Source organism: Pezoporus flaviventris, unplaced genomic scaffold, assembly GCF_033815535.1.
Source record: "Pezoporus flaviventris isolate CSIRO_AGI_PZ_B2104156 unplaced genomic scaffold, CSIRO_AGI_Pfla_v1 ptg000002l, whole genome shotgun sequence".
Classification (NCBI taxonomy): Eukaryota; Metazoa; Chordata; class Aves; order Psittaciformes; family Psittacidae; genus Pezoporus; species Pezoporus flaviventris.
This window is the reverse complement of record NW_026892550.1, coordinates 84,603,570-84,654,451: the sequence shown is the minus strand read 5'-3', so window position 1 is coordinate 84,654,451 and position 50,882 is coordinate 84,603,570. Positions and strand designations below refer to the sequence as shown.

General features: G+C 42.4%; 1 protein-coding gene across 5 annotated transcripts; it reads right to left on the bottom strand.

The window, feature by feature from the left end:
* Positions 1 to 2,321: 2,321 nt before the first annotated feature.
* On the bottom strand, positions 2,322 to 38,653 carry RESF1 (retroelement silencing factor 1). 5 transcript variants are annotated; one of them, XM_061444842.1, is made up of 5 exons: positions 27,958 to 28,093; positions 6,471 to 10,747; positions 5,609 to 6,290; positions 4,732 to 4,806; positions 2,322 to 3,547 (listed from the first exon to the last, which is right to left on the bottom strand). In XM_061444842.1, the coding sequence occupies exons 2-5, from the start codon at positions 10,710 to 10,712 to the stop codon at positions 3,405 to 3,407; spliced, it is 5,142 nt and encodes a 1,713-aa protein (XP_061300826.1). In that variant the 5' UTR covers positions 10,713 to 10,747; positions 27,958 to 28,093; the 3' UTR covers positions 2,322 to 3,404. The 5 variants fall into 5 exon arrangements, with proteins under 5 accessions (XP_061300826.1, XP_061300822.1, XP_061300823.1 ...); XM_061444838.1 differs by lacking the exon at positions 27,958 to 28,093 and adding an exon at positions 38,590 to 38,653 and having other exon boundaries at positions 5,609 to 10,747; XM_061444839.1 differs by lacking the exon at positions 27,958 to 28,093 and adding an exon at positions 31,580 to 31,735 and having other exon boundaries at positions 5,609 to 10,747.
* Between the last annotated feature and the right edge of the window lie 12,229 nt (positions 38,654 to 50,882).

Here is a 50,882-nt window from a genome sequence, read left to right as displayed (position 1 = left end):
CGTGGACAAGTCAGGCACTTCGCCTGTAAGAGAGAAGATATACTTTATTAATATAACAAAATTCAGTGGTAAATGTGACAGGGGTTTAATAAGACTTGATAGCAAAGTTCATTTGATCATTTACTGCATAGATGACAGGCTTACATAGAACTGTGAGGGAAATCCTCCCATTGAGTCATGAAGTTCAGAGAGGACCCCTTGCTCCCTAACCTCCTTCTCAAAGAGGTGGTTAGGGGTGGCTGGATCCATTAACTAGTCCCAAACTTGGCCAACTGTTGGTATCTAAAGGAATATATATATATACATATGCACAATCAATCTAGTCAAGATTTCAAATAGCACACTTTTAATCACTGTCACGGGAGCCCACAAAATGACTGAGGTAGGTTACAAGACTCAAAATTTATTCTAATCGAAAAATCATTAAATATACCAACATTAGTAAACTACAGGTTCTAGATGACAAGTGGAATCAAATACAACTGATTTAAGCTTAAGTTTTAAAGGGAATTATGCATTTCACTCAGCAGTCAAGATGAGGTCTCTCAGCCTTGAGGAGTTAACTCAGGGGGAGTCCTGACCAAAGGACTTGACTGCAGATGCACTGCTCCAGGGAGGACGAACTCAACTCTTGTCCTCCAGCAGGACTCCATTTATACTCCAGTAAAATCTGATCTGTGGTCAGAAATAAGGTCTGAGGGTTCTTGGCTTTCAAAGCGTGGGCCTAGCAACACCCCCTTGTGCAAGCCTGTTGTAAGCAGAATCAGCAGATTTCGTGGTTACCCAAGCCAGCCCAGAGTCAGTGGATATATGCTAGAACTATCAGATATATATTTATATTTCAACAGAGATGAGAGTAAGCAGAGTATTTATTAGCAAGTGTTGCAGCTCAATGATCCTTCCATCAGGGTGGATGAGCTGTCACAGGTTTGTACAAAGTACCCCAGTGGTGACATTCATGTTACAAACTCTTTCAAGTACAGGCAACACACAACAGCGGGCACACATCGCATGCATGATGGCTACCTTCACTGATAGTGAATGCCCTCATGCTTACGTTTGCCAGTTCATTTCAAGCAACATAGCACTAGTGTTTTCACAGTACTACATCAAGGTGGATATCAGTATCTTGCCTGTCCAAGGCCAAGGGCCTGCTATAGTATCATGGCTTCAGCCAGCACCATAAGAAGCAGGAGAAATGGCAACTGAGTAAGAGCATCTGGCACAGTCCTCTTAATAAGTAGGTGCATGCAGCAATTACCCATGTAAGCATAGCACAGGCCACAGGCCAGTATTAAGTGCACAGTACTTTAAGTGCAAAGGTTTACAGAAGACCTACTGAGCCATCATGTGAACCAAGCAGAAAGAATGTGGCCAACCTATCCCAAAGATCCTAGCCATACCAAGGAAATGTAGACATAAGTCACCACGTAAACAAGGTCACAGAACCAAGATTCACTCCTTGGTATGAGAGAGGAAGAAGATGTAGTTGTATCCACTGGGACTCAGATCTGGCAGTCACACCTACTGGGTGCACAGAGTCAGTGAGCAAACTTCTCCAAATATTTAGAATGTAACTGTCATGGGTCAATGGACTGAATGATTTCCTATTAAAAAGAATTCACTCAAGCATTTAAGTCAGCTTCATCTATCATTATGCAGAACAAAATCCAAAATAAATTCTTGATGGGAACTAGATATCCTTTGTACCGGGTACACTTAAGGCTACAGTGAATCCTTAATGCAGGCAGTATAATACAGGTGCTCAGCTCCAAGAGAATGGAAAATAAAACCTTCTCAGAGTTGCCAATATTATTATAAAATCCTCCAGTGACAACGTGCCCCCATGACTTACAGTTGGGCATTCAGCCAGAAGAAAAATATATGTATGTATGTATGTTAAAAAATTAGGACTGCTGTGCCAGACAGGAAGGGAGTAAAAACATCATGAATAGTTCCCTATTTTGAAAGGAGATCCATGATGGGAGCACTTCTGTCTCCCAAAAAAGCCAATTTATAATTCAGCATACTGGCAGAGCTAGGGAATTACAATGTTATGTTCCACCAGGTAATAAAAAAGAAGATGCTGAAGGGAACAACATTCCTGATGAGTTCTCCAAAGTATAAGTACGTGCTGTTAGGACTGTTAGAAGAACATTAGAAAAAGCCGAGAGTCAAGTCCAGTTCTCACTTGCAACTATGAAACCTTTTAAGAAGAAAGCTGCTTTTCATCTACAGGAATATCTTCAATGCCCGTAAAACTAACTGCAATAAATACAGCTTCATACATTTAAATTAAAAAAGAGACAAGGCACAGCCCATAGCCTTCAAAAGTTTATTTCAAGTATAAAAATTATTCAACTAAGTATCTACAGAGTTTTTACTTTCAGTATAAAGGTTTTAACAGATAGAATCAAGTAGCAAATTTCTGAAAAAATATGATGCAACTAAAAATTCCGAACAATAGTGACAAGGCACTTAACAAAAGATACCCAGCAACAAATATAACTGTTATGTCACAGTTAACATGTAGTCAAATGTTATCTTTAGTCAAAAGTTATCTGTACTCAAAGGTTATCTAACACTTTAGAAGCAAAGAAATTATTTACAGTCCGGTTAAACTGAGCAACATAGTCCGGACAAGAGTGAATTCAAACTCCCTGCACTTTAACAATTCACTTTTCTTTCAAGTGTAAAGAAAGCAGAGAGAGAAAAAACAAGAGAAGTCAGCTATGAATTTACAGCATGTGTTCAGGTGAAGTTCACTTCATTCAAGTTCCACAAAAAGAAGTGTAAGGAAACTGGGTAGCAGCATATATATCTCATTGTATCCCCAGTATGTATATTTGATATGAGGGATTTACATTTGTTTAATAGTTCAAACTATTATGCCCAGTTAAAGAAAACAAGTCTCAAAAACAGAAAGCCTTGTTAGAAGAACAACAATCATATTTGTAGGAAATAGAGGTGTAATGCTTGGGAATCCACTGCAATCCCTTTCCTGTAGGAATATTTTCTCACTACCAGCAAAGGAACAGACCACAAACAAAAGGTTTCCAGAATCAGAAACAAACCCAGACTATGGTAATGTAAATGCGTTTGAGGATTTTTGGTCAAGATTCGACTGAATTCCATATCTTAAAAAAAAAAAAATAATCAAACATGCCAAGAAGAAACAAGACATCTAACGATGGCATTTTCAGCACTAAAACATATCTATGCAATAAATACAGAATAAGATCTCATTCGTTCACAGATATGAGGCAAATAAGGGGGGAATTTCCAACACCTCTTTTTTTCTTTTCCTCCACAATTATTCAGAAATATAAAGTAAACAGAAAAAAGCATTTTACTCTTGCCTTTTTTATTCCCTAGTGATAGACTGTTATGTTACATGAGTGCTATCAAGGCTTCTGCATCTTTTTTTCCAGATACATCTTCTTGTAGGTCTGAAACATCTCTTTTGAGTCTTTGACTGGGTTGCGGAGAGCCTCGCCATCTCCATCCAGGATCTGCATAGCTGTATCAAGTGGAATACTGCCCTCAGCTGAAAGACAAGATAGAAAAGCAAGTTAAAACAAAAATCTCAGAGTCTCAAGTACGTGTGGTACTTAGGTCACTGACTGTCAAAAAGGATGTCACAAACTTCCTTCTTAAAGCACCATTCACCTCAGATTTAAATCAATCTCTAATATACCTTTAAGCACCAAATCACCATTTGAGTGTCTTCATAAAAGACATTTCTAAAGAACATTAAGAAAGGTGTGAATGAAAATGTGCATTTGCGAAAGTAAGAGAAGAAACAAGAGAAAAGAATAAAAGAATGGCAGACACCAATAGCCAAGGACACAAACAACAGCAATAAAGACAAAGGCTGCAAAATGCGTCAAGATCACAAGAAAGATAACCAGTCAGCAGAGGACTTGCATGCTGATAAGAAGAGGATGGCAACAAGTTTACAGCATGCTGAGTGCGTCATTTCACTTTCTGTTAGACCATGAGCAAAACAAGACTAAAGATGGAAAGATACCTAAACCAAAAAACAAAACAAAAACCAAGAGAACAAAGACAGCAGGGAGCAACCTCAGCCACAACTTTGAAATGATGGAACAACCAAGATCCAAAGATGAAAAATGCCATTGTTTAACTATTGACTTCTAAAGAGTACAAAAGACAATCCAAAAAACTAACTGGCCATCAAGAGAAACAAAGAGATAAAGTAATGGCACCACTTTTCCTCTGTGTAGTCATCCAGACTACTGGGACACGCAGGTCCTGGCATTTGTGAGCACGGATGTATGTGCAGAGAGTCAACTTGCTGTGAAAGCCAAATAAGGCTAAAAAAAAAATCATTTTCTGTTTTTACAGTGTCACACTACATTTTGTTATGTCATTTCCTACATCTTAATGGGGGGAAAGCTACCTTGGTCTTTACCTACAGTTTAAAACTGTACTTGAACCTTGTCACCAGTGCTACCCCAAATTCAACTGGGCACGTGCATGCAGGAAAATTCCATCTCCAATAACATATTCTCATGGCAATAGAAATCTCCACAAATCTTAAACTATGTTGATTCAACAGTAGCCATTTCAGCAGCAGAGGTAGTAAAGAACAGTAAATAAAGCTAAAATACTTTATTAAGATTTGCTACCGTAAAGAAACATTTAAAACCAAGCAATGAGAATTTATTTAACTCATATTTCAAAATAGATAATCAGAAGTCGTTTCACCTGTACAAATCTCTTCCAGCTTTATTTGCTTCACTGGATCACATTTTAACCAATCTTCTCTTTTACTCTTGACACCTTAAGAGAAAATTTAAAGCATATTTTTCAGGTTCCTATATTTTTCAGGTTCCGGTATCATAAGTTTTGGTTTCTATTCAGCATCAAATTTTAACGCATATACTAGCAAATGCAAAAGGCAGTTTCCTTTGGGAGTGAGAATGACTGCAAAGGCTGGCATATACCATTTAAGACTTGGTTTTACTTCAAAACAAATACAGCATTTGACACAAGTATGCTTCACAATGCACCATGTGAAATGTTGAAAGATTTGGGCTAGGGAAGGATGAAAGAAAGGTAGCCTACAGCAAAGATGGCAAAGGTTATGGAGACTGTGTACAGGGTATTTCTGGCCCAAGCCCTCTCTTCCTCAGTGCTGCAGAAGAACTCTCCCTCTGCTGCCTACCAAGCCAGATTTATAAACAACCAGGTGAATGCCAAGTACAGATCTGTTCACCTTTTGTAACTATGCTGAGGGAATCTGCCTTCTACAAACAAGCCAACCCATTTTCTACAAGTAGGTCAGAAAGCCTCCCTGCAGTTACTTGAAATTGCTGTGCTCTGAACAACCCTAACTTTATTCTGCAAAACTTTAGGAAAAAGAATAAAACATTGAATTCAAAGAAAAGTCTCATGTTCTTTTTCTGTTTAACACACAGCTACAGTCTGTCAAAAAATCTAGCTAAGCTATTTCAACCTTCAGCTTGTAGAGCCCCAAGTTTTCACTGTCTGTAGTTTTGTGTAAGGTGAATTTTAACAGAAGCAATACTTTTTACTTGCAAATTAGTTTACTTACATATCAATAAACGAGATAGCATCATACCTGCCACAATGGCTTTCTCTCTTTCCAGGGAATTCTTTGCAGCTGATCTTTCTTCATCAGTGGTTGGATTTCTGAACAGTATCTCTGGATACAGCTTAAATTCTAGTATGTCCAGGTTGCATGACTTCTCAACTTCTGAGACAGAAGCACCTCTTTTCACACCACTGTTTTGGGACACTTTGTGCTTCAGATGCCAGGTGGGTCTGACAGGCGATGTCTCTAATTTTGTCAGATATATGCGTTCCTGTGTTGTACGCCTAAATGCAACTCTGTTCAGGTAGTGTTTTTTTGGTTCCTTTTGAAGATGTATTTTTAATCTGTTATTTTTTCTATTTAAGTATAGCACGTTTTTATCAGGAAACATTTTCTCACAGCACTTGTCTTTGTTTTGACCATCGAGATGTCTCTCTTTGGTAGAAAAGTAGGTTTTAGAGATGGTAGAAGATAGAGCCCTTTTTCTCTGTCGTTTAAGCACAGAACAATCTGCTAATGCGCTCTTCGGTTTCCTGCCATTTTCTCCATTCAATTTTTTAGCTTTGTCAGTATTTATCATGTGATTATATGAAAGCTGCTCAGATTTCTCTGCTTCAGATTGCTTCAGTCTTTCTTCTTCCGCCTTTGTTTTTTTAGGTTTTCTGTTCCCAATCACATTTTGCTTCCTCTTCCGTTTGTGTGACTGCTCCTGTGAAGGAAAAAGTTTCATAGATTCCTGTTGAGAATATTTGGTGCTTCTTACGTCTACAGTGCCAAAATTTGGGAGCTTTATAGCATCAGCACGACAACTATTCTGCTTTTTATGTTTTACTCCTGCTGATAACTTGGCATTTTCTTCGATGTTAACTTCTACATCTTGCCCAAGTACCTGCTTTTGTTTCCCACAGTTCTGTTCTTCAGCTGTGTTCTCATCAGAGGTTTTAATGTTTTGTCCTTGATTAATTTCATCATGCTTAATTTCAACAGCTTCTGACTTTATAAATTTGTGAACATCCTGATTGGATTTCATGGCTAAATGCGTTTTAGTCTTATCTTTTGAAAGGGACTCCATTTTGATAAGTCTCTTTCCGGATAACTTTGTTGCGTTATCACCATCCATACAATCAGCTGTTTTCTCTGACAACTCTTCTGAAGTTGTCTTATGTTCTTTTTTATCAGAATTCAATTCATTGCCTAACAATGGGGTTTCTCTGTCTATTTGCAGCTCTTCCTTCCAGCTGCTGCTTTTAAATTTATCAATTTCCTGGTTTTCACAGGAAGTAAGCGATCCAATTTTTTCCTGTTGTGTTGTAAGCGGTTTGCATTCATCATCCACCTTTAGCCTAACATTTTCGTTCATTACAGAGGTGGATCTGCAAATATCTTCATTTTTGCTAACACTGTTTGGGATATTTTCAGAAAATGGCAGGTTTCCCTCTGCAGAGATGTCTTTTATTATAGCATCAGATTTGCTGTCATTTTCTTGTCCCTCTACAGAGCTAGTATTTACCGCTTTTGAAAGTTGATCATTTTTCTCTGAAACACACATTTCAGGTTTACAAGCGTATTGTGGTATTTTAGGTACTTCACACAGCAAACTCATTACAGAACAGTCTTTTTTTTTTTCCCTGGGCTTGGAAATTTTTTGTGTTTTGTTTGCCTCCTCACATAGACTCTGACCAGGCAGAATACTGCCTTCAAGGCTCTTCTTCTCAGCTGAAGCTTTTTCTGACTGTTGACTCGCCACTCCCTTGCCATCGCTAGAGGAATTCAGGTTGTGTTCAGGAAATAGTTCTTGGTTTTGATTAGAGCTCAACACTACAATTTTCATTACATCTACTGGGTCCTTCAAATGAGAATGCTTGTCACAAATTTGATTCTCTTTTTGAGGCTGATTCTTTATCCGCTCAGCCACAGAATCATTTTTTACTGGTTCCTTCATCAGCACACTACCACCTTCAATGCCATATGGAAACTCTTTCACTAGTTCAGACAGCTGATTGTTTAGGCATTTAACAGGCTGTGGTCCAAAAAGGTTCATCTCTTCTACTGTACTATTTTTACTGGATATGTAATTTTCTTTAACGTTGTCTCTTGGAACACTGATTGCATTCCTTTCAGCAGCTACATTGATTGAGAAGTCCAATGAATTTTTAGCTAACTCCCGGTTTATACTAGCAAGAATTTCAAAGTCATTTTCAGGATGCTTTAAAGATGCATTGAATGACTTACTTTTCTTTGAGGTAGAAATTGTTTTAAGAGGACTGCCACTGCTTTCTTTCTCCAAAAGACTAGTTGTGATACCATCCAAAGTCTTAACTGCTCTACTCATGCAGCTTGATGAATCTTGCAACATCTTTTGTGGCAAGGTCTCTGCCTGGACAGCATTACTGCTTAGCTCATTCCTACACAAGTCCAGCTGTTGTTCCTTTTGCCTTGGATCAGATGTATTTTGTTCTGATGAGGTACCATTTAATGCTTGTGTCTCAGGGACTGACCTGAAGATACTTGCTATTTGTGGATTATAAAACGTATCACCTTCAACAAGAGTACATACACTAGAAATACAAAACATCTGTTCTTCCAACACAACTATGGATTTATTTCCTGCCTTTAACACAGCTTGCTTGTCTTTACGGTCTCTTACATCTACTTGAAAGATTTTACTAGAAAAATTTAAGCCATTTTTGTCCTTTTCTTGAAAGCTGTATGTGGTTCCTGAGTCAATCACTGGACAGGTTTTACCTGCAGATGTGGGGCATTTGTCGGCCTGCTCACTCTGTGCTCTCTGCTCAGAGAGTACTAAAGGTGAAACAACTGCAACCTGGGGTTCAAAACCTTTTATCAAATTGCTACTTAGTGTATCAGGTTTTTGTCCTACAGAAGCTGTTGTTATAGGCAAAGCTGCTTCATCTGTACTAACCAGAACATTATTTTGTTCTCTATTTTTTGTGTTTTGGCTGTAAGATGAAATCTGATTTGCTGTGGGGCTTTCACTTGACTGGCTATTTTGCACCCTTACAGATTCTGACAGATGCTTTCTCAATGAGCCCAGGCACGTAGTCAGCTCTTCCACAGAGCAACTATCATCGCTCTGTTTAAAAGATGCATTTCCAGTAAGTGGTGTTTTTTTCTGATCTACATCACTCTGCAATTTAGCTTCACCAGATTTGGTTGTTTCTGATACAGGAATCACTCCTGTATTACTCATGTGAACCTTGGACACCTGCTCACCTTGCAAACTTTCTACCTTCACATTAGTGTCTTTTTGTAAGCTTCCATCTGAGACAGATGAATCTACCTGTGTTTTTTCACTACACGGGGGACTTGTCAGTATTTTACCAAAAGCAGCACCAATTGTCTCCTCTGTCAATACATCTGTGCTGCTCAGTAAAACATGAAGAAGTGATGCGTTCCTGGAGTTAGCTGGCACTTTCTTTGATGCAGTTTTGACAGATTTATCCACCTGACTGGAACACGAAGCATTGTTCAAAGATGTCACAGGTTTTTGAGAAGAGGCCAAGGCATATGTGTCCCTTTGTTTTGAGATGGGAGTGCTCTCAGAATTATATAACTGGGCTGAGAGTTTGCTCTGAGAAGGAACAGAAGTGGAGCTTGATGAAAGGCTTCTCTGCTCTACCTCAGGGTTACTTTGAGTCACCTGTAATCCTCTGTTGTCAGCACTGGCTGCATTTTTGTCGTTTATTTCTTCAAGTGAAGAGTTAAGTATTGGACACGCCGTCCTCACTGTTTCAGGTGGGGAAGGTGGTACATCTTGGTTGGGCATCTGTGGAAGGAAATTACTAAGAGCAGCATAATAACTTGGAGGAGGAAACGGGGGAACACTTTCGTCACGTTCTGAACCTTCTAAGAGTCTTCTTTTATACCGATGTATCCTTTCAAGCAGGACATATTTTTTTTTAATAGTGAGAAGTTTTTGAGCTTCCTGATCTAGTCTGTCCTTTGCAGTTGTTCTTCCTTGTGCTGCTGCTGAAAACAACTGAGAATTAACAGGCCCATTCATTAAACTACTAGCCTGGCCTTCTTGAGCTGAAGCAGGATCACTCAGTGGCTTTGAAGCAGCCATTGAACAAAAAGTTTCCATTTCTTGCACATTACACAGTTCTTTGGAAACGCCACGGGATGGCACAGACATTTCATTAAAAGGCTGACTTGCTGTCATGTTTCCACTTGAATTACACACATTCCTAACTGACTGACTGACATCTCCAGATTGCTGTTTCTGACAGTGTTGCTGACCACTGTTAAAACCAGGAGCATTTTTTGGATCTGATAGGCGCTGCAGTTGGCTACGGCTGTATCCATTAGGCACATTTTGACCTGCCTGTGGTACACCCATTGAAGATTGTGCTGCAGCACTTGAATCACAATTGGCAGGCAACAAAGGTAGTGCAGAACATCCACTAGGAGCTTCTGATCCCATCTGACTTGGTCGACAGTGTAGCAGCTGTACATTTGGTTCAGTATTCTCATTCAGGGAGTTTAAAACTTTAAACTGAGTGTTGGGATGATATATTTTGTTTTGGACATGTTGCCCAGATGTACCAAGAGACATAGAATTATTCTGGGAATTAATGTGACTTTGATATAACATTGGAGTTCTCATAGAATTATGCGGTTGTATTTGTGGCTGCACAGCATAGCTGCTTGTGCTGGCGTACTGAAATTCCCAATGTACATTCCTCACATTATTTCCAGCATTGCTTTCAGAAGACATGGGAGGTAAATCACTGCGGGAATAAAAGTAGGCATCAGACTTTGGCAAAGAAGTCTGAGTCATCTCCGCCCACATACGTGATGTTGGACTGGGAGGTTTCTGAGTTACTGGTACGCAGCACAGTGGACGTCGATCAACTGAGACAGATGCTCCTGGTAAGACCCGATCTGAAGTTTTGAATCGTTCAGCATTTACAAGAAGGAAGGCAGCATTGCTAGTTGGCTGATACACTACTTGGTTATTTCCAGCATAAGTGCACGCATTGTTAGAGGAATAGGCATTTGTCTGAGGAAAAGCATGTGTATTAGAAAGCAACTGATTGTAACATGTTTCTTCACTTCGCAGGTGGTTCTTTGCATCAGCATTCTGGAGCGGCCTTATATTCCAGTCCATCTTTTCTTGATTTCTTCCAGCCAAAAACCGAAATGCTAATAAAAAAAATATAGAAAGAGTAATAAATAATCAAGCCTTAACCTTTTGATCAAAACTTATTTCACTTGCCAATGATTCAGAATGCATTACAAACAGAATTGTTGAACTTACAGTGTTAGAAGACCATTGGCACACGCTTAAGGGCTGAGCATAAGAATCACCTACAGAATATAATACAGGTCAGTTTTCAGACAAGAAAACCAACTTCAATTGTACCTTCAAATAGAATCATAAAATGGTTTGGCTTGGAAAGGACCTTAAGATCATCTAGTTCCAATCCCCTGCCATGGGCAGGGATGCCTCACACTAGATCATGTCACTCAAGGCTCTGTCCAACCAGGCCTTGAACACTGCCAGGGATGAAGCATTTACCACGTCTTTGGGCAACCTGTTACGGTGCCTCACCACCTTCACAGTGAAGAGCTTCTTCCTTACAACTAACCTGAACTTTCCCCGTTACTCCTTGTCCTATCGCTACAGTCCCTGATGAAGAGTCCCTTTATGGCTTCCAATTCAACAAAAGGAGAAAATTAATCTGGGTAAAGATCTCCCATTATGAGGCCCGCTTATTTTTATTTCACATGCCATTTGTTCTTCCCTGACACTGTGGGCAGTTACTAATTTTTGAGAAACACAACTCTGACTTTAGTTAACAGCACAGGTAGCCTCAAGCAAACCACCCCTGATTCTGTTTGGTAACATGAACTTATTAAGCCATCAAAAAAAGGCATGAAGCACAGAGATGACATCAACACCTCCGCTACTGCAGTAATTACACCTCCAGAAGGTGACAAAGTCACAAATCTCTAACTCTTCATGTGTTATACTCCAGAATTTATAGATTACCAACAAGCCCAACAGCTTGTTGAGCATGTTATTTCTGAATGACCTCTGGAAAGTTGCTACAGACAATGTCTTCAAATCCAGGCACTATTTCAGTCTTCAAAAATGGAAAAGCACAAAAAACCCATGAGAAAACTACGAGCATGAATGCTATTTGCATCTTGGCAAGTTCCTCTCAGTATGGTCAAACCCACTAAGGACAAACCAAAAACCTCGCTTTGTGCAGGGTGTTAGACCCAAAGCTCCTAACTGTCTTTCAGGGCTCTTTTAAGATTCCTATTTCAAATTTAGAAATATCACTCAGATCCAGCCTATAAGACCTACAAAGTTATAATTTTCAAGGTGTTATCAAAATTCAACGATAGTTCAATCTTCCCTCACTCTCTGCTATCTCTGCTCTCAAAGGACACCAACAACAAAAGAAAACAGGAAAGTGAAATCACAGATGAAATTCAAAAAAACCATCAACAACAGTATTAAGGCAATACTTAAAACAGCGATGCAGACGGGAATCCTTGATGACAAAACAGGTTTTTGCATCCAAGCTAAAAATTTCATACTGCTAATGTTACACTGGGTAGTTCCTGAAAAATAATCAGGGGATAAAATAATCATGTTCTTGAATTAGGCAACTGCTGAAGAAATTTAAAACATTTATATGTTCCAGAAACATGACTGAGGTATGTAAACAAGATTAAGATGCCAACTAGTAGTAACTGTAAAGTCTTTGCTAAATACAGGAGAAATTACATATAACACACAACTTAGCCAAGAACAAAACCTAATTCTTCTCACTGCCAAAGACTGTAACAATGAGTACAACCTTAGTTCATCACCATTACTAGCTGGATTAAGAAAACTAAGTTTGCATCTGTGATCAGAACCTTAAAATTTTTCATAGCTTTAATAAAACAAAATATGCTACTTTTAAAAGTGGCATTTGACAGAAAGTGCCTGTCTTAGGAAGAACATCTAAGAAGTTCAGTATCAGTACAAGACTCCAAAAGACAAAGAAAAGACTATTCTTCACACATACTGTTTTGCAAACAGGCAGGGTACTCGAAAAATGATCCCACACTAGCTGTATAACATGAGCATTTTATTAAACAAGCACAATAAAGTGAATCATATATATATATATACACACACACACATATAGTACAGAGGAAAATTAGCAATGTGTCAAATCATTACTACATAGAAAGAACAATGATTGAAAGAAATACATCACCAATTACCACCTAATCCTCATCATCCAGGCCCACACTTCATCTGGGAAGCCTCATTGCAGCCAATGCCAGGAGTCTCAGGTAACTGGGAAAATTCCTACATGGTGCGCCAACCCATAGGTGAGGCTTCACATTTGGCTACAAGAGGATCCTGCTTTTATATTCTTAGAAACAAAGCCAGCTTTATGCCAGATCTGTACTTGCTTACTTGTGTGGTTGTTGACGCGGGAGTCGTGGACAATGCAGAGACGATCAATGTGATCAAGCAATTGCTGTTTATTGAGCATCAGACATGATCTTTTATACACAAATCCACACATTGATTATACGCTGATTGGTTAACATGCCTTGCCAACAAGCTTCTGATTGGGCTTTACACAAAGTTGCTTAATACAAGTTACAACAGCTACTTATGTTTAGCACTAACCTCAACATTCTTACACTGCGGTTTTACATCCTGGTTTTTGTTCTTAACGTCGCTAACGTTGCAATTTCATTTCCCCCGCTGCTATCCATGGCTAACCTCCCCTCTGGCCTAGTATTTTTCCACTTACAGAGAAGCTCTACTTATGCTAACTGAGAAGCCCGACTCATGCTAACTAAATCCATTCAACAATTCCCCCTTTTTGTTTCTGAGGCGGGCGTGTTAGTCAGTATCTTCATATAACACAGTGATCTCTTCATATTCAGTGCCGAGTCCCAATTCCATGTGTGATTGTTGAACGAGCCAAGCCTTCGGAATGAACCTCATACACAAAGCCTTCCCACATGCAGAAATTCCACAACCAATAATCAGTAACACCAACAACGTGATTAACAATTGTGCTAGGCTATACAGTAAAGGTCGCAGCCAGCCGCTAAACCCCAACTGAGCTAGGCAATCGTCTAAACCTTGATCCACTTTAATCGTATTTACATGTTCTTGCATTTGCTGCAACCGCTTCTGAATAGATTGTGAATGATTGGTTAGATTAAAACAACATATGCCTTCAAAATCATTACAGCCATGCCCATGAGCTAATAATAAAAAAATCAATAGCCCTGTGATTCTGCAAAATAGCCTTGCGACTACTATCTATATCTTTCATGAGGTCTGTTAAAACTGCAGACATAAGGCTAGCTTGTTTCACAACCCAACAAGTAAGCTTTTGCAAATTAGCATTAGCAATAGTTGCTGCACACCCGGGACAAAAAATACTTGTTAAGGCATTTTCGACTTTACCCAAAAGCATTACAGAGTCCTTACAGGTGCTCTCCAGCTTAGTAAGAAATCTACGAGATCGAACCAAAGTAGTTTTGTTTAACAGAGATACTGATGGAGCTACAAGACTAAGACGTCCCAGATAACATGGTCCACACCAAGGGGATGTTTTGGGATACCTTGCCAGGCGCGATTACCACAAATCAAAAAAAAAAACTCCCTTAAGCAAGGCTAACGACATGTTTGGAAAAAGTTCATACCGGCCAAACTTTTCTAGACCTACAGCTCCCCCACACCATGCTTGGGCCTCAGAAGCATCCCGTATCCTATAAATACCTGATCCAGACACATCTGTCCACACATCAAGTAGATGACACTGCATGCCAATACGAGAACTTACACACCTTGCTTTAGCTGGGGCATCATTATATTAGCGCTAAAGCCAAAGCACAAGCCATCTTTAGTTCCGTTTATGGATCCTGCCAGCTGCACTTCCTGTGGATCCCACGGTAAAGCTTTATTCAAATGCTGAATCAAAAAACCAGACATCCAAGCTAGTGTCCAGTTTGCAATATTACCATTGATACAACCTCCACACCAAACCTGTTTGTTGGCCTGAAGCTGTTGGCAGGCCGTCTGATTTCCGTTACACCAGTTATCAGACACACTAGCCTTGTCTGCTTCCTGTTGCAATACGGTTCAGTTAGCTAACGAAATGTTACTTATATATCCCATAAATCTTTCTGGCTCCGAAGAGGGTATACCATTAAACAAGTGCGAAATGGGTCAGACACGGCTGTTAAAGACACACAAAAACTAGGAGTGTTGGTTCTGTTCGCCCATGTTATCCATATGTTGTCTCGAGGCAATGCCATGCTTAAGAGTGGGTCTTCCAGACCTTTTGCTACAGCACTCATCCAGGCAATTAAAATGAGCAGCCTCGCTGATCTGGCTTGACCCATCAGCTGGGTAGCCATAGTGGTCCGGAATCTGTGGAAACACAAACATAGCCCCTTCCAGTCATTATGACCTCAACTGGGCCCTTCCATTCCCCTGTTCGCAGATCTCTATAAACCACCCGAGCACCATTCACCTTAACACATCCTGCTGCTAAGGCATTGCTATGTATCATGATAGGGGACTCTGTCCTATCTCCTGTCAACCACAAAAAATTTAAGACATAGACAGCTTTTGCAACTCGTTCAGCTGGTGGGAGGGGTGCTCCCCCTTTTTGTTTTTGCAAAAGCTCCTTAAGAGTTGCATGAGCACGCTCCACAATAGCTTGACCAGTTGGAGAGTGAGGGATTCCTGTGACTTGATGAATACCCCATTGATTACAAAAAGTCTGAAACTTATGGGAGATATATGCAGGCCCGTTATCCATTTTAATTTGAAGAGGGACCCCTAAGGCTGCAACGGCAGAGTGCATGTGTCGAATGACGTGACGAGCCGTTTCACCAGTTTGTACGGTAGCCCAAAGCGCTAGTGAAAAGGTATCAATAGAGACATGGACATATTTGAGTCTACCAAATTCAGGGACATGTGTAACATCCATTTGCCATAACTGAAGGGCCATAAGGCCTCGAGGATTTAACCCCAGGCCTACACCGAGGCCACTACGTTGACAAGCTGGACAAGACTGGACTATGCCCTGTGCATCTGTTACAGAAATGCCAAATTGTCAAACAAGCATTTTTGCAGATTGATGGAAAAAATCATGGGAAAAACGTGCTTGCTCAAATAAATTAGGTGTGGGACCTGTCCATACAGGAGCAGTGACAAGTTTGTCTGCACGGTTATTTCCTGTGCTAAGACTGCCGCAACTTTGATGACTACGGATGTGTGTTATAAAATACGGCTCGGTTCGTTGATTAATGACCTGTAACAATTGTAACAAGTTTTTTTTGTAAAATAGAATTGTTCAATGTCTTAATCATTGACCGTTCAAGGCGTTGAACAACTCCCACAACATAAAGAGAATCTGATACAACATTAAGAGGTTCTGTTTGCTACCTTAAAAAGACCCAAGCCACAGCCTTCAGTTCTAAAGTCTGAAGGGAATCGCCAGGTTCCCCTTCAATGAATTGTTTTTTCCAACCATTGTTAGTGTGCCAGGTTGCAACAGCAGTTTTAGAGTTCTTGCCTGCATCTGTAAAAACAGTGTAACCTTGTATGGGTCGCTCAGACCTTTTAGGACATTCCTCCCATTGCTGACCTGATAATAGCAGCAAGATTTTTGCTTCAGGGAAGACACTGGTCACCTTTCCTGCAAAATCTATCATAGCAATTTGATATTCCGTCGAAAAATGTTCAAGCCACTCCAAATAACTAGAAACAACAGGTAGAAATATCTCACAGGGGTCATGACCCAAGATATCAATTACTCTATTTCTCCCTTTCATAATTAATTGAGCAAATAACTCTGGTCTGGTAATTACTGTCTTGTGAGGCTGATATGACAAAAAGATCCACTCAAGGATTCGCAATGATTCAGCTTGAAATTGAACTACTAAAGCCAAAGGGTGCTGTCTATCCCCTCCAGAATTTACGACCATCAAAGTCACTGGTTGGTCTGCTAAATGCCTGGAGGCATAACCAGCAGCAACTTTTTGGGATATACGATCCAATGCCTGACTTTGCTCACTGGTTAGCTGGCGCTTGGCTTCTGCCTTATGTTCTTGGCCTAATAGAGGCATCAATGGTGCAAGATCATCATTTGTGATACCACAAACATGTCGAATCCACTAAATATCTCCCATGAGTTTCTGCACATCAGTGAGCGTTTTGATCTTGGAAGAGATTGTTACCTTTTGGGGTCGAATACTGCTGCCAGAAATGACCCAACCCAAATAGTTCCATGGGGCAACTTATTGGATCTTTTCTGGGGCAATACATAACCCCTTCACAGGTAAGGTGGCTCGCAGGTCATCCAATAAGTCACCAGGAATACTCTTTCCTGCTATTAAGATATCATCCGTATAATGATAAATGATCAACTCTCAATATTTTCATCTCACCAGCTCCAATGCCCATGCAACATATACCTGACAAATGGTGGGGGAATTTTTCATCCCTTGGGGTAACACTGTCCAGTGATATCGTTTTGCAGGAGCTTGCTTGTTCACGCTGGGTACTGTGAATGCAAATTTTTCACAATCCTCTGGGTGCAGACAGATTGTGAAAAAACAATCCTTCAAGTCAATAATTAATAATTCCCAATTCTCAGGGAGCATCGCAGGTGATGGCAGCCCTGGCTGCAATGCTCCCATTTCCTGCATGACAGCATTTATGGCTCGGAGGTTGTGTAATAGTCTCCATTTTCCTGACTTCTTTGGGATAGTGAAAATCGGAGTGTTCCATGGGCTTGTAGATGGCACAACATGTCCTGCCTGAAGCTGTTCCTGTACTAATTCTTCTATTTTTTTTTTTGCAGCCTTTCTAGTTTAAGTGGCCACTGATCTACCCAAACTGTTTTTTCTGTCAGCCAAGTTAATCTCAGTACAGGTGGCTGCTCTTCAGTGACTGCCCCTAAAAAGATGAAGTAATCAATTTTGTATGGAGCTGACTCAAGACATCTCTTCCTATCAGTGCTACAGGAAGGTGCAGCACATAAGGTTTGACAGTGGCAAGGGCTCCATCTGCAAAAGAACAATTGACTACCTCTTGACTAATAAAAGTCTGTTGACAGCCTCCCACTCCCATGACTCCAGTAGAAGCCTGTACCAATGGCCAAGAGGGAGGCCAAAGATGCACTGGAACAACAGTAACATCCGCTCCGGTATCTAAAATCGCCATGATCTTAATAGTCTGCCCATTTTTATGTGATAATATTACAACCTTAGTTGGTTTCCCTTTGGTAATATTCGTAGCAAATAAAACATTTGGTTGCTCTGTTGATCCAAAGTTTCCATGGCCTCTGCCCTGTGTTCCCCTCCTAGGTATCTTTGCTTCAAATGGAATTAGCTGAGCTATTTTTTCCCCTGCTGGTATTGAAATTGGTGGTGTTAGTGTATAAACCATTATCTTAATATTACCTTGGAAATCCGCATCAATTAATCCTGGGACTACAAAGATACCCTGACGGGAGACAGAGGATCGCCCAATCAATAAGGCACTAAGTCCATGCCTCAGCGGTCCCCATAATTGTGACTCTATCAAATGCACTTGAGAGTCACTCAACAGTTACTGTAGTTGCCACATCCATTCCTGCACTGCTGATGGTTGCTGGGGCAATGCAGTCCAGGCACCCTTCATTTGTGTCGGAGCACGAGGGTAAGCGCTCGTCTTGCTGTTTCCCGTCCTTTTACATTCCTGTGTGTTGCGAATTGGTTTATTACAGTGCATACACCATTTAGTACTACATTGATTAACTGGCTGTTGATCTAGACCGTTTCCGGATTGATTCCTATTTTGTGCCTTACACTGAAAACGAAGATGCCCTGATTTCCCAGTTATAGCATTTTCGTTCTCTCTTTCCTTTTCCTTTTCCTTGTACAATTGGACGAACTGCAGCCCCTACAGCCTCCACCATATAGGCTGCCTTTTGTTTATGACCCGTTCGCTCAACAGCTTCCAGCATCTGAGCTACCGAAGTACCTCTAGGCAATATATTCAAAAGTTGTTTCACCTGATCATTAGTCCCATCAAATGCAAGCATATCCTGTAATTTTGCCTTCATATCATCACTCATATCCGGATTGCCTTGCAACACTCCAAATAACTGATCAATATACTGTGGCTAAGATTCTCCAAGTCCCTGTTTTAGAGACCAAAAAAAGTTGGTCTTGTTGCCTTGTCATTTGGAAGCGAAAGCCAGGCTCTCAGACCCAATTCTTGGGAGCGGGTCAAGACACGAGCTGAAAGCCTCACTTGATTTTGTGGATCGGTAAATTGGCCTCAACCCAAATACGCATCTACTGGCGCCACAAACAGTGGGTCTCCTTGTTGGCGGGGCTGATTTGCTTCTTCCATACAAGCCAACTCCCATTTATTCAAAAACAAAAGTTGCAAGTTTAGCGGGAAGCAATGTTTGAACAATCATTTTGATATCATAAGGGGTTAAGATATATGCAGAAAAAATATGAGCAATAATCGATTGAGTATACAGTGCCTTTAACCCATAGGTTGTGACTGCTTGACAGGCCTCCTTTACTATTTTTAAATCAAACGCTTCCCACTCCTTTCCCCCCTGTACGTTATCAGAAACAGGGAAAAGAGAAGGACCTTCAGAAAACTCCACAGTTACCACCTCGTTCATCAATCATCCCTCGCCATTTTCAGGCTGGATTAACACCCCCCATGCTCCCATCACCCCCCTTCTCCAAACCCGCTTCCTGGTGTGGAGGAGGAAAAGAAAAAGGTGGCGCAGTTGGTGCAGCGGTCTCTTGTGTCTCAAGAGCTTTGAGTTTTTTCAAAAGCTGCTGCAACTGGGCATCTCCCAGACCCGCAGACACCTGTCGATGGAGTGAACAAATGGATTCATCCTCTGAATCGTCACTGGAGTTGGGAAGAGGAGGATACAGGTCTGGCTCTGCCTCAGGTGATTCTGGATCTGGTTCCAATTCAGACTCTGGTTTGTCCTCGTTTCCTGCACCGGCAACTTTCCACATATATTTGGCATTCTGCCGGTTCTCATGGGGTTTTGGAGGTTTTTGGGCTCGTTTGCCCTTTTTAGAAAAATCAGTCACAGTCCTTTTCGGGACACTCTGCGGTACGACAGGAGGCGCAAAGGCCATTGCAGAGGCATTTTGTCCTGCAATTTTTCACTTCCTATCCTCTGGGGCTGTAGCCATCAGCACGGACACAACTGTGGTCCTTTCTGACTTTACGTCCCTAAGAGTCTCTATAACTAATCTCCACAAGGTGGAGTGCTTCTGAGCCTCTTTGGACCCTTTACTGATTTCGTCCCATAGCGCTTGACCAATCCAGTCCCATTCTGGAACCCCAAACGCATCTTGTACCAAGGGAAAAAGCCACAATCGTGGGACCATTTTAACAGCCTCTGAAGGGCGGCACTATCATATTGCAAACCTCTCTTAGAGAGAATGTGTTGGAGGAGCTTCACCACCACCTGTTCCTCTTTGGATAGCGAGTGCCCCATCTCCTCCCCGGCCGCTCACCTGATCAGAGCAAGATTCCCGAAGTTTTGCAGACGTCTGACTTCCAGCACCGGGGCAGCGCTGCTTTTGGCCGGCTCACCACCCCCTCTTTTCCTGTCGGTCCTTCCACCTTGGCTCTGCAAGGTACCAATCTGTCCCTGTTCGGGCGCCACTTGTTGACGCAGGAGTCGTGGACAATGCAGAGACGATCAATGTGATCAAGCAATTGCTGTTTATTGAGCATCAGACATGATCTTTTATACACAAATCCACACATTGATTATACGCTGATTGGTTAACATGCCTTGCCAACAAGCTTCTGATCGGGCTTTACACAAAGTTGCTTAATACAAGTTACAACAGCTACTTATGTTTAGCACTAACCTCAACATTCTTACACTGCGGTTTTACATCCTGGTTTTTTGTTCTTAACGTCGCTAACGTTGCAATTTCATTTCCCCCGCTGCTATCCCCGGCTAACCTCCCCTCTGGCCTAGTATTTTTCCACTTACAGAGAAGCTCTACTTATGCTAACTGAGAAGCCCGACTCATGCTAACTAAATCCATACAACAAGTGGTCATGCCGTTTCTCATTATCTCACTGCTGGCCACGCCAAGAGCACTGGCCAAATGTGGAGGTCATGGAACAGCTGCACGCTTATGTTTTACTACCTCTTCTGACAGTCATAATAAATATAAACATATACTTTATTGAATACACTTTATCAAAAACATACATTGTTATGTTTCTCACAGTCATGAGCAATGATTAACCTTCAGTTAGTTTCCCATCCAATATACATGCCTGCTTCACACCTTCACCTGCTTCTCACCCTGAACATAAGACTCAGAAATCATCAGCAACTACTAAATAGGCAACTGCCCATTTCTGATTTACTGCACATAGAAAGAGAATGGAGAGACATCCCCAATGAACACAGGAGTAGCCGAACAGCTCTGCAACAGATCGATCATGTGACTAAAACACCTACACCTAGACTTTTCTATTAGATATTATTACAAAACAGAGGGCAAGGAGGACCAACTCATTGATCTGTCCCTACCACTTGGTGTCAAATTCTCATCCTCCTCATTAGGTATAAAATCAGTGTCTTCTTAATACCTCACCAACTATTATTGCACAGCATCCTGCGGGTGGATGAGACTGTGGTCAAACTGTCTATTCTATTGTACAGAGCAGCTGTACTTGGTAGAAGTTGTGGGTAATCATTTCTGGCAAGATTTTGCATAGAGTAATGGCACAGTGGACAGTTGTGTGTTTTCAGTTATCAAGCAGAATGCGACTGCATAGCTTCTGCCCCGCTTCACATTCCTCCCCAGTGCCAGAGTAAGATAAACCACCACATATCCATTATGTCACCCTGGTCGCCCACATTAGCTTTTGGATTTTCTTCATTGTTTTTATGATTCAAACACACCTCAACTAATGTAGCAGTAACAGCACAGCTCTTCAACAAATCTATCACGTGACTAAAATGCCTACACCTAGATTTCTCTATCAGATAGTTTCAGGCATGTCGCTGGCTTTTACGTCCGAGAATCACCCTGTGATTTCTAATAGGAAAGACTGCAGTTTTTTTATTGGCAATATTTATTATTGATTACTTCTTCTGAGAGGCACTTCTCCAGGAATATACATACAGAGGAAAATATATGAAGCCTAAAACACAGAATAAATTGTTACAGGCTTTTGGTCGATTGGAGCAGGTAAGACATTCCAACAAAGATTTAATACTTCATTCCCTGAACACTATAACTTAACATTAAAGTCTTTACACCTGCACACTGGAGCCAGAAAACACCTAAACAAGGAAAACAGAGGGAGACTATGAGACAGTTGGTAACTCATTAAGCTCAGTTCCACTCAGGTATCATCCAATGTAGTCAGAGACACAAATCTTGCTAAAGAGGTGTCCCTGCTTTGAGGAGGAGAGAGAACAAGCCTGACTTATCTGCACAGTGGGCCTGTATTCTCATCCTCTGCCATGGAGGAGTTCAAATGCCAAATTTAACATTTAAGAGAAGCGGAGGTGAGACTGTGGTCAAATTACTGCTCATAGATGGTGCAGGGGGGAAGCCACTTTCTCACTTTGATGTATTTTGATATGTAAATGAGGGACAACAGCAGTCTCTGTCAGGTACCAGTTAGGTGTCAGTAAGGCACCCTATGGGCTGTGAGTCTTGCACAGTGGTGGAACAGAACTGTGAAACAGAACTGTGAAACAGCAACTCTACCTCTTCTACCCTGCTGAGGCAGGCCAGATGGCCTCCATCTGATAGCACCCTTATCAATAGCCAATCATCCCTATCAGGGTTTTGAGCTCTTTAATCGTTCTTCATTTATCTCATGGCCTCAGGCCTCATTCTTAAATTATCCACCCTGTGACTACTACCTTCAATTATAGAATTCCATTATAGTAGCAATAAGGGAATTTAAAATTTGTTTTCTCTCCTCCCTTGGCATACCTTTCATTTAGTAACATCTGTGCCTAGGGCAGGTGCAATCAGTACAGTTTCAGGGCTTTAACCTTGAAGTACACTGACACATAAGGTTATAGCTTTTGGTAACAAGGATTTACATATATGATATAACAATAACAACAATAAGAATCAACTATTAATGCATATTCTATGAAGTCTTGAAGCCATCCTGTCAGAGCAAAACCAAGCATATTGAACATTCATCCCAACCAAGTACTGGACACTGATTCCCAAAGTTTGTGGGTTTCCTCTGCAACTTTTTTTCACAACCGCTACTCGTTTTCCTAGGTCATGTGTCACATTTAGGACACAGATATAAAAGTCCTCTTGGGAGATATGGATATCCACTTACTCCATGTTGGTGTATCAGCTTTGCAAGGGTCATTTTGGAAGTGGCTTATGGCTGAGAATTGAGTATAGCTAAAGAATCCCAAATAGCATTAGCAGGAGTTTCTACTTGATAGGCGAGTTTATTTAACCAGAGTTAAGTGCACACAAGAGTCAAACAATGCTTCAACAGCCCACACCAATCCAGTGGCTTCACCACGATCTTTCCACTCTTCTGGGTCAGAATGTAACTCACATTTGGCTCGCTTCACCAATGTGGTGTAATACGAGTACTTTTCTATCATGGGCGTAAGGTAGGCACTCCTAAGGCACATTCAAGATTCATAGTCTTTGCAGGTATAGAAATGAGATGGAAGTGCAGGGAGGTCCAGCTTAGAGATGTGCTCAAAGATGTCCCACCAAATGTAAATGAGGGATAATGAGAGTCTGAGTCAGGCACCCCATGGGCTATGGGTCTTGCACAAGGGTGGAACAGAACTGTAAATCATTTTATCTCACCCTCTTCCAACCCTGCTGAGGCAGGCCATCTAGCCTCTGTCTGATATCACCTTCTTCAGCAACCAATCACTCCATTAGAATATTGACCTCATTAATCCTTTCACTACATACCTCATGGCCTCAGACCTCATTCCTACAATACGTAAAACACATGCAATCAAACTGATTCTGTTTGCACAACAGTATATAATTAGCATTAATAGTAACGCTTAAGCTAAGTAACTCACCAAATAAGTGTACCTTATCACCGATCTGCAATACGTTGAATATTTATGACATAGAGGAAAGAAGTAAGCATACTATGGCTCTATGATTCAATAAGGTCGATTGACTGTAGTCACACAGTGGAGTGTGACAGAAGTGCTCAACTCCCTAAACATAATAGTAATAGTTTGGTTCAGGCTCCCAGGGAAATAAATGGCAAGGTCATGACCAGGTCACCAACTTCTCTAGTTCCAACCTGCTCTTTGAAAACCCACACAGGAACACAGTGAGACAATGAGCTTTGATGCATGTGAGCTGGGAAACCAGAACACTAACCATGTGATTAACACATTAATAACAGGCTGCTCTTCCAAGTCTAATTTGTCAAGGAACAACTGAAGTTGTGGGTACAAGCAGTCTAATGTTTACCATTCCCATCACATGTAATTTGACTACAAGCCAACCATTTTATTCCATAAATGTGACAACCTGCGCAAGCCTTTTCCAAAGTCCCCCTGCTAAGCAGCTGGGTGCACAGTGATGATCTCCCCTTGGCTTGGGAGGCCTCTCAAGGTTACTCCTTGAGGTTGAGAGACCCCTTACCAACAGCAGATTTTTGGTAAGTGACTGCTATAATGTATAATCTTGAATCATAGGGCATTAAGATCTTGTATTGATATTTTTTAATTAGTATTATATCCTTTGTGCAGTAATAAATTTAACCTTGCCATGGGACTTATCTTAAGCCTCACTTTTACATCATACTTGAATAAAACCTCTTCTGCTGCTACCTTTAGCAGTGGTTCCTTACACACTTTGAACTTCCCCTGCAACAAGTGTAACTGAGGCACTCACAACAGTTATAAGAGATTCTTACTCATTACTAAAAGTTTCCTTTAACCAGATCGAAACTCTTAAACACCAAGCATATGTATTTCATTGCCAGTCACTCTGATCTTCATTGTTTCCCCCCTCTCCAGGACATGGTGTTCAGCAAACATAAGCTTTCAAGAACAGCTGAACTTTTGTCCTTTCTGCAGGCCAGCACAACTATGCTCCCCCATTTCTGCTTCTAGACTTCTAGCAGTCAGTCTCAGTTAACCAAAAGCATTTTAAATTAATTCAGTACATTTGATATACAATATCGCAGATATATTAGAGCAGCTTTGCAGACCTCCATTTGTACTGATGGTTGGAATCAACCAAATGTGCCCAAAGGAAAGAGTATATATACAACGAGAACTTTCATTTTCCTCAGTTTATATCTGTATTTTGGTTGTCACAGCAGCACCAGCAAACAAGGGTTTTCTTGCCACAACAATTCTTAGCAGTAATGTAGGAGATAATTTGTCAGAAATTACCTGCATCTCAAACTGACAGTCGATCACACAGTAGCTACAGTAACTTTAAGAATACAAAGACCACTCACTTCTTGCCAATTCCCATTCCATCATTTCAAACAGTGCATTTTCCTATTAGCTTTGCTGTCCTAACGCCATTTGCTGCTTCAGATGAGCATCAGAAAAATGTTTTTTGGATAGGCCCGTTTCAGTTTTACACCCATGAACTTCATGTAGAATCAGGCTCTTCCTCCCAGCCTTCCTTGGTGTTTTTAGCATTGTGTCCTCCAACCACCCGGACTTTTAATGTGACTTTAATCAGTATCATCCAACAGTATCTCCGTCAGTTTGTTAACAAGTTTTGGTTTTTTTTTATTTGGAGATTTTTTATTTTTTATTTTTTGTGAAGTGAATGCACTTCATTCTCAAAGTCCAAACCTAGCACAGCAGGACGTGCACACAGAACAAGCAGGTCAGATTTTTCAGTTCAAGCAACAGCCATTAACGCAAAACCCATCAAAATTATTCTCTTCTAATTAACTCATTGGCATAGTCTCAGTGCTTGTGAAGGGATGCCATAAGTTACCATCCCAAGCAGCTTGGTGGTTTGGTGGTTCCTCCTGTCCCTAGGCTGGAACCCTGTCTGGAAACCCGGGTATCTCCACAGCAGGCCTATGAGCACTCCTGCTATCCCTTTTGCAGGTTCAGCCAGGAGCAAGGCTGAGCATACATCCTGGAGGCACATACAGGACACTGAAACAGACAAAACGTGCTGCCTTCAACATCATCTATACACATGACTCACATAAAACAGAAGAACAGACAGACAATTCACTTTCCTCCTCTTTGGCCAGTCAGGATCAAGTCTCTCTTTAAAACCCACATACCCAGACTCTCTACAGTCACAAGCACACACACATTAAGATCCATCAAGTACCGGTACAGCTCCTCTGTCCATCCAATACACTTGCACGGATCCCACACCCTCTTGCCCACTTTGAAGGCTCTCCTACTTGCCGTCTGGTCCAGCTCTATGCTCATTAGCAAACAGATGCATACACTCACATGCTTGTTTCATAAGCACTCCATGCTCACTGTCCTGGTTTCAGCTGTAACAGTTATTTCTTTTCTCCTTCCTTGTAGCTGGTACAATGCTTAAATCATAACACTCACGAATCCCCCTAAATACCAGCATAGACCCTCTGCCCATCTGCTACCTCTGCCTGGACCCAGTGCTTCCTACCCATCAGCTAGTCCACCTTGAAGTCTGCTAGCAAATTATACAGGCAAACCCCATACACCCAATGTGGGGAAGATACACCCCATTCACCCTCACTGTCAACCAGTATCAGGCATACAAGCTGTGAACCAGTCTTGCTCTAGCCACCAAGCATTTCATTCACCCTGGTGAGGCCTCCACTCACTCACTCCAACTGCTGGCACCACAGGTGCCTACAGCCTTGGTCCACCTCCTGTTGCTGGCACTAAATCCACTCACATCTGTTCCCATGCACCTGGCACTCCAGACAAAGTCTGTGGGACCTATGGAGATGGTGCCTAGAACTATGGTACTTCCAACTACTGACCCACGCACCCTCTCACTCCAGTTGCTGGCACCACACAGAAGGGATAAAGACACTATGCAGAAAAAAGGTTAAGAAAAGATCTAAGATGATAAGACTAGCTGCAGGGATCAGGCATAGAGATCAGTCACAGACCTCCTGATCAGCCACTGTTTAGACAAATGGCCCCTTCTATAACCTCGTCTGTCTGTTCCCCCTCTGCAGTTGCACCACCCTCTTCCTCCCAGTCACACCAGGGACTCTCAGGTTTTCACTCTCATCAGTTTAAAAGTCTAGGTTCACCTATAGTTTCTCAATGGCCCATCACTTAGTTAGCAAGACTACTGAGGTTTGTTTGATTCCTTCACATTTGCCTGTCAGGTTTGTTTAAGTCTTCTTTATTGCTTCTCTCTTTTCCCTATAACCCCATTTGACAAGGCTCGGGGTCAGATAACCCTGCTGAAATAAACACTCTCGCATTCTACACATTCTTACCAATTAGCGTAGCTATTTACTTCTTGTTATTATCCCCAGTACTGTTTATACATCAAGTTTGTGCCTCTGAACATTTGGTTTATTCCTTCCCATGTAATGTCTCCTTTTGCACTGAAAAGGTTATTAAAGCAGATGCTCTCATCTTCCATGCACCCTTACACTCAATACGTTTTCCAATTTTATTGCTGGAAACAGCGTACTGGAAATGATGCTTCTTCACTGCCACCACAGGACATTCTTTGAACTCTTGGTCTGCTATTTCTACACATTTTCACTGATATATCAGTCACGGCAATGTTAATATTTATGTTACAAATCTGAAATTATGTTTCAATAGGGATATCTGAGGCAGGGATACAGCTGCAGATTTCTTGTCATCACACTTCATGGTGTTGCATTAAAAGGCAAGACAAGTTGGCAGAAAATAAACCCCCCCTTGTGCTCTACCTGGTCCTCAGATATTAGAAAGGTTGGGTACAGCTAGGCTTAGATTCTGACTGATGCCCAATTTACCACTACCAGTCTGGTCACATTTGATATACTGAACAATCACAATTCCAGATGCACTAATAGCACACTGAACCTTCAGCCTAATCATGCTCGTGAATTAACACGGCCACACTGAAGGATTTGGTCACATTCAATGAGAAAACTATTACAATTAGCTACTTAAACAGTGGAGTTTATTGCAGAAACAGATACAGGTTCTTATGCATTGCCGGTAATAAATACACTGTCTGCAACAGCATGTGCAAATAACAGGTTTTACAAATGCACGATAAAGTTATGAATAACACAGCCTGGCTTTAAAATACAAAAGTAGAAAGTAACTATATAGAGATTCCTAATATTCCTGGGGAAGCACTTGGTACAGTGCAAGTCTCACCCAAAGGCGTCCCTATGGGGGGGAAGACGGGTCCACCCTGTCAACCAGTCCCAGGAGTAAAGGGTAATCTGCTGATGGAATCTTCTTTGACCCATCCACAATGATGTCTTCCCTAACATTCCCACTTCCTTGGGCCATTTTTATACTATTTTTCTCCATCAAGGTGGAGCTTGAGTGACTCCAGTCATACATACCTGTGCGGAATGTCATGCAAGAAGGTATGCCAGCAGAGCCAAACAGACCTGGATGAGAGCCCAGACATCTGGACTCTTACTAGCTGCAAACCTTGGGAGAAACAAACGGGACAAGTCGGGAGGAACCGGAGAAAAATCAAGATAATTGCTGAGAACTGTAAATATGGAAACAGGAGGCCGCTTAAGACAAAATGAAGAATGTGTGGTCAAGGGGAGTGGAAGTAACAATGTAACGAGTAGTGCTGGCAAAGAGCTACGTTTAGAAATAATTGCTCAAGCAAAGGCGTGTGGACAGTAAGGTGATCGGCTAAAGGAGCGTGTGATCAGTAAGGTTGTTTCATGATGGAAAAGTACCCATGGAACTAACCACTACTAACCGCTAGGCAGAATACTATAAAAGCCTGTAAGCTCACTCAATAAAGGACTTTGTTTGTAACCAGAAACGGAGTCTGTGTGTGCCTCCATTGCCACAAATGGCGCCTGAACAGGAACACATCTGGGAAATAGATGTCAGCTTGCAGTGCTGAAGTGATGGCAATGTCCTGTTGAACTCAACGCTGCTGAAAGGAAGCAGGACAGCAGTGCCGCACTCCATCATCTTTTCAGGAGAGAGGTGAGCAACGGGAAACATGGGATCTGAAATGTCTAGAGAAGAAAAAACTGTGCAGACTCATGGAAGTCATGATGGCCAAGAATAAGGCAGAAATAGGAGAATCTGATCTGAGAAAAATATTAAAATGGGTCTCCATGGAAGTGCCTGGTGTAGACAAAATAAATATTTATGACCCTGAGAAATGGGACGAAGCAGGCATTAAGCTCTGGGATCAGGCAAACAGGGGAGACCCCATAGCATCAAGCTTGCTTGCCCCTTGGTGAACTGTGTGCGAGATAACAGAGAAACATGTTGGCTCAAAAGATCAAGCCTGCCTTCTGCAATCCCAAACCAAATCTTCCACACCCCTGGTAACTGGGGCTGAGGCAGCGGATGAGCCAGGCGAAGATGGCCCTTTTGATCCCGGACCAATCAACCCTGATAAAGAGACCGACCTTTACCCCGCTGACCCGCATGATGTGTGGAAAAACATTAAAAAAGAAGCGAAAAATCACGGCGATGTAAACCTTCTCCAAAAACTGAATGCTACCCATCCTGTCCGTTATGAGGCGAACCGCGGGCTGGACGGTGAAGAGGAAAACGGCGTTCCCGCGGGAGCTGGACAGAGGCTGCAGGGGCGGATCCCCTCCGGCCGAGGGCTACACCTGGCGGCGGCGGGACATAGAGCTGCAGAGCACGGGCGGGCCGCCTCCACCTCCCTGTTGCCGCGGCCTCGCTCACTCGCACGGGGGAGGCAGCAGCAGGCTCCGGCGGGCTCCACACATTGTCGGCTCGCGGGCAGAGGGCTGCGCTGCTCGCCCGCCCCTCCCCTCTGTGTACTGCGGCAGGCACAGGTTAGTGCGGCGCCCACCAAGATGCGCGATGCGGGGCGGGGGCAGTCCACTCCTCCCGGTGAGAGGCGGGAAAAGACTCAGCCACTACCCTGGAGGTTTTTCACCCGCAACAACCGTCTGCTGACAGATAACGATTCAGTCAAACATGCTACGCCTCAAAATAGAGCTGCCATAGATTTTTTTGCTACGAGCTCAAGGACACGGTTGTAAAGACTTTGATGGGATGCGTTGCATGAACCTGTCTGATCACATTGCGTCTGTCCATGAAGAAATTCAAAACTTAGAGGACAGAGTTCAGAGGCTGCAAGTGGACAGTAGCTGGAATTGGCTAGAAAGTTTACTGTCAGGATGGGGCATCAGTGCACAGTTTAAAGACATTATTAAAATCGCATTAGCCTGCGTAGGAATCTTTTTATGTATTTTAATCACAGGTCCTTGTTTAATTACTTGTATAAATCATTTGATCACTAAACCTATCAAAAATGCTTTAGTAGTTTAAAAGAAAGGAGATATGTGGAGAATGTTCTGCAAGAAATTGCGCTGGCAACGCCAGTAGACCTGGATGAGAGCCCGGACATCTGGACTCTTATCAGCCGCAAACCTTGAAAGAAGTAAACGGGACAAGTCGGGAGGAACCGGAGAAAGAACATCGGGAGGAACCAAAGAAAGAAAATCAAGATAATTGCTGAGAACTGTAAATACGGAAACAGAAGGTCACTTAAGACAAGATAAAGAAGGTGTGGTCAAGGGGAGTGGAAGTAACAATGTAACGAGTAGTGATAGAAAAGAGCTATGTTTAGAAATAATTGCTCAAGCAAAGGCGTGTGGACAGTAAGGTGATCGGCTGAAAGAGTGTGTGATCAGTAAGGTTGTTTCACGATGGAAAAGTACCAATGGAACTAACCACTACTAACCGCTAGGCAGAATATTATAAAAGCCTGTAAGCTAACTCAATAAAGGATTTTGTTTGTAACCAGAAACAGAGTCCGTGCCTCCATTGCCACACATACCTTTCTTATTATTGGTGTAAAATTCTCTCACTTTGCTTTTAAATGTATATACCACAAAGAATTAAGAGCATGCTCAAAGAGGGGTAGTCTCACTTTGGAGGCTGGTAGCACTGGAGGTAGAGGTTTGGTTTTGTATTAAAATGCATTATAATGAAGCAAAGTTCGCACAACATTTTGTCAAAAGATGACAGACTGTTGGCTCAGGTTAGCAAGTATGCAGCTTATCTGTTTTTAGTCCCACCTAGTTCCCATCTCTGCTTATGTTATGGCAGAGCTTGCCCGCAGACTCTCTACTTCGCTCCATCCTCCATCAATGTTGGCATGGGAACTGCTGTGGAGTGCACATTCCTCGCATACCAGGTATAGCGGCATCTTCCCCTGAAAGTCCATTTTCCCTTTATGTGTGAACAATGCTACATTTTAAATGCAAGTTTAATTTATAATTATTCCACACATGGAAACACTGAAACTCAGAGAAAACATGGAATGTGCTTCCATCTTTGAATATGCCTTAAAACTTGGAGGGAACTTGGAAATTCTGGAGTTGGGAAATTACATAATTCAATTTTTAAAAGTTATTCAAAGATAGCACAAAAATCAGAAAATTAGGAAAAAGCACACCATGGCATTTGGCAATGGACCAGATTCACAGTCCAACAGCATCACACCCTGCAATGCTGCTGCAAGATTCATGGGAATTGCAGTCACAGTCAGAAGGGCAACAGGAAAGAGGCCGTTCTTCTCACCAGGAATGAGATAAAACAGATAAACACCATGGCATCCATCAACAATCAGAACTACTAGACACAATAAAATCTGCATTTGTCATAAACAGCATCTAAACTGAGCTCAAAGAGATTATTCTGAAAGATAAGTGTATTTTCCTGCATGCACCAGACTCCAGGCATTTGGGGAGCTACGCTTCACAAGGAGTTTTAAAATTCTAGTTCTCCATGGTACAAAGAAGCATACCAGTATCAGCAAAAGAGATGTCACTGCTCAAAAGAAAACAAATTCTTCAAGATTGTCTTTGATTGCTTGATGGTATCAGCCAAGCTTATTTATGGCTTATGCTCCTCAGGGAAAAAATTAAAGTCACTTTTGACTAACTGCCATAAGCACGAAAGTTATTTTTAACACAAAATCAGAAAATTTGCAGGGAAAAGGGATCAGTAACAAAGATCAGATTCATCACACAAATTAGCATCTCGCATGCTATTCTGAAACCTGCAGATGAAAGCTTTTCTAATAGCAACACTTTTATATGGAATGTCCCTGCCTCTGTAGTATACATAGTTCACATATATAATGGAACTATATACCTATAAGTATACATATAAAGTTTTCTAGTTGCTAGCATTACAACAACAGAAGTTAATGATAAAACATAGCCTGAAGTTGCTTTTTCTTGGACAGGATAACATTTTCTAGAAAATATCTAACCCCCCTAAACCACTGCAGATTTCCACTTACCATCACACTTCACAGAAACAACGGTGAAATACAGAAAAGCCATAACATGCACTTTACACTCTGGAGAATTTCCAAGCTCCCTCCAAGTTTTAAAGCATATTCAAAGAACTGTCTCACATCTCTAGTAATTGTACCTATCTCCTTTTAAAATTGTTGCTCTCTAATAATTCATTACATAATGACTACTCATTGAAGAGAAGTTTGAAATCTACATACAGAACACTGAAGTGCAAATTAAGAAGTTAATCGAGTTTCTGTCATGGAGAATAACAGCAATCTTTCACAAGCACATACTAGAAGAGCACTTTGGCATATTTCTATTTTATGGAGATAGTTTATACCAGCAATAAAGATTACTACTAGCTTCAAGATTACAGGAGTATTTCAAAAGAAAAAGGTATAGGTGTGATAGTGCCTTTCTTCTCTGCTGATTTGTGTAGCTTCTTGTATACTAGAGGTTACATTATTAACACTTCCACTCATAAAATGATCTTCCTTGCAACTTCTCCAAGTACTAAAATCCTGCTGCTCTTCTGGTTTACATTTGCAGTTTCAAAACTGTTGAGAACTTACAACTCCATTTATCAGAAACAGAAATACTAGTCAGAAAGATCCTAGTAGTGTTTAGGAGTCAAACGTGAAAAACAAAAAAACTGTTCTGGGTCATCAGTGGGAAAGTACTGGAGTCCTTCCAAAAACTATGTGTATAATAGTATGAAGAAGTACTTTGAGTGGAAAGCCAGGTTGAGAAGTTTACATTTATCCCAACCCTATTTTCTTCCCTATTTCTACGTTATCAATTGCATGGATTATGCTACTTCAGGATGATCCAGACCACAGATAATAAAATAGCTTCCACATTTCCACCTTTTTATATAATAAAAAAAAAAATCACTTGCTTCAGCAACCTCATTAGTGTGCCCTTTCAGACAGATGTGTAGCACCCACTGGAAGAACAGTAGCTCGTTACTGACCTTTGCTCCTAGAAGGTACAATAGTCATTAAGCTGCAAGTGCTACCATTACTTGCAGAAAGCAATGACCTGTACTAGCAGTATCACTGAACTCCTGTGTTTGTGTCCCTGATTTACAGTAGTAAGATCATCTTGCAGGTTTTGAAATCCCATCTGCTGTGAAGCAACATCTTCCTTTTTATTAGCACCCAGTATCACTAAGGCAAATACACCAATCACCTAAAGCTAACATAGTCTGTGTTTTCACCATCTTTCCTTATACTTTTTTTCTTTCCTCTTCTAGAGAGTCACCAGCAGGCTCTACAGTTTCCCATAAACCCTCAGTAAGACCCAGCAAAGCATGAACTGCTCTAGGAATTAAGATAGCAGAATAGGACCTTTACTTTCTTCACTGTATTCAGCTTTCCCTCCTGACCCCTAAATCAGTGGGTGAGGAGTATTCATCTCCCTCCTGTGCCCACTTGTTGACTGTGGGTCATCAACAAAGAGAAAAAAGGCTCAACATCAAACTAACAGGCTAGTTATTGCACTGATTAGGATCAGGACTGACCACAAACACCATGACAGTGCCACACATCCCCAACCCACTGACACGTTGCTCATGGTTGCAGCAAACGAAACTGAGCACATACAAGATTTAAGAAACCACTTCCTTGTTTGCACCCCGCAGCCAAAAGTCAGCAGACCCGGGTGGTGTCTCAGAAGGTTGTAGTGAGCAGCTTGGCTGCTCTATTATGGACAAAGGCCTGCCTGAGAAGGACACCCCCTCACCTGGCCAGGTGCATTATCACACTGTCACAAATTAGTAGTTCAGGGTTGCTCAAATAATCACTAAAAGCATTAGCAAAAGTAGTTTAAATATGTAAGTATAACATACAAGTTCAATGGCAAGGTTCACTCTATTACTACATGAATGAAACACAGAATAGTTAGGGTTGGAAAAAAACACAGGAAAATCAAGTTAGAATTTAGAATGATTCACAGAGAGATTGAACACACATACGGATAAGGGAGACCCCGCCATTGAGTCATGAGGTTCCGGGTGGACCCCCTTGCTTTCTAAACTGATAAAGCTCAGGTGCAGATGAATCCAACCTCAGTCCCAGGCTTAGTCAATTGTTTATGTATAAAGGGTTACATGTGTAATCAATTAGGATCACCTAAAGGATCACTTCCCAAGATATCAGCAAATGGTAATCTTAATATGATGTTGTAGAAGTACCAGTTCACAATAGATGGGCTTTTAACCCAGCTTTTGACCTGGCAGCAGTCTGCACTTTTAAGGTAGATCACAAAAACTAGCAACTGTCTAAGGTTTATTCAGTTTAAGATGGATCACAAGATTTATCAGCAGTCTATCACTGCAGGGGGGTTGGGCTAGATGATCTCCAGAGGTGCCTTCCAACCCTAACAATTCTGTGATTCTGTGACTAATTTAACATTAACAAAGTTAGTCAACAGGATTACTGTAGTCACAACAGTGACTTAAGTACAGATCCAAGATGCCAACATTCATACTATACTTGCAATAGGGTAATGAAATCAATTTATACACAGATATACACACACACATAAAGGTATACTGTTTTAGCAAATGTCGACAGAAGGAACACAGACACCAGTAACAGAGTAGGTTTATTCTACTGTCTATGTCAAGGTAACACAGGAATAAAGTAATGCATTTAGCTAAAATAACAAACTTATGATACTCTAGTTTTAAGCAGCAAAGCAAATAGGGTAATGCATCATTACTACATAAGGTTAACTACAGTGATTAAGAAAGATACATCACCAGTTGCCCTTATACTTGACCATCATCCAGATCCGGAATTGCTGGAGAGTCCCAGTTGCAGTGAGGATATAGACAACCGTTCCCAGCAATTGGCAGGTCCTACACAGTGCATCCACTCATAGGTGAGGTCTCCAAAGTCACTGCAAGAGGGTCCAGCTTATGTGTAGATGAATAAACATCTTGCAAAACTTCATGTGCGGAAACATTTGGTGTCACCCTCCCTGTTGGATTCTGCCCAAAGCCTGGCCAAGACTTAAGAAGAAGCCCAAGGGAGTATTTCAGGTTTCATCACATATTTCCCAACAAAGCCAGACATCCGATTTCAGGGCCTTGTAATACGTCTCTAAATAAAGAGGCATCATTCTGCTAGTTACTATTACATAGTAAGCATTACAACAAAGCTTTTATAGATTGGCATCAAAATATATATATTCATACTAAAACAGATAATATATTACATATGCAATTAATACTATGCATATAGCAAGATATATATTATCGGGTTGTGAGATTCATCTAGAGGTCAACTTTGGTTAGAGCCTACTGTTCAGGCCTCAGTACTTCAATACTTTATATACCTGTTAAAAATTCCCATTGAGTTCAGTGAAATATTCACATCAAATATCTCAGCACTTCTCAGTGGGTGAGGGTTGAGCCTCAAGAAGTGGGGAGTCTTCGATCAAGGCCCCACCATCGGCTTTTGGGGACAGTCCTTTGATTATCTCAAACTTGAGATTTCATGACCTCTGAGAGGCCTCCCACTTAGAGGGAGATGCAGGTCGCAGCCCAGTGTGGTCCAGGAGAGCGCAAAGGGCTTCACTTAGGACAACTGTGTACAGGGTGGCAAGATGACCGGCTTTAGTCATCAGTAAGTTTCCATCCTGGCCACAACCTGAGTCAGTAATTACTAGAAACAGTTTAGAACTCCAGTAACAGTGGTATTGTTCCACTAAGGCTACGATTAGGGGAAGGAACATTATGAGGCTGTCAGGATGATTGATTATTCCTGCTCTCACTTCCAACCTTGGATAGGCAACAGGAATTCCTGGTATAGTCAATGCTGTCTTCCACTTTAGCCATGCAAATGTTCCTTGTACAGTCAAGAGACACTTCACTACCCAACCCATTACAGAAAGGCCAATGAATTCCTGAGATCAGAGTGGCCCAGAGGATGGGAGGTGGGGAAATATACCACCATACGCCCTTATACTCAATCAGAGGTGACTAAGAGAACACAACAAGCCCCTTTTAACCACTTTTCATCACAAAAAGAGGGGGGAAGCTGGGAAACAGTGTTCTGTATAATTTTTGTAAACAAAAATATTCTACTGCCAAAACACTTTTGCCTGCTGGCTTTTAAAAAGCCAGTGTTTGAAGACCAGTCTCCTGCAGATCATAATATTTTACTGATCTGCAATTATTGTAGTTGAAGAGTGGTAGGAAGTGAAAAAGCATTTGTGCTTTAAGTAGAAAACAGAACCAAAACGGCAAAATAAAAGTTCTTCTAAAAACCTGGCAGACCAATGACCTGGAGAAACAGTTTTATGATAAACAGTTTTAGATACTATTAAGCGGGAAATCAAAACATTCCAACAACAAACTTGATATTGGTTCAAAGAAATCACTCCACAGTACACATTGTAAAGTAAAGCACAAACTTTTATTGGCGCCAGAAGACTGTGGGGGTTCAAACCTCCATACATATGTCATGAGCAGTGAATCTTGGGAGTTTTTATACCTACTTTTCACCTTGATATAATTTTATCTAACATATATGCTCATACAATTCAGTAAGTTACATAACTTGTGGTTTTCTTATCCTATTGTGCACTTGGGTTAGGGCTACAAGGGTAGTCTATGGGTTAGTATTAATCAGCATTCTTACAACTGTCTACCTTTTAGCTTAGTATTACTGATTAAATGCAAATACCTGCAAGCTACATGCTTGGTTCTTTGTTCAAATTCTCATCATATTTTGCCTTTAGGGATGCCCCTGCTTATAAGCAACTTCTAGAAGCAGATGAAAGAATGCCTACATACCCAAGTTCTAACTTATTGTATATCATGCCCTAACAGGAGGGCAGGTCCTTACTTGCACACGGGTTTCTATTAAGCAGTTGTGGTTTTAATACTGATGCTAAATAGCAAAGTTATGTTAAGCAGGGCCTAATGGTTTGGTCTCAATATGAAGCATGTTGTAATGCTTTGAGGTTTGGGTTTGTTTGTTGTTTTTTTTTTTTTTTCTGCCAAAACATCAGACAATATATTATTTCCTGAAAACAAACAAAAAAATACTGTTTAAGATGCATGAAGCGGGCTTCATCCTTTAACTCTTAAGCACCTTACTGCAGTGAGTTAATGAAGAGTGAACCACCAGTTCCTGATAAACACCCTCAGAGCGACCTCAGCATACTGGCTAAGGCTTTGCTTCCAGACGCAGGGAAACTTTTATACTGGCACAGCTATTGAGAGTAACAGATTTAATTTTGTGGACAGTAATATAAAAGTGATCATTAACACAAGTCTGCTTCCTCTGCCAAGAACATCCACTTTAACTGTTTTGGGACACTGGCTTGTTAATTCAAGGAAACAGGGAGATAAGAGCCCAGTGAGGAGCTTTTGATGTTAGCGACAAGTTTTACTCCCATTATTATCAGATGCAAGAGCTAGAAAACATTTACCAAAAGTCAAAATGAGCTGGGTTTGTTTTGTTCTACTTTTAAATCGTCCCAGGAGGCTAGTTATGAGCCAGGAAAGGCCCAACATTACCACAGAGCTCCTAGAAAGAGTTGAATCAACCTCATAACTTCTAGGAAAACAACCTCCAGCATTCCCACGGGCTTCTGAAGAATATCCAGTGCTTCAGGGGAAAACTCACTAACGTCCTACCTGATGCCCTTCTATTTCATCATCTAAAACATATTTCCCAGAGCACATAAAGAGAGCTGACAAAGTATTGATGGGGTACTTGCCTTTTTGCCTCACATTTCCATCTGCCTTTCCAGATGGAATAAGCTAAGCAATCCTTTCAACCGCACTATTCAAGACAACCCTTCCAAGAAACAGCAACCTATACCTCTAAAACCATTTTATTTTCCCGTTATATAAATAGGCTTATTAGTTCAACTACAACAGTCGACTCCAGGTGGCCCTCTTACACAAGCCCGAGCACCGGCTCCTCACCGCTTAACCTCGCCATGCCTACTTGAAAGGCTGAAGCAAAAATCACAGAAAGCACAGGACTCCCAGGGCAAGAGCTTAAAACACAGGAGACCCGAAACACGGAGCGCACAACCCTCAAAGCATTACTTCTCGCGGGTCTTTAATAACATCTTTCAGTCTTACCGCCTTCAATCGCCATACAATAAAGACTATAAACTTCTGCTTAAGGTGATAAGGGCGGAGGGGGGGGGGTTCTAGAGACAAACAGCTCAGAGGACAACCGCACCCGCGGGTCTCATTGTGTTTCCTCAGCTACTTACACGACGCTTAAGCGCCGTTAATTTGATCTCCGAGACAAGCAGCGAACTCACAACCTGCCAGCCCCCGCTCTGCACCAGCTCCCGCTGGCCATGCCCCTCGCCTGTCAGGACGGTACCGCCATGCTGCGGGCTTCAGGGCCGCCTCCATCGCCGCTTCCCCGGTCCAACAGAGAGGAGCCGGGGAAGGCCTCACCGGCCCAGCCCAAGATAACTGCCGCACCACCCGCCCCGAGCCCCGCCAGAGGAGCAGCGCGGCCCTTACCGGCGGCCCGAGGAGCGACTCTCCACAGCGGCGGCGTCCCCGGCCTCGAGAGCGGAAGAGAGCACGGGCCCACCGTGGGTCCCCCACTGCCGCTTCCCCGTCTTCTACTACCCGCTGCCCGTCCTCACCAAGCCTGGAGAGTCGCTCCGCGCTTTGAGGCGGAGCCAAGAACCACTAGCTCCGGTGAGAGACGGAAGGAGCCCTCTGCCAGCAGCGGGACGAGCAACAAGGCCCACCCCCAGGCGGAGCCTTCGGCGTGGGGGGTGGGATCGCTGGTTCCCGCCGCACTGCCCAGCCAGGCCGTGAGGGGCCTGAGGCGGGCCCATCGCGCAAGCCCAGGCGAGAAGCGGTAGGAAGGCAGCGGTGTACGGTTCAGGCGCTGGCCGGTGCCGCCTGGGAGGGCAGGCAGCAGGAGCTTGCCTGTGTAAGGAATACCAGAATGATTCGTGTCAGGAACTTGGGAGTGCTGGTCGCTGTTGTACTATGTCCCCCTGTGATCATTATACCATGTGTGAGATGTGTAATAATGCCCATGACTATGATGGACATTTCTGTCAAAGCGATAATGATGTGATGAGTAAATTCCTGTTTGTTAATCAAATTTCGCTTGCTTAAGAGTTACTGGAAAATTACAGCACCTTGACATTTTGCTTATAGACCGCAAGCATCGGTAAAGTAAACAATGTATGGGGGAAGGAGATAAGGAGCCTTCCTCCCCACACCCACCGGGAGGCAGAATGAGACCCCTTATCTACAGATCACACAGACGCAGAGTATGACAGGAAGTGACACGTATATCGGATGAAGAAGAGTATAAAACCAGTGACTTTGGGGAAGTGGATGCGTGCCGTTGGCGGAGCAGAGACTCCCCGGCCGCCCAGCGCTGTTTTGCTTGCTGTTGCTTGCTCAATAAACCGATTTGAGTCATTGGTCTGGTTCTCGTCAATTTATTTGAGCCACATTTATAACAATTTTGGTGCCGTGACTTGGATAGAGGTAATCTGGTGTGAAGCCCCACACAGGGGAGGCACCCCGCTGTATAGTGGCCTTTGCTTGGGTGCTATCTCACCATACCCTCTACCTACGAATCCTAAATTCGACAGCAAGCAAAAGAAAGCCGGCAACCCCATAATCTTTGTGCACGAAGCTCCGAACGAAGATGCAGGAGTGCGTAAGTATAGGCTGGTTACCCGTTCGGTTGGGGTTGGGTATCCCAGAGTGTGCCTGTGTGAGACATCCAATTAAGGATGAAGCAAGTGCGGACCCCTTAGTAGTGCGGTTCCCATCTCCTGCGAGGGACTGGGCCACGAACAGGGGGCAAAAAGACTGTGTGTGTGTGAGAAGGCACTCCGGAAGATGGGACAGAAGAAAAGCAAGCCTTCTGATTCTATGGGGGGTTCGGAACTTAAGGCTAAGCTACCCCAGATACCACCGGATAGTCCGTTGGGATTGATGATTAAATATTGGGATGACTACCCTTCTAAGCGGGGTAAGGACAAAGTAAAAATGGTACATTACTGTATGGAAGTCTGGGGAGGTAAGCAAATTAGAGGTGATCATTTATATTGGCCCATATTTGGGTCCTTTGAGTACTGGATCTGCCAGGCTTTAAATATTTACATTAATTCAAAGGAACCATTTAGTTTGGAGGAAAGCGAGTATGCACATTTATGTATAGGGTCAGAGACTAGGACAAATTTATATCCTTTAAAAGAAAGAAAAGGGGGGACAAAGAAGAAGACGTGGAGTGAGGATGAAATCCCCATTTCGCCTCCCCCTTATATACCACCACCGCCGCCGCTGCAGCCCTCTCCTCCTCCAACAGCTCCAAACTACCCCAGTGATTCAGATTCTACCCCTAGTTCCCCCGAGGAGGACAGGCGGGTGACCCGGAGCCAAAGTAGGGCAAGGGAAAGCAGGGGTAATCTATATCCCCTCTGGGAGGTTGCAATGAGAGGATTCGCAACCTGGTATGGGATATGTCTCTGTCCCTTTGAACTCAGGAGACATTAGAGACTTCAAGAAGGAAATGGGTAACTTATTAGAGGATCCCCTGGGAGTTGCAGAACGAGTAGATCAGTTTTTGGGTCCCAACGTTTACACCTGGGATGAACTGCAGGCTATATTGGGTATTTTGTTCACGGCAGAAGAAAGGGATATGATCCAGAGGGCCTGAATGAGGATTTGGGACCGGCAACATCAGCAAGGTCCTGCGGCGGATGTTAAGTGGCCCCTCCAGAGACCTAATTGGAATAATCAAAATGAAATGGATAGAGGCCATATGCAGGACTTAAGGACTATCATAGTTCAGGGGATAAGGGAATCTGTCCCTAGGGGACAAAATATTAATAAGGCCTTCAGTGAACACCAGAAGAAAGACAAAACCCCTATGGAATGGTTAGAGAGACTTAGAAAAAAATCTCCAACTTTATTCAGGGCTAGATCCTAGCACTCCGGTAGGGCAAGCCTTACTGAAAACACAATTTGTAGCTAAATCATGAATGGATATTAGGAAGAAGCTGGAAAAAATAGAAGATTGGCAGGACCGCGGTTTAGATGAACTACTGAGAGAAGCTCAGAAGGTATATGTTCGTAGGGAAGAGGAGACGCACAAGGAGCAGGCTAGAATGCTGGTAGCGGCGGTCAGAGGACAGAGGGTACCCACTCCTAGGAAGGTGCCTGAATCCCGACAATCGGGATCGGGACCCTGGAGGCCTCCAAGGGAAAAAGAACGAGGAACGGTGGTTTGTTTCTATTGTGGAGGAAAAGGACATGTTAAGAAAGACTGTAGAAAGAGGATGATGGATGAGAAGATATTCAAGGAAGATTAGGGGTGTCAGGGGCTCTATCTGCTGGGGACTCGAGAAAGAACAGAGCCCTTGATAAAATTAAAAGTGGGTCCCTGGCAACAAGAAGTTGAGTTCCTAGTGGACTCAGGAGCGGAAAGATCAACTGTTCCAGAATTGCCCCGAGGATGTAAGATATCCCCGGAGACGGTACAGGTTATTGGAGCAAAAAGAGAACCTTTTGGAGTACCTGTAATAAAGGATGTACTTTTTGAAACGCATTCCAAAATGGGGGTGGGGTCCCTGCTGCTAGTGCCTGAAGCAGACTATAATTTATTGGACAGAGATCTAATGATTGAACTAGGGATTAGTTTAGAGGTAAAGGATGAAACATTGAAGATTAAATTGTGCCCACTGCGAGTAACAGATGAAGAAAAGATAAACCCTGAAGTATGGTATACCCCAGAAACGGTAGGCAAATTGGATATCGAACCGTTTTCAATCACGATAAGGAACCCAGAAATACCAGTAAGGATAAAACAATACCCTTTGTCTAGAGAAGGGAGGCAGGGTTTGAAACCCGAAATCCAGAGGTTACTTGAAAAAGGATTACTGGAACCTTGTATGTCTCCCTTTAACAATCCCATCCTGCACGTAAGGAAAGCAGATGGAAAATACAGGTTAGTGCATGATCTACGAGAAATCAGTAAGAGAACAGTAGCTAGATTCCCTGTAGTGGCAAATCCTCACACTCTTTTAAGTCAATTAGGTCCTGATGAGGAGTGGTACAGTGTAATAGATCTTAAGGATGCCTTTTGGGCATGTCCTCTGAGAGAAGATTGCAGAAACTACTTTGCCTTTGAATGGGAGGACCCGGATAGAAAACAACAATTACGGTGGACAGTTCTGCCTCAGGGGTTCACAGAATCTCCGAACTTATTCGGACAAGCCTTGGAACAAATTTTAAAAGGATATGAGTTAAGTGAGGGTGTCACACTGGTTCATTATGTAGATGATTTACTTTTAGCTGGGAAAAGTGAGGAGAAAGTCCGACAGGAGAGCATTAAATTATTAAATTTCTTGAGCCTACGGGGATTGAAGGTATCAAAGTCAAAAGTGCAATTTGTTGAAGAAGAATTAAAATACCTGAGTCATAGACTAAGCAAAGGAACAAAGAAGTTAGACCCCGAGAGAGTAAACAGCATACTATCACTATCAGCCCCTAAAACTAAGAGGCAAGTTAGACAGCTGTTAGGGCTCTTTGGATATTGCAGGCAGTGGATTGAAGACTACAGCAAAAAGGTGAAATTCCTCTATACTAAGTTGACTAAAAGGACGGATTATTAAAGTGGACAGCAGATGATGAGGGGCAATTAGAAGCATTAAAGGCGGGCTTAGTTAATGCCCCAGTTTTAAGCCTACTGGATGTAAAGAGACCATTTTATTTATTCGTCAATATTGATGAAGGAACTGCATTCAGGGTTTTGGCTCAGGAATGGGCAGGAGGAAAGAAGCCGGTGGGATACCCCTCTAAGCTTTTAGACCCTGTGAGTAGAGGATGGCCTGCCTGCCTACAGGCGATAGTGGCTGCAGCTCTCCTAGTAGAAGAAGCACATAAAATCACCTTTGGAGGGGAACTAAAGGTACTGTCGCCAGATAATATCGGGTATATTACAGCAGAAAGCTGATAAATGGATAACAGACGCCCGGTTTATGAAGTATGAAGGCATTTTAATCTCCTCTCCTAAATTAGAATTTGAAGTAACAAACTTACAAAATCCAGCACAATTCTTATATGGGAAGCCAAGTGAAAGTTTGACTCATGATTGCCTGCGCAACATTGAGGAACAGACAAAGATTAGACCAGACTTAGAAGAAGAGGAGCTAGGGGAGGGAGAGAAGCTGTTTGTGACGGATCTTCCCAGGCAGTCGAAGGGAAACGAAAATCAGGATATGCAATAGTTGATGGGAAGGAATTCAAGGTAATAGAGTTGGAACCCCTAAGCCCCAGTTGGTCTGCTCAGGCATGTGAATTATATGCAGTATTAAAGGCTTTACAGTTATTAAGAGGTAAAGTTGGAACCATATATACGGATTCAAAATATGCTCTTGGAGTAGTGCATACTTTTGGGAAAATATGGGAAGAGAGAGGGTTAATAAATTCACAAGGAAAAGGGCTTATACATGAAGCACTCATTACTCAAACTCTCCAGGCTTTAAGGGAACCAAGGAAAGTAGCTGTAGTACATGTAAGAGGACATCAGAAGGGATTATCTCCCACAATAAGAAGAAACAATTTAGCAGACACGGAAGCAAAACGGGCAGCGCTCTTAACAGTATCTATAATCCATCAGAGAAAAGGTCTACAAGATCAGCAGCCCAAGAATAGGGAACCTCAAGCGGTAGTGTTCACCACACAAGAACGAGAAAAACTTAAACAGATGGGAGTAAAAGAAAGTCAGGGAGAGTGGAAATTACCGGATGGCAGAATAGTACTACCGAATACTTTGGCTTGGAAAGTTATGAAAGAATTCCATAGGGCCACACACTGGGGAGCCCAAGCCTTAATAGATCAGTTTGCCCTAAAATATATGTGTATTGGAGTTCATAGCATTGCAAAACAGGTGATAGGAGATTGCTTGACTTGCCAACATGTGAATAAACAACACCTCCAAAGGCAAATACCTGGAGGGCGGGAATTGGCAACCCGTGCTTTCGCTAGAATACAGGTAGATTTTACTGAACTGCCTAAGGTAGGGAGATATAGGTATTTATTAGTAATAGTAGACCATTTGACACACTATGTAGAAGCATTCCCTACTGCTAGAGCCACAGCCAAAAGTGTAGTGAAAATATTACTGGAGAATATAGTCCCAAGGTATGGGATTATAGAAGTCATTGACTCTGATAGGGGTCCTCATTTCATTTCCAAAACAGTTAGGGAAGCGTTAGCTCCTACGGGGACAAAGTGGGAGTATCATACACCATGGCATCCACAAAGCTCTGGACGAGTGGAAAGAATGAATGGGGAAATTAAGAAACAGTTAACAAAAATTATGTTAGAAACTAAAATTTCCTGGGTAAAGAGTTTGCCTCTAGCATTGTTGAATGAGAGAACTCAGCCAAGAACTGATGTAGGGATATCACCCTTTGAAATGTTGTATGGAATGCCATATGATATGGAATTCCCAGCCTAACACCCGAAGGTAGAGGGTGAACATCTTAAACCTTACATTGTACATTTAATGCAGAGAAGGGAAGAATTGTGCAAACGGGGTATGATAGCCCAGAGACCACCTCTAAATATGTTCATACACTCTATTAAACCAGGAGATAAAGTATTAGTTAAACCATGGAAAGAGGCATCTTTAACTCCTCGATGGGAGGGACCATTTCTTGTACAGCGATTCGTACGGCCAAACGTGCATGGACCCATGCAACACGCGTCAAGGGACCGATTCAAGATATACAGTGGAAAGTGACCAGCCAACCTGGGGACCTTAAGATGACCTTAAAGAAAGCAATATAAAATATAATTAAAACGTGGCTGTGGGAAGGTCCAGAGACGTTGTGAGGAACCCCACTAATCAATGGTTTGGGCTTGAATCATGGTAGTTTATAAACCCAAGAAGACATTATATACTTAGATTTGACAGGTCCTGTTAGAAGGAATATATAGAACTTCTGCAGGAAGGGTAGTAACTTTGGATTGGGAGCAATCACCTGTGGAAAGTTTGCATATTGAAAAACCTTCCATAATACCCTGTGTCTGTGGAAAGGTCCGACTCTTTCGATCTAATCAGGGAATACACACCACTTGGGTCCTAATTAAATGTGAAAGTTGTAACCAGAGGTGGTTTTGTTCCTCCCCTTGTAGACGCAATCTTTGTTGTTGGTGTGAAAAAGAATACCCAGATAAGCTACATTTTGAGCCAGAAATTTTAAAATGAGTTTGCGGAAGGTCACGCCTAATCCCAGAAATCTGGGATGTGTGAGAAGAGGACTGGGATTGAACAATTGAAATTTGCAAAATTCGATTTGGGTGGAAACAAAGGAAAACCAGGAATAAAAATTGATTATTGAGAATCAGAAAATCAGTGGGCTCATAAGTGCCTTTAAGGGCGGCTACCTATATCCAAAAGGGGAGATGATTGGAACAAGGGGAACATATACCCGAGAGCCCTAAACTCTGCCCTCCAGGATATTAGGATTCAACTATGGCCGAGCCCCTGAAGACTGCAACTGCTGCCGAGAAGAAAAATGACCTCACTGCTCCAGGCAACAGAGTAGGCGATGGAGGAAGAGGCGTACTAAGGTGGGGATATAGAGGGACCATAGCCACCAAAAGTTTAGGGTGGAAAGAGGCGCAAATAAAGTGGATGGGCCAGGTGGGTAGTAAGACCCCTAATAAATTCCGAAGGAAGGATTGGAAATCCGAATTTATGAGAGGAGGTAACCCACCAATTTTCTGGATCATCTATTGGATATGGGGATGGACATTAATCCCGGTAAAAGGATATGTCCATCAACCTTTCAAGTGGACCTTGTACAGATGGGAAGATCAACGAAAAGTCCAAAGTATAATCACATCAGGAGGGCCCACTTCTACTCCTAGCCTCTGTCAAATAGCGCCGATAAGCCCATGCTTAGGTCGTATGGGATTTTATTTCTGCCCAAGCTCGAATCCAGGAAAACGATATTGCAATTACCCCATGGAATATTATTGTGCCTACTGGGGATGTGAAATAATAGCCTCAGATTGGGTCCCTGGAAATCCGGACAGGTTTTTAAGGGTACAATGGGGGCCTTATGGATGTACCCCTCCAAAACGAGATTGGAGTGGAAGAATAGTATCCCCAGGAAACTCTCAGCATCTTATGATTAATATAACGAACCCTTTCGACCAAGGGTGGATAACGGGGAAAACTTGGGGGGTACGATGTAAGGAACCAGGAGCCGATAGAGGGGGCCTCATTTTAATAAAGAAGGAACCAATCCCACAAGATCCTAAACCCGTAGGACCTAACAACGTATTAGCAGAAAAACATCAGAGGAAGTTCCTAAAATAGACAAAGTGGGAGTTGCTGGCTGTGTTATGGGATAAAGCCTCCTTTTTATGAAGCAGTGGGAGTTACTACAAAGGCTAGGCGTGTAAATGGTTCTAAGCCAGCAGAATGTATATGGGGAAAGGAAAATCAAGGGATAACATTGACTTAGGTCACTGGAAAGGGCAGATGTGTAGGAAAAATTCCAAAACATCAAGAACATCTACGTGAAGTTAATACAACTGCTGCTAAACAGAAAAAAACAGCTAAGTGGTTATTACCAGCCAAAAACGCCAAGTGGGTTTGCTCAAACATAGGTATAACACCTTGCCTGTCGCTGGAATTGTTTAATGATTCCTCAGATTTTTGTATCCAAGTAATGATAATACCAAGAATTCTTTACCATCCTGAAAATTTTATGTATGACCACCAGACTGCCCAAGACCATCACCTGTTTAAACGAGAACCTTTCACTGCATTAATGATAGCCACTTTGATGATCTTGGGAGGTACAGGAGTAGGTACAGGGGTAGCCTCATTAGTAAAACAAAGTAAAGAATTTCACACCTTAAGAATGGCTGTAGATGAGGACATAATGTCCTGGGTTCAGCAGTAGCAGTCATTTTTTCTCCTTCTTGGTAGCTAGTGTAGTGCAGTGTTTTGACCCAAACTGACCAAAGAGGTATTCCATACCACAGCACGTCATGCCCAGGATGTAACTGGGAGTTAGCCAGAAGGGCTGGGAGACTGCAGGGTTGGAGGAGGTATCGGTCGGTGCTTGGTCAGGCTGAGGGGGGCAAGTTATCGGTCGGCTGGTGCTGAGGTGTTGTACTCTCTTCCCTTGTTATTTCCTTTATCATTATTATCATTGGTGGTAGCAGTAGTGATCTGTGTTATACCTTAGTTACTAAACTGTTCTTATCTCAACCCGTGGGAGTTGCATTCTTTTCGATTCTCCTCTCCGTCCCTCTGGGAGTAGGGGGAGGGCAAGAAAGGGGGGGGGGAAGTGAGCGAACGAGTTACCTGACTGGGTTTAAACCACGACACTTAGTCAGAATCGAGCAATCCATAAGTGCCCTAGAAAAATCTGTACAGTCGTTATCTGAAGTAGTGTTACAAAATCGAAGAGGATTAGACCTAATGTTCCTACAACAAGGAGGGCTTTGTGCCACACTTAAGGAAGAATGTTGTGTGTATGCTGATCATACTGGGATTGTAAGGGATACCATGACCAAGTTAGGAGAAGGACTAGAAAAAAGAAAAAGGGAGCGAGAAGCCCAACAAAGTTGGTATGAGTCATGGTTTAATTACTCTCCATGGTTGACTACATTACTGTCTACCATTGCAGGGCCTTTAATATTGTTAATTCTGGGACTAACTTTTGGCCCCTCTGTGTTTAACAAAGTGATTGTAATTGTGAAAAGCAGGCTAGAGGCCGCCCACTTGATGCTTATTAGGGCTGAATATGAGCCACTAGATAAGGAATCTGCAGTAGAAGACGCCTTAATTTTAAGCCACGTGGAACTCCAAAGATTTGATGAACAAAATGGTAAACAGAAAAAGGGGGGATCGTGATGAGTAAATTCCTGTTTGTTAATCAAATTTTGCTTGCTTAGGAGTTACTGGAAAATTACGCCACCTTGACATTTTGCTTATAGACCGCAGGCATCCAGTAAAGTAAACAATGTATGGGGGAAGGAGATAAGGAGCCTTCCTCCCCACACCCACCGGGAGGCAGAATGAGACCCCTTATCAACAGGCCACACAGACGCAGAGTACGCCAGGAAGTGATACGTATATTGGATGAAGAAGAGTATAAAAACAGTGACTTTGGGGAAGTGGGGTGCGTGCCGTTGGCGGAGCAGAGACTCCCCGGCCGCCCAGCGCTGTTTTGCTTGCTGTCGCTTGCTCAGCAAACCGATTTGATTCATTGGTCTGGCTCTCGTCAATTTATTTGAGCCACATTTATAACAATGAGAAAGAAGAAGAAACAAGGGAATAAGCTAGTCCCCTCTGTAATCATATAGACTGTTAAAACAATAAGGAACGCTTTTAGGTTTGTTTAGCTGCTTGAATGCTTTAAGGGGGTTAGGTAACCAAGGAGACCCATCCTGTTACGAGATGTGGTGAAACCTATGCACTGAACAAATAACCATATGAGGAATAAAATATACAGGTCTAAGATTGTGGTTAAGCTTATGATAGACATCTTCCTGTTAATGTATTACCAAGAAGTTTCAGTATGTTTCTTCACCTGGAGAGAAGACCCCGGCAACGGGACAGGTACAAATGAAAAGGAGCCACATGGAGTTTCAGGCAAAGAAGACAACAGGATTGGCTGAAACTCAAAACCAGGAACTGAAACCCTGGACCGAGAAGTATGAGAGACTGGACCCCCAAAACCCCGGTGTGCATCTTTGGCGGAGCGGAGACTCCCCGCACACCCAGCACTGCTTGCTTATTGCCTCTTGATATTAATCAATTGTAATAAAATAATTAAATCAGATCATGGCCAAGGCTAAATTTTTATAACAAAATTGGTGACCCTGACATCATCTCTGTGACTGTTTGGAACTATAGCTCTTACGAGGGGCGCCCCCACAAATTGTGGCTCAGGGACTGTAGTCATGGGCAGTCTCATGAGATCAACAAACAGAGAGGCAATAACCAAGGAATTCGAGCTCCCTGAAAACTGGAGTGTAAATTACCCGTAATTCTTGTGCACGAAGATCCAGACGAGAACAGCGGACTGTAAGTATCGTTCGGTTGGGTGGGAAGGCCAGTGTGTGAGGCGCAACAAGGTTGCATGGTTTTCCTCTAACCATGGTTTCAGTAAGGAAACCAGTCGGTGACGAGACGGGGGGGGTGTGTGTGTGTGTAAGAGAAGGAGTGTGTGATGAGATACGAACCAAGCACCCTGAATCTGTGAAGGCACGGGTCAGGATATCAGGATTTATGAAGTGAGTGTGGACCTTTTCTAAGCGTGTTTCCAATCTCCCGCGAGGGACTTGGCTGCTGAAGGAGGGAAGCGATTGTGGTTGATTGAGAGAAAACACACCCAGCAGGAAATGGGTCAGAGTTACAGTCATAGGTCTAACTTAGGAAGGGGCCCATGGAGAGGTCCCGGGGTTCGGGGTCCACGGAGAGGCCTCAGGAATAAGGCAGGGAGCAAATTACCAGATATATCCCCAGACAGTCCCTTGGGGATGATGCTTGAGTACTGGGATTCTTGGCCATCCCAGAAAGGAAAGAGTAAGGAAAAAATGGTCCATTGCTGTATGGAAGTGTGGACTAGAGAAGAAATTTGGCCTGACCATTTATACTGGCCAATATTTGGGTCTTTTGATGATTGGATATGTAAGGCTCTAAATTTATATGTGAATGGCAAAGAACCTTTTAATCAGGAGGAAAGTGATTATGCAGCATTCTGGAAAGGATCATCTATCACGGTCTCGTTGTTTCCCTTGAAAGAAAAGAAAAAGGGGAACAAACCAAGTAAACCATCATGGGAGCCGTTAGATAATTTACCCCCTGTACCACCCCCTTACCAGGAACAGGACTCAGGAAATGAACGAGGAGGTATTTATCTTCCAATACCACCCGATCCGGCTCCGTCGGCTCCCCCATCTTCCCCTCCTTCTAGTCGTACTAGAAGTAAAGTAAAAATAAACGAAAACAAAAACCCACAGGAAGAGATAGAAGGGAGGGTAACTTTAGTACCCCTCCAAGAAGTTCCAATGGGAGGGAGTATGGGAGGAACTGTATTTGTAGCAGTACCCTTTAACACGGGAGATGTAAGATCCTTTAAAAAAGAAATGGGTTGGTTGTTAGATGACACTTTAGGGGTCTCTGAACGACTAGACCAGTTTTTAGGACCCAATACTTATACTTGGGAAGAAATGCAGTCTATATTGGGAATATTATTTACTGCAGAAGAAAGATCTATGATCAGACAGGCTGGAATGTGAAACTGGGAGAGACAACATCAACAGGGTCCTCCCGGAGAACTAAAATGGCCTAATCAAAACCCTAATTGGAACAACCAGAATGCCCATGATAGGCAAAATATGATGGATTTGAGGGAAATTATTATCCAAGGAATTAGAGATGCGGTTCCGAGGGGACAGAATATAAATAGAGCCTTTAGTGAACATCAGGAGAAAGATGAGTCCCCTACTGATTGGTTAGAAAGGTTAAGAAAAATGTTACAAATGTATTCTGGTGTAGATCCGACTTCCCCAGTAGCAGAAGCCCTTTTAAAAGCACAGTTTGTGGCAAAATCCTGGGGAGATATCAGAAGGAAGTTAGAAAAACTAGATGATTGGCAAGATTGCGGACTTCAGGAATTGTTAAGAGAGGCTCAAAAAGTTTAGGTACGGAGGGATGAAGAGAAACAGAAAGCAAAGGCAAGAATATTTGTAGCAGCAGTGCGAGAAACTCAGAGACAAGAGCGGCCTGGGCT

Coding starts and splice junctions, on each gene's coding strand:
- RESF1 (XM_061444838.1), bottom strand. CDS start 10,712: ATGGACTGGAATATAAGGCCGCTCCAGAATGCTGATGCAAAGAACCAC. Junction 4,807..5,608: donor AGAGAAAGCCATTGTGGCAG/GTATGATGCTAT, acceptor TTTTCTCTTAAG/GTGTCAAGAGTAAAAGAGAA. Junction 3,548..4,731: donor GCTGGAAGAGATTTGTACAG/GTGAAACGACTT, acceptor CTTGTCTTTCAG/CTGAGGGCAGTATTCCACTT.